Consider the following 72,089-nt stretch of genomic DNA (forward strand, 5'->3'; position numbering starts at 1 on the left):
CTGAAAACACCAGCAAAAATTTTCTTACCTAGTTCTTTAAAAACTCGAAATTCGACTGCTGTTCGTGAAAATACTTATCTGGAATTTCTAAAGTGGATACCAAATTTTGAGATCATTTGTTGAGGGAATAATATGATATATGGTATCAATTATTGTGGGCTCTTTTATATTTATTTACTTAAAGGTAAAAGTTTATATAGAGCTGAAGCTCTAAACAATCAAATAAGAGCCTACCTCAAAAATTTCACTAGAAGAGGTTGTTTTGATGCCCAAATATCTTCAAATTGATCATTTCGACATCAAGATGCATAGACACGAGAGAAAAATATATTTCAAGTTTTGAAAATAATATATTTTGTAATGCATTTTTGGGCCGTCAATTTTGAAGATTTTCAAGTTCTCATACATCTGTTGATCTACACTATTTTTAAAGCTTTAAACTTTATAAAAAAAATATGAAAATACATTTTAAGACTATCACATAGATTTTCAGTATTGAAACCACATTTCTCGAAACTATTTGAAGGTAGGCTCTAATTTGACAAACCACACCCCTACTTAAATGCTTGCTTAATGTGCAATGTAATATGCTTGGCGATGTAATTATATCATTGAGAACATTTTTCTAGAGATATGCTTAGAGTGGCATTATGCCAACGAATTCTCGAAGTGGTACATAATACATATTTTTCCTACATATTTTTCCTATGTTTAAAAGCTGAATTACATAAGATTTAAGGTTTATTTAACCCATAATTCTCTATTTGACATGTGTAAGTGTGCAAGGTAATTATTTTGGAATCCTGGTACGGTCTCTCTCGAGATGACTAACTGGTCTCACTCTCCGATCACACAACTAAATAAGATATCAATCACTAGTCAAATTACTAATCTCTACCCATGCAAAAAAGGAATTTTTCGAGTTTGGTATGAGCCCGATCGATTGGTGAGACTGCCGACTAATGTTGTGGGCAGTCTTATAGGTTATATAGGGATAAAAGCTTTTGATATATTTTATATTTAAAATTATTTTTATTATTTAAAAAAAAATTCTAACGAAATCGACCAGCAATTTGACCAGTACCCCTAGATAGTTAAGTGGTTCCCATCCTTGCAATACTCTTAATTACAGGATGGTGATTTGGTAGTCTGTCAACATATGACTATTTTTTATTACTATGCCTTTCACTTTCTTCTGTGTAGGGGCACTCCTCGTATGTTTTCACCTGAAAAAGCTCCTTCATGTTATTAGGTATGGGGATTTTTTTACTTCAAATCCACGGGACTTTAGCCGGTTTCGAGTATCCGATAAACTGGCTTGTTCAATCAACTTAATTGAGTAAGTTTTGGACTGTCCAAAAAAGTGTTAAAAAAGTAAAAGAAAATTAAAAAATATGGAAGGTATAATTAATGAAAATAATATATTAAAAAAAAAAATCAATTTGCATCCTAGGGATTTTTGAAAATTTTCAAAAAAAAGAAATGTAAAAATAAGTGTTCATGGCCAAAAAACCACGTTATAAATCCCTTATTTTTTGGGGATTATATACACATATTTATGAGCAATGATCCGATGCAACGGTCGTATCATAGTATAATGCAATGACACTTCTAGAAAACTATATTTGTGGTATTTGTATGGCCTCAAATTTTACACACACACTCTCTTCATCTCAATAATCAATCCCCTAAAAAAACAGTTCAATTTGAACTCTAGATATCGTCAAAATGAGTCCTATCTAAAAACGAATCTAAACCATTCATTTTGTGAATTTCAAGATGTTAGCCTTTATAAAGTCAAAATCATTTTTTTCTTTTTTAAACATTGTTCATCTGATGATAATAAAGTCATCCAAAAAAATTGGAAATGAAAAAATCCTTCTAAATTGAGCGGTCTATATTAATTGGGCTAAAAAAATACTTTATAGGTTGTGTTTTTAATTTGTTTCTTTTTTTGTGATTGTTCATGAGAATGAAAAGAGTGTATATTTCAAAATTTGGATCAAACAAATGGCCATAAGATGGTTTTTTAAAGTTGTTGCATCATATTACTATACAACGGTTATATGAAATAACTTGATGAACTACCAAAGCCAGATCGGTTAATGCTCGATTCCAATTTGACTGGCCGGTTCTGAGTTGAAACAACCAAAATTTGACAACACTAGCCAGGACCAATTGGCATGAAAAAACACCCGCATCTTATTATATATAGGAAAAAGCTTATATAGAGCCAAGGCTCTAAACAATCAAATTATAGCCCACCTCAAAAATTTCGGTTGTTTTGAAGTTCAAATCTTAACGTCAAGATGTATGGACATGAGAAAAAAAAAAAGGGGTTCAAGTTTTAAAAGTAGTGCATCTATTTTTTGGACCATTAATTTTCAAGTTTCCATAGATCCATTCGATCTACACTATTTTTAAAGCTTCAAATAAATATTATAAATAAAGATGACAAATTACGTTGGATGTACACTATTTGTAAAGCTTTAAATATTATAAATAAAGATGACAATTTATTTTGAGGGTATGAGAAAGTATTGGAGTACATGTGCGGAAGGTGCGGTTTGGTTCGATTGTGGAGGGCCTCAGAACCATACAAAGCGCACCGTCGCTGTTCTCTCTCCTCACGAGTATTTTGGAATGTAATAAGTGGGAGGAGTGAATTGTAGCTTCCTGCTTCCCTCTCTGTCTCTCTCTCTCCCCTCGGTTTGCACTCTCTCTTACCTACCATAACTCCAAAATTACTAACCAGTACTTGAACAAAATTCGACCTCCGCCCTTCTCTCTCTATCTCTACCTCTACCTCTACCTCTACCTCTACATGGGCGATGGCCTCTCCCCCTCTTCCTCTTCCTTCCTCCTCCGACTTCGAGTTCACCGTCTCTCTCTCCCCTACCTCCCCCATCACCTCCCGCTTCTGCCCAGCCGATGAGCTCTTCTTCAAAGGCCAACTCCTCCCTCTCCACCTCCCTCCTCGCCTCTTAATGCTCCACTCTCTTTCTCTCTCTACAAGCCCACCCAACCAGGCCACCTCAAATTCATCCGATACTGATTCCAATAGCCTCTGGAGCAAATCCTCTGATTCTTCCAGCTCTCGACACTCCAATGGAAGCTCTCAAGACTCTCTCTCTTCCCCCCGCCATAGCACCTCCCTCTCTCTCTCTGCTCGATCCAGCAACGCCACTGAGGAAGATGGCAGAGCCGCTCGCCTCTCTCTCTCTCTCTCCTCTCTCAAGAAGCTCAAAACTCGCTTCTCCTCTGTTTTTCGGGCGAAACCCGAAAAGCCCACCAAACCAAAGTCCCCCATTGATGTCATCCAGAGGTACCTCAGAAAAGTGAAGCCCCTCTGCGAGAGGATCTCGCAGAAACAGAGGGTGAGAGAGAGGAGCGAGAAAGAAGAGAGGGATTCGGGGTTCGAGAGTTGCAGAAGGTATTCGATTTCTTTCTCTGGAAACTTGGGGTATTCGGAGATGGGAAGAAGGAGAAGGAGAGCGAGCGGGCTCTCTTATTCATTTGGAAGTTGCCCTTCTTCGATGAGGTCTTCTCCTACTCACAGTGGCCTTCTCGGTAGATCGTCATGTCCTGTTTCTCACTCTTCTCTTGATAGTAGCATGGAGGAGTTGCAGAGCGCCATTCAAGGTGCCATTAATCACTGTAAGAGGACACAGGAAGTTAAGATCTGAGCTTTAATGGTGCAAATTTCACGGAGAAGTAACTTGGGTTTTGAGGGGAGAGAGAAGTGGGTTGAAGGTTTTTCTGGTGCTTGAAGCTGCGTTGGTTGGCCTCTGTAATGAAACAACCATTACTGTTTAGAGAGAGAAAAATAAAGCTATGAATTTTTTTTTCCTTTCCATGTCTGTAATTTGTGTAAAAGATTAATTCTCAATGTTGGGTTCTGGTGCATGGATGACAGGAGGTAAACCTCTCTCTCTCTCATATTTCTTTTTTTCTTTCAAATTTTCTCCTTGGATACGGTTATTTTGCTCCCTCTCTCTCATTTTCTTTCAAATTGTTTTCATGGTTATGTTTATTTTGATTTTGGATGATCAGTGTGGATAACTGGGAGAAGAACACCTCTCTCTCTCTCTCTCTCTAGAACACCTCTCTCTCTCTCTCTAACTTTTTTCCTTCCTTTGAATGTATTTAATCAGACTGAGCACTCCTTTTTCACCGACCAAACAAGAAAGGGCAAAAAAGGGGTGTTGAATTTGATTGGAAGTGATTGATCATGAAGCTAGATGTTGCTGTTATGTGATTCACATGTTGGGTTTCATGTTTCTGTGCTGTTTTTGTACTGCTTTACTGGTACACCTTTAATGGCGTCTTGTTGCTGTCCTGTTGCTGTGTTATAGTTATTCCATATTCAATTAATGCTATGCAATGTTGGAAGAAGAGGTATCAGACTCCACCACTTCTCTCTCTATCACATGCTTACCGCATTCGACGCACTTCAGAGGGAGATGCCATGTGAAGAGGAGAGAGAGTTAGAGAGAGAGAGAGCCATATGCCTGCCAGGCTTTGAACGTTTTTGTCCGTTGCGTCTGAATCAAAAATTTGAAAAGATGGATGCCTCTTTCTCTCTCTCTCCACCTTTCTCTCTCATCGGCAATAGAGAGGCCAGGTGGTCCGTCAGCTCCCTATTAACACCGATTGGGTAGTCCGAATTCCTAAATTTTGTTGCCTATTCACAACTTCCTAGAATGAGGCATGTAATGCACCACCGAGGCTTGCAGTGGTGTGCTGTGATCCCATAACCACATAACTTATACGTGCATGATTTTCATCATGGTGTTCATTTGGACGGTGATAAAGGGTGTATTTGATAACTTCCTTCGTAGTTTTCCCGGAATCATCTTTGAAATTGGGAGCAAAGTGAAAATTTGAAGTGGTAGTCTAGACTCTTGCTGTTTGTGATCCTACAAGAGCACTTCGTACATTTGCTTTCTCGGGTAAAATAACTATGAGTAGTATCTGGTCCTCCGGATCTGTGACGGGTTTAGTCTAAAAAAATATCGATTTCATTAAACCGATTAGATAGAATTTTCAAAAATAAATAAAAACTAAGAATAGTGGCTTAAGACATAAAGTATAACAAAAAAGGAACAAGGGTGCCATTTCTACAAGGTTGCAACTTTAAACAATCCAATTGAGGCGCACCTCCAAATTTTATCATAACATGCGATTTCAGTGTAAAGGAATTTTAAGATTATCTGAAAACCTATTTTTATATTTAATTATAAAATTTTAAACTCTAAGAATGATTAAAATCAAGTAGAACTAGAAATATATAAAAATCTTGAAAAATGGATGGTCTAGATAATGTGTTGCAATATGCATTATTTATGGGACTCAAAATCTCCTTTTTTTTTCATATTCATACATTTCGATATCGAGATGGTCAATTAGAGAGTTTTTCAACATCAAAACAACCTTTTCTAATGGAGTTTTGACTGGGTCGATTGGTTAAAAGTAGGTGATATGATTAGTTAAACCAGCCAATGGATTTGAGTAAATTTGGTTGATTTGATTAACTTTCGATCAAATATGGTTTTTATTTTGGATTGGGCTTTTATTTTGGATTGGGCTGGAGAAGACACCGATTGGCAGTTGGACTGGGCAGTTTGGTCCGATAAGCATACTCTAAAATTTTATATCGAGAATCAATGGATGAGTATCTTCAAGAAAAAAAAAAGATTTGAGTTGCTCAATGCTTAGATTGGACCGACCATCCAGAAAATGGGCCTTAGGTATAAAAAGTCCTAATCATCCCTGAGTCAAATGTAAAGCTTAGTTGCGGGGATTGCGTTATTTATTGGCATAATGATTGGGAATTTTTTTTTGAATGTTTGAACTTTGAACACACTTAATGGCCGTCGAATTTCACATCCTGATGACAATGGGTGATTTTAACTCTTTTGCACCAAAAGTAAATGGTGGTATTACATACTCTTTTTTTTTTTTACTGGTTAATTGTTTGGCTGAGGAGATCGAACCAAAAGTAATTGGTTTTATTGTTATGCCATAATTGTCAAGACCGAGCTGGACCAGCAGTCCAACTGGTCAGACTGCCAAACCGATGCTTTGGTTTGTCCAATCCAATTAAAAATAGGAAAAGTATACAATGAGATTATTTATCTTTGATGAGATCACAATTAATCTTGACCATCGGATGTAAAATTAGATCGATGTATTTATTCCATTGACCAAGCTCGAACTTAAAAAAAAAATTTCAGATTTCACATTGGATGGTTGTGCACAATTGTGACCACTTGTATAAAAGATAAATCGTCTCATTGTATACAATCCCTTAAAAATATAGTTTGAAGAAAAAAAAAATTGATCAAAATGTGTTTGACGAGTTTGGCCGCCCTGACCATCTGATATCAATTGGTCCAACCAATCAAATAAAATTGTGTTAACCTTTTAAAAAAAATATTTCATTTTTTCAAACTATTATTTATACATTTTTTTTTCTCTGTATTTTGAAATCCACTCGAACAGGTGGTCGGACTAGTTCTAATTGGGTCAAACTTCTCACCAACTGAATGGCCAATGCAATCCTAATAACACTGTTGTATATCAGTTGCCAAGTTGGATTCCAACACGTCTGGTTAATGTAAGAGATGAAAAAATTCTCTCATGTGGTTCAGTAAGAAAATATTTTCATACCAAATAGCTGCTAACTTGGGTGAAAAGTGCCCTATATTTGGAGTCTTAACGCATGGTTTTACCCGAGAGAGTGGATGGAGGAGCAGACCATCTTTGGACTATAAAAACTTATGGTCATATGAATCACGACATGCTTTCTAAACTTAAGCTACACAGCGTAAAAGCCCGTATTTTGGATTTATTTTCCCTTTTCATTTGGTTTGGTGAGATTGTGTCAGTGATGGTGAAAGTGTGCCTGTGTGTGTTTTTGCAGCAACATTCTCAAATGTCCTGAGCATCCACCTACCAAACAAAATTGAGAGAGAGAGAGAGAAAGAGAGATCCACCTACCAAACAAAATTGAGAGAGACAGAGAAGTTTTTTCCTACTTTTGTTTGCTCGAGAGGTCTTCTTAGGTTAAAGACTTCGAGCTTTGATTCTCTCGCAAGGCAAACAAGTCCGAGACCTACCAAGGAAGAATAAGTATTCAAATCTTCAAAAGAGAAGAAGAATAAGTATGCATTGTTTTTTTATATGGAAATTTGTTATTTTGTAAACAAACCCAATCTTTTCCAGTTTTATTTTATTTTATTTACTCAAATGTGTAGCAAAAACACTTAAAATACTCATAAGTGAAGTTATATGATATTTCCTTTATGGCTCATTAATATTAAAAGTCCAACAAATAACCACAGGTGTATGATAGTGTGTGAATTCTAATAATTTTTTTTAAATATTATTAACCTCAAATTTTGTGGGTGTGTTCACCTTAATGAGGTACAACGAAATAAAATAATAATTCAAATATTAAAAGTGAACGGATTACCCCTATGGATATTTTAGGTGTATTGTTATTATTATTATTATTATTTTATAATTATTTTTAATAATTTTATTTATGTGCGAGGTGGTTAAATATTAAACATACACAAGTCCTAAATTTCAGATAAATCAGATTTTTGAAAAAAAAAAATATTAAAACTCAAATACTAGTAGATAATGAATGTCTCATGGAAGTGAAGTACAATAAAAATTCACTAAATAGATATGTATTAATATCATCCAATGTATAATAACGATGAAATATAGTTTATTGAGTAACTTAAATTTGAAACAGGAGAAGTGTCTATAGGTCACTAAGTAGCCAAACATTTCAAGTACAACTACTTGAACCTATTTCGCAAGTCGGAGAAGGCGTTGGTAAAGGACAGGGGTCGTGGTGGCACCATCCCACACCCTAATATCATAAAAACACTAATTTCTAAACTATTTCTTCCCTACTGAATTACAAAAAAAATCGGAAAAATCAAGGATTTCAAGTCTCAAAGTCCAATCATCTCAATTTTTAGAGCAGTGTCTTTTGCCTTAGATTCGGCTTTTGGTTCGGGCAACTGATTTGATTTGGAGATTTCAATCTAGATCAGCCGATGCGGGTGATCCAGTTGAAAATGACAGGGAAGAAAATGTTTTCATAAAGTTTCAACATGAAACACAGATTTTCAATTGATGTAAGTCATTATTTTAAACACAGCAAACATTTATTCAAACCAAATAAAAAGATTGAGCTTAAAATGAAGAAACAAACTAATTTTTATCTATCTATTTCATAAAAAAGGGTATGATGTAGATCTCATAGAGTAGTTAAGAACGATAATAAAGGTCTTTTCTTGAGTGGAAATAAATAAAAATAAAGGAGAATTGAAGGAAAGGGTGAGAACCATGACTGGACAAACCTCAAATTCAATCCTAGAGATTTTCCATTTTGATTCCAAAACATTTGATAGGGCTCTTGTAGATCGATGAGGATGAATAATTTAGGATAAACTTGAAAGAATTTGATGAAAAACAAGAGGGAAATTGAAGATTTTTTAAGCCCTAGAAAAAACAAACATGAACGATCAATTCTCCGATTTGAATTGGCGAATCCTTGCCAGAATCTCTCGGTTCTCTGATAGAACCATGCGATTTGATACAAATCAGACTGGCACTTGATTCTGTAAATAAACTGGGATAATAGGGACCTGTTCGAGGTCGGACCAAACGATATAGATCCGACCGGATGTTTCTTAATCGCCATATTAAACTACTTTTAGGACCCAAAGTTTGGGGATGTAACCTCCTCAACCTGAAGACTGACTTTAAAAACAGAATCTCCATATACACGCTCTATGTACCTCAAGGAAATAACATCCTAAAGTTAAATAGCGATAGTCCGATTTTTGGAAGGTAAAGTCCAAATGTTTGAACCAATGGTTTAAAAAACGGATCGGTGATCCGGATCGGGCTTCCAAAAAACCGATCCGGATCTACGAATCGGCGATCCGAATCGAGAATCGGGTGAATCGGTCAGAATAAAGCTTAAAACAAATTCGAAAAAATTATTAAAATTCATTATAAATATTGTTTTTTAGGAATTCAATAAAAAATGAGGGTACTCTATTAAGAATTTTTATGTTTTTGAATGAATATGCGAATATTGATATGTTCTTTCCCTGCATGAACCGCCATTCAGCATTTAATTTACAGTATTTCGTGCTCATCCCTACACTGTTGTTGTTGGGACTCGATATGTGAATAATATGGCTGGGATAGGGTGGCCTCAGAATCATCATCTCTCTCATTTTCTCTTTGAATAATATGGATTAAAAAAAAAAATAACAAATTTTCAAAAAAATCGATCATGGATTAAAAAAAAAATCACAAATTTTCAAAAAATTCTATCATGGATTACAAAAAAAAATTCGATCATGGAATAAAAAAAAAAATCACAAATTTTCAAAAAATTCAATCATGGATTACATAAAATTCAATCATGGATTACATAAAATTCGATCATGGATTACATAAAATTCGATCATGGATTACATAAAATTCGATCATGGATTACAAAAAAAAACAAACAAAAAAAAACAAAAAATTCAATCATGGATTACAAAAAAAGAAAAAAACAGTTCGATCATGGATTACAAAAAATTCAATCATGGATTACAAAAAACTCTATCATGGGTTACAAAAAAAGCAAAAAACAAAAAATTCAATCATGGATTACAAAAAAAAAAACAAACATTTCGATCATGGATTACAAAAAAAAAACAAACATTTCGATCATGTATTACAAAAGATTCGATCATGGATTACAAAAAATTCTATCATGGGTTACAAAAAAAAACAAAAAAACAAAAAAATTGATCATGGATTACAAGAAAAGAAAACAAACATTTCGATCATGGATTACAAAAAATTCTATTATGGGTTACAAAAAAACAAAAAATTCGATCATGGATTACAAAAAAACAAAAAAAATTCGATCATGTATTACAAAAAAACCGATCAAGTATTACAAAAAATCTATCATGGATTACAAAAAAAAAAAAAAAAATTCCGTACGGACTCGCCGATTCACTGTTCGGACTCGCCGATTCCGTACAGTGAATCGGCGATTCACTGTACAGAATCGTCGGGTTCTCTCTAGAACCGGACGATTTCCGATTTGTTAGGCGATCCGGTCCCCTTTTCACGATTTTCGAGTTGAACCGGGCGAGTCCGGTTCGACTCGGCGTTTTTTAAAACGCTGGTTTGAACTCAACATCCAAATTGTTGTTAACATATTCATTTTATATTAAAAAATATTATCAAAGTAGCTTTGTTGCCCAACGGAATGAGTATATGATGTGCTCTTTTAGAAAGACATTATAAGTAGACTAACTGTTTTACTGGTGAGGGTCTAGTCCAATCAGAATCTGTCCCACCACTAGTTTGACCAATTAGATCAAGTTTTAAAAAAATATATAAAAAATAAATAATAATTTAAAAATATGAAATATAATAAAAAAAAATCAACCCAATTTTGTTTGGCTGGTTGAACCAATTGAAACCGGCCAATCGAATCTGACAAAACTGGTCAAAACACTAATTTTGACCAATTTTTTTACCAAACTTTAATTTTTACATTGGCCACTCCAATCCGATAATTATGCTCGGAACTTGCAAAATCACATACCAAACATCCAACATTTTCCTAGTCCGATTGGAAACAGGAAGACTTAACAGGCAATTTCCTAACCACTATTTACAACTCTAATTTACTTCTCCATTAAACAACGAGGAGGCCAACTGTGCAATCAAACAGGCAGTTGGCAGCCCTAGAATTCGTCGCTGCATCAAAGAAAAAAGTATTAAAAAACTACTTTAACTTAATTATCAATTTTTAGGTATCTCCCCATTGTTTAATACTAATTAACCGAGCTTTAGTACCCGGTGTCATTGTGTGTCGCATGTTTGGGATTTCCCATTTGTTCTAAAACCCCAAATGCCTTGGAATACAGCGCCGGGTCAGCGTCAAATGAAGGTTAGTGATGCATAATCATACTTCTTTTGGGAAATTGTACTATGAGATTCCTTCTACTTTTTAGAGGAGAAATGTTGTCTGCATGATGTGGGGTTTTGGTGCGTCAGGGGCTGCATCTAATGTAGTGCGATCGCCCTTATAACATCTATCTTAAAGTAGTGATGGTACCGGGCTAGGTCCCTGGCCCGGCCCTGTTCCCTTGAACTAGGCCAGGCCAAAGAAGCCCTGGCCCTATCTTCACCTATATACAAAACTCAAAATAATAAAAAAAATCCAAATCATGGGTTTAGATTAAAATAATGCCTCAATATTGAATAGAAACCGTCTATTTTATGGAGTGTGAGATCTAAGCATTCAAAAGCTCAAAATTCAATAATTTAATGGTTCCCAATTTTTAGATTAAAAATTTCCTAAATAAAAATCGTATGACCGAGGGAATAGGTGTTCAGTGTACTCCCTTGGGAGTATGCTGTATGTGCGCGACCCCTTGGTCCCTAAGCAATTTGGAGAGAGATTTGCAGAGGCAGAGAGAGAGAGAGAGGGGTTCAGCTTTCGTGTTTGATAACGTAAGGTTTTAAAGGAAAAGTATCCTGTCCATATCACGCGTATCGTAGGAAGGATGCAAAAGCACCTTTCCAATGATTGAGATGCCAAGTCGAATTGCTAAAAATTAATTTTTATTTAATTAATATATTTATTTGAAATTGAGATATAAATTAAATTTTTATAAATGAAATTAAATAAAGATAATTAAAAAATATTTCAAATAAAAATAACCAAAATATATGTAATCTTATTTTGGTCAATATGTCTTGTTTAAAATGTTTTTTAATTTTTTTATTTAATTATCTTTTTTTAAAAAGAAACTAAATCCATTTTTTAGATAAATATAAGTTTAAAAATTAAAATTAATTTTTTTTTGCATTTGGATGAGGCTAGGTTCACTTCGAACCATGAGAAGTTGCTTATGCACTTTTTAACCATCCACAGAATGTGTGCGCCCTACCAACTCGGTTTTAAAACCAGCTAAGTCGACTTCAACATGGCTGAGTTATTAGGACTGGGGCATGGTGTGGGCTTGAGTTCTTGTGCATATAAATATTTTGTATAAAGTTTGATTTATTTATTTATTTTATATGATAATTGAATTTCTCCTATCAAATGTTTTTGGACTCGGGCAAGCAACTAAGACTCGCCCTAGCGGCGACGAGAGGGGTACTTGACTCTCTTAGCCCCAACAACCTGCAAGAATATATAAAAAAAAATGTTAAAAAAACAAAAAATCAATATATTAGTTACCAATATATTTTTAGATGATTTTCATAGTTTTTTAGAGGATTTGGGAACTTTTATGTTTTTGCTTTTTTATTATTTTGAAATATTCATGGCATAAATCATGCTTTTCAATGGCCCATCTAAAAACAATTGAAACTAACGGTCCAAATGTTTTCTTAATAGAATTATTATTTCTAGTTTTTAAAAATTTATTATGTTTTCATACTCATGCTCACCATGCTAGAGATTACATATCCTTAAAAATTAAGTCAAAAAATCCATCTCAAAAATAGATTTAATAAGGGGCCCTCATTTCTACATGTGCTGATTATGCACGCATGAGAATTATGCATAAGGGAAAAGTTTATATAGAGCCAAGGCTCTAAACAATCAAATTGGAGCCTACCACAAAAATTTCACTAGAAGAGGTTGTGTTGATGGCCAAATATCTTGAAATTGATCATCTTAACATCAAAATGTATGGACACGAGAAACAAATGGATATCGAGATTTGGAAATAGTGTATTTTGTAACGCATTTTTTTACCTTCAATTTTCAAGATTTTCAAGTTTTCATATATATGTCGATCTACACTATACTTGAAGCTTTAAACTTTATAAATAAATATGAAAATATATTTTAAAACTATCACAAAAATTCTATTGAAACCATATTTCTCGATACTATTTGAAAGTTGGCTCTAATTTGATTATTTAGAGCCTAGGCTCTATTCAAACCACACCCTATGCATAAACAGTTCGACACTAGAAAACGGAAAAAAGGGGGAAAAAAAAAGAAGGAGAAAGACAGCAGAGATAAAGGGTTCTGCTTTAACCACTTTTACCATTTTCTTAAAAAACAAAAATAAAAAATAAAAGCACTATAAGAAGAGGCTGAGAGGTGAGAGATACTTTTTTAATCAAAATGCATGACACTATATAAGAGCATTTCGTCACAATTATTTTTAACTATGGGATGTGAAATCACATCGAAATGCGTCACAATGTTTGAGGAAGTTTATCATTAACTTTGTTTTCAGTCCAATTTCGCAATTAACGGTCAATAATAATTGTGATATTTTTATATTAAAAATAAATAATTATATTATATATATTTTTTAGAAAATAGAGAGAGCACGGCCTTGCCCCTATCCTCTTAGGGGTGGCAACGAGTCCGAGTCAGGGTCCAGACCCGAAAAAATGATATGGAATCCAGACTGGGACTTGACCGAACCCGAATTCACTAAACTAAGACCTAGACCCAAAAATATAGCATGGGACCCAGGCCTGGACCCGACCTATACCTAAAAATTTAAAAATCTATGTATTTAATTGTATTTAAATATAGAAAAGTATATAATGAGACTATTTAGCTTTTGTACAAGATGGTCACAATTGATCTTGACCTTTGGATGTGAATTATGTGGTTGCATTTATTCCATTGACCAAGCAAAAAATTCAGAAGGAATTTTCTCGAACTTTGTGACACACTCAAGTTCTCAAATTTCACACTGGATAGTTATAAGCAATTGTAACCTCTGTGTACAATAAGTAAAAGGTGCAGTTTGCATAGAGCCGAGGATCTAAACAATTAAAATAAATCGTGTTGGGTTTATGTGGCCTTTTAAATGCCTTATAAGAGCGTGTATAAACATTGTATATAGTGAAATATAAACTCAATGGGAGTGTGATCATCTTGTGAACCATATTAGGTAAATACAATTTGCCGATACTCGGATTTGGCTTTGACGTGCTAGGTCAGTCGAGTTGGAAAACCCAAGGTACCTAGGCATAGAGATAAAACTGATGAGGGTTTAGTGGGTTAGCCCTTGATGAGATTGGAGTATGCCTAGATGAGAGCCGATAGACTGTGTAACTCTTGTGTGTGATGAATAGTCTACATAGATAAGATTAAAATCTCATTGTTGTATCATCAAACGACTTGTACATAGATAGTCATATTGAGATAGTCATCCACCATTAAGGGTGAAGTGTGTAAATGTGTGAGAGATTACCCATATACACCATAGAGTCATGGTTGCATCATGATGGTCTAGCGGATTATGGTTTGTCTCTAGGGGAGAACCTGAAATCCACAGATTGAGATTACATTCCCTAGCCAATTGATTGACTTTGGTGGTCCAATCATGAGTCCCTGTAGTAGACTATAGGTCATGGGAACTGCTGAATCAGTTTGAGAAAACTAGTGTGGATTTTAGTTCACAGTTGAAGGTGGAATGTGTAGATCTTTTTTCCATCATATTTTATTTTATTTATTTTAATAATATATGATTTTTAAAATTATTATTTGAATTTTTTTTAATATCTGAATATTTTATTTATTAAATTTGGATTTATAAAAATAGATATATTGATTTTATAATTATTTAAATATTCAAATAATAATTTTGTATTTTTAAAAAATTTATAAAATAATATAATTGTATAGAAAGCCCAATAGATATTTGAGCCCACCATTGCATATTGGGTGGGGCCCATTATGTGTCACATAGGCTAGCACGCCCCACCTAGGTAACTTGTCATTTCTAAAAAGCACGAGCTCTTGTCTTGTGAGATAAAAAAGATGTATTTGGTAAGCTTGAGCCTTGTAGAAATTTTGAATCATATTTTTAGTATGTGTGAGAAGGCTTAAGCATAAAATAATAAAGAATAATATTATCGTATATTAATTTGTTTATTTGAATTAATTGATGGGAAAATAGTTTAGAAAGTGGGGGATAATGGTTATAGCACATTCCATATGTTGTTGATAGCCCATCTATGGAATGAACGGCTCATATATCTAGTCCTACAAGTCACCTAAGATCAATGGTGCATATTCAATCTCACATGAGAGGCAAGCCAATAAAGACCCTAATCTTGTTCAAAGCTTATAAAAAAAGATTGATCATTACCTAAATTTCTACACCTTATCTCTTACACTTAATTTCCATCTCTCTCGTACATCTCATAAAGGGGCACGGGCCACTTAGAATATCTCTTGCTCTCTTAAGAAAGTTTATCCCACGCTCTCGTCTTTTATATCTCTCATATGGTGTTTCTCTCAACCCTCTCATCATCTCTCTTTGAAGTTTTAGACTATAGGTTTGTGTTAGAAAAAAGAAATATCGGTCTCAATCTAGGTTGCTAAAGGGGTTCATTTAAGGGTTTGAGATTTGTGATAAAAGGGTTTATGTTCTTCTATTGGTGTGGCTTGTCCAAACTTGCTTTCTTCAGTTGAAATTGAAGGTCGACCCTTAGATCCTGCACCATCGCAAAGTGGTAAGTCGGCGTGAGGTGTAAGAAGCCCCGTTGAGGTAATCTACAACACCCACTTTTGTTTCTTTCATATTTATTTATTATATTTTTTATTTCTAAGCATAGGTTGTGTTTTTTCTTTGTTATTGAAAAAAATATTTTGAATGACTTCAAGTACTTGGGATCTTATTGTATTCATTTATTTTATTTTATTTGAAGTTGTTATATTGTAAAATGACTTCTTGTGAGTGTTTTAAATCGTGAAGAAAAGAAAAGAATTGAAAAATAAATAAAAAATTATTATATACTCCGGCTAGATCACATGTATCCTTCTTTCAAAACGCATCTTCAAATAGTGTCGAGAAATGTGATTTCAATACTGAAAATATTAGTGATAGCCTTAAAATATATTTTCATCTTTAATTATAAAATTTAAAGCTAAAAAATAGTGTAGATCGAGCAAATTATGAAAACTTACAAATCTTGAAAATCGATGGTCGAAAAATACATTACAAGATGCATTATGTCAAAAACTTGAAATCCATTTTTTTCTCATGTCGACGCATCTTGATGTCGATATAATCAATTTGATGATATTTGGGCATCAAAACAATTTCTTTTAGGGTTATTTTTGAGGTGGGCACTAATTTGATTGTTTAGATCCTGGGCTCTATATAAACTTTTTCCATAAGTAAATGGTTTCATTGTATACAATCCCTTCAAATATATTGGGACCATTTGACTATGGTTGTGGTTTATATGAGGCTGCAACCTTAAGCAATCTAATTAAGGCGCACCTCCAAAATTTATCATAACATGATTATCTGAAAATCTATTTTCATATTTAATTATAAAATTTTAAACTCAAAAAATGGTTAAAATCAAATAGATCTAGAAACATATGACAATCTTGAAAATGGACGGCCTAGATAATGTGTTGCAAGATGTACTATTTTTGGGACTCAATTATTTTTTTTCTTTCATATTCATACATCTCGATGTAGAAATGATCAATTAGAGGGTCTTTCAAAACAACTTTTTTAGATGGATGTTTAGGTGCATCTTTATTTCTACATTTTAATGTTGGAACTTTATATAAACTTTTTCCTTTATATTTTATATATTGAGACCCAATAATTATTGCTGGACCTAAACCCGAATATAAACAGTGTTTCGGAACCAAGTTTTGGACCCAGACCCAATCTACCTGTCCAATTTTTAAACCCATACCTAAATCGGAATCGGGTCTACCTATTGGGTCTGAGGTCAATCTCGAATCCATTGCCACCCGTCTCTACCCTTTTCACGGTCACTGTCCTTTTGACCATGAATGATGGAGATTGGTTGGAGAGAGAGAGAAATAGATCTGTCGTGTTCTTTAGTTTATTCGCGTGGTCCACCTCTCAAATGGTTATCAACAACACTGTTTTTTTGTGACAAAACGCAGAAAACGTGTGAGCATGGCGCATTGAATTAGGGGTGCAGTTGGCATATGGAAGGTACGGTGGCCTTCAAATTTTATCCATATAATTTTGATGTAAAATGTTATTAGGATTATCTCAAAGTCCATTTTTATATCTAATTATAAAATTTTAAATTTAAAAAATAGTTACAATCCAGTAGATCTATAACATATGAAAGTCTTGAAAATGGACGGTGCAGATAATATGTTATCAAATGCACTATTTCTGAGATTTAAAATCTTTTTATTTTTCATAGTCATACATCTCTATATCGAGATGATCAATCAAAGGGTTTTTCAACATTAAAACTACCGTTTTCGATAGATTTTTGAGGGGCATCCGTTGTTCTACATTATAAGGTAGCATCCTTATACAAATTTTTTCCTTGAATTAGAGGGCATTATTGGAGAGAGTATGCATCAATATTACATAGAGAGAATAAATAAAAAAATATAGGGAAATTACAAATAACTCTCAAGACTAGATTTTTTTAATGTAAATTAGCCTCAATCAAACTTGTTTTTCTCACTTTTTTCCCCAATATACATTTTTCTAACAAATACCCCCAAAGTAAAAAATTGTATATTTTTTGGATGAAAATATAATTTTTTGTACATAAATATGTAATTTTGGCCGGACCTTCACATGGGCTTACATGGGCGGCCGGACTGCTCTTTGACATTGCCAGACCCCGTGAAACTAAAAAAGGTACTGGACCTCTCTTTGACATTATCGGACCTCACTTTGAGCTTGTTGTCGGACCGCACTTTAGGTATGTTGCCGGACCTCATGGACTTATTATCGGACCGCATGGGTCTATTGTCAGACCGCTCTTTGGCAGCGTCAAACTGCATGAGCTTGTTGTCGGACTGCCACTGTTATTTATTGAACTGACGTTACACTGCAGGACCGCCCTAAGAATACGTCGGACCGTCTTTTCGTGGGAAAGAGTAGAGAGAAGCATGGGTAAAAACCAGGGAGGGTAGTTTAGATATTTTTTATATTTTTTGGGTTGGGGGTATTTTCTAGAAAAATATATTTTAGAGTAAAAAATTGGAAAAATTTTTGGTTGGGGGTAACTTGCATAGAAAGTCTAGTCTTCAAGATCACTTGTAATTTTCTTAAAAAAGTATTTTGAATCTATTTTCAATACATTTATTTCTATATGGCTCTTGAAATATCTCTCTACAAGAACAAGTATACATTTAGAATTTCTATAATAATTTTCTCCTCGTATTTTCTCTCAATTTTTAGCTCATAGCACATTATTAAATAAGCTACTGACCGTTTGACCAATATCCAACGCTTCAGAGTATTTTATTTTTTGTTTTTATTCTACAAATTATACAAATATAAAATTTGGTATGTGTTATCATCACAATGGGGTACACCTAAAACAATTATAAAAAAATATTTTCAATAAAATAAAATAACCAAAATACCCCTGAAACTTTTAGGGGTATTTTAGTTACTATGTTTATCAATAATATATATATATATATATATATATATATATATATATATATATATATATATATATATATATATATATATATATATATATATATATATATATATATATATATATATATATATATATATATATATATATATATATATATAAGGAAAAGATGATGTGCGTCCAGGTGCGTACTGCTATAGTAAACGCCCACGGCCCAAATTGAATCTGGGCGGATCACAAATGTCCGATAATGTTTGAATTTTACTTTTTTTTTTTTTCTTTTTACAGATCCAAATCACTTAAAATTTTAAGCATGTGTTCTTAAAAAATAGGCGAATCTACGAAAAAATATCAAAAAAAAAATTACATGAAATAAATTGATCAAAATACCCCCCAAAATTTTTGCGGGGTATTTTGGTCATTTTTTTCACCAATTATTATTTTTTTATATTTTTATTATATGCGTCTTGATAAGAATAACACACGCCTAAAAATTCAAGTGATTTGGATTTGTATAAAAGAAAAAAAGTTCAAACACTATCAGACATCTGTGAGCATCAGATTGGCCATAAAATGACCCAGATTCAATCTGGACCATTCGTGTATGGGCATACAGCAGTGACTCCCATATATATATATATATACAATATTTTTGCAAGTACGAGCTTAAGAGAGGAGTGGACGGCCAAATTTGGTGTCAAAATTTTTTGTAGAAAAAAATTAAAATAAAATAATGTAGAGGCCTGACATTGTAATTGGATCCATCTCAGTCGTTCATTCAGATCTGATGGCTATATAAAGAGAAGTATAGAACTACAATACATTAGGAAAAGTATAGACTCCGACCCATATTTAATTCCTAGATTCAGCTTGTCCTTTTATCTCGCTATCAAACTTTGTTTATGGTCACATTCAATTAATCTATCTCAATAGCTAACTCCAATGAGCTTCTAGGTTCCCCTCCTCAAAATGGTAGGTAAAGTAAAACTCCCATTTCTTTTAAAAGTTTATTGAAATGTTCAATCCTCTTATTTTGAACTGGTATTATTATTTTTAAATTAAAAATATTCAGAAATTAAAATCTTAAAATTGTCATAGTTAGATGCTGTAAATGGAAAATTATTTTAAGACTTGTTCAAAATCCAATTATTTTATCATGTCATAAATTAATTAAACATAATAGACTTTTTATTGTTATGTAATATAAAATAAAATAAATATCATAAACTAGAATTTCATGCAATCTCTAAATGTTAGAAAACGAGATTGCGTGTTTAGCACGTGGTTTTTGCATGAAAGTTATTTGAAATAAAGATTGCAGTTTTTCTCATTTGATTATCCAAAGTTTGAGAAAGGTATAATGGGAAAACTTACATAAAGGAATAAAAAGGGAAGTATAATGTAGAAATAAGCAACCTAAGTAACAAGCAATTACCTTTTATGGCAGTGTGAAAATAGGACGAGTTTTGTAGAAGGTCTCCATTGTATAATATACAAGTAACGTGCACCTTTAAATTTTACAAAAAGATGTTTTAGTGTTGGAAAATTTATATTGGCATGAGAATTCATATTCAACCCCGATTATGAAACTTACAATTTTAAAAACAACGCAGATCGAGCATATTTATAAACACTTGAAAAAATTTTGAAAATAGATAAGATAGTTTGTTACAAAAATAATTAATTTTTATTATTATCATCATCATCGAAGATTTTTTTCAACTAATTGGAGTCGGCTATACGAGTTCTGGTATGCTATTATGCTTTATATTTTCTCACTACTTCTAATTATGTCCTTTTAGATTTGCCTTGCGCTTTTTTTAGCGTTTCAATTGAACTAACTCATACCTCCGAACATGTGTTGTATTGGGTCTACGCCACACATGACCAGCACACATAAGTCTATCTTATCGCCTATTGGTACCACCCCTAAATATTTTCAAATTATTTATTTTAAAATTTATCCCTTATTGTATTACTACTCTTCCATCTCAACATCCGTATCTCCTCTACACTTGTTTTATAGGTATGCTATTTTTTCTCCCAGATCATTCCGCCTCATAAAGCAAAGATGATAGCATAACTATTGCCCTTCAACTTCATTGGAATGGCATCACATAAAATTTCGATTGCACATTTTCAAATATATACTATTTTTAATATTTGAAATTATCCTTTTGTCCGTATCCACATATCTTGAGGTTCCAACTTCATAACGATATTTTTTTTCCCGGGGCACCTTGTTTTTGAGATAGAAAGTTGAAATCTTACATAAACTATTTTTTAAAAAAGAATATTAGCTAGGCCAATTGCGCTTTACGCGGAGTCTAGCTTGTACGACCCTTCATTTTTCCTTATTTATCAAAGAAAAATCGGGACAGCTTTGTAGGTCAAAAGATTTCATCGATGGGAGAGAATTTCGGGAGAGATTTGTAGGTCCAAAGATTTCATGAGAGAGATTTTGGAGTGAGAATTTCATGAATGAGAGAGATTTTTGAGAGAGAATTTCACTAAGAGGCATAGAAGAGAGAGACATTTTGGAGAGAGACATTTCACTAAGAAGCATAGAAGAGAGAGAATTTGACTAAGAGGCATTGAAAAGAGTCCTTATTTATCAAAGAAAGAAATTCGGGACAGATTTGTAGGTCAAAAGATTTCATGAATGAGAGATTTTGGAGAATGAATTTCATGAATGAGAGAGATTTTGGTGAGAGAATTTTACAAAGAGGCATAGAAGAGAGAGAAGTTTTAGGGAGAGAATTTGACCAAGAGGCATCGAAAGGAGATAAAGAGAGAGATTTTAGAAAACGAATTTGACCAAGAGGCATAGAAGAGAGAGAGATATTTTTAAGAGAGAGTTTGATTAGGGAGACCCAGAGAAATTTGCCTAAGAGGGGAGAGGTGAAATGGTTTTTTTGCTCCTATAGGAGCACTAATGTTCATTGCTCTCGCCGTAAAATTTAAGCTGAGGTAATTTCGAAGCTCCAAATTTGAAGTATAGGACTAGCATTTCAAAACCCTAAGATTCAGATAAGGAATTGTGGATCAGGACTAGGAATTGGCCGGGAAGCCAGTTCTAAGAAGGTACGTCCCCGTCAAAATTTTCCTCCTTAAACACCCTTTCCAATTTTCTTTTTATTTATTTATTTATATTTTTTAGCTTATCTAGTGTGTTTTAAGTCCCTATGAATTCATACCCACGTTATGAATCTCTATTTTAATTTTATTTTATTATATTTCATACTATATTTTAGGATCGCCGATTCATACCTATCCAAACTGTTTTAGATTGACAATCCAACAATTCGACATGGATATATAGGGAGGAAGATCCACCCACCTAACAAGATTTAGAAACAGTTGATATAACCTCTTAACTTAACAACCAACCTAAAACTATTTATTTCTGTGCTTAAAAGAGCAATATCTAAATTGAAGAGGATCATCGAACTTTTGGAGACAAGATTTAAGTGTTTCAAAACCTAAAATCCCTTTTTCTTTTAAGATAGATCCCAAAATTCAAGATAACAAAGTCTCCTAGGTACTTGTAATTTGTTATTAAAAAATATTAGTTAGAATGATTATATACAATGAGATCCTTTACCTTTGATATCACAATTATTTATAATTATCAAATGTGAAATCTCATTACTTGGGTGTGTCACAAAAGTTCAATTTTTTTTTTTTTTTAAATTTATGTATAGTCAATGAAATAAGGGAAAAGTTTATATAAAATTGCAATCTTAAAATGTAGAATCATAGATGCACCTTGAAAATCTATTGTTTTAATGTTGAAAAAGCACTTGAATCAAACATATCGATATTGAGATCTATGAATATGAAAAAAAAAAGTTTTTGAATCTAAAAAATAATGCATCTTGCAACACATTATTTAGACCGTCTATTTTCAAGATTTTCATATATTTATAGATATACTTGATTTTAATCATTTTTAGAATTGAAATTTTTTTAAGTAGGTATGAAAATAGATTTTAAGATAATACTAAGAATTTTTTACAACAAAATTACATATTATGATAAATTTTTAAGGTACACCTTAATTGGATTGTTTAAGATTGCAACCATATAAAAACCGCACCCATAAAATAAATACAAGATTAATTGTGACCACCTTGAATCAAAAGGAAAGTTAAATACTTTTAAAGGTTTACTTAAAAAGAAGTTAGTGTACAATATGATCCGGCGGAAGCATGCTACATGCGCTAGACCCGCGGAGGAACATACCGTGAGCAAAAGTCTTTCCAGGGACACTTTGGCCGTATCCCGTATGGAATGACCTCAACACTTCCTTTCTCTCTCTAAGCCGACGCAGCCCAACTGACACGAAAATCTCGTTCCCTCTCTCTCTCTCTAACTCCTGAACAAAACGTGAAAAAGAGTCCCCATAATTCGCATCGCTTTTGCCCAGAGCCGAAAACCACGGATGGCAAAAAAATCCCCAAATCAAAACCAGGACTTGAAGAGAGAGAAAGTTCCGTTTGGGTTTTCTTTATATCAAATCTCCTGTGACTCTCATTTTCTGTGTTTTTTCTAATTCTTAAATCTAAACGCATATCAATTCTCCTCTATTTTGTCTGTCTACCTAGTCTTCTTTTGGGTCGACGTTCTGGACTCTCTGGGTTTTGTTATTTTTCTCTCTCATCGTCGTTTATCGACGGTTGTTGTTTCCTCATGTCTTTTGCACCGCTGTTTCTATCTCTAGTTTCTCGGAAATTTCCAGAGGTTTAGAGCGAGAGAGGAGTTATTTTAGGTTTTTCGGATATTGCTTGCAATTACGACTGCATGAAAAAATTGCGAATGGATTTGTCATGAAATTGCGTTGTTTTGGAGGAACCGATCTGTTTGGTATCCATTTCTTGATCTTTTCTTTGACAATTTGATTATTAGCTGGATTTGGAAATTAGGGTTTTGCTTGAACTGGGCAAACTGCTTCCTTTTAGGGTTTGAGATCTTATTCCTGTACAAAAGAGGTAGTAATTGGGTTCAGCGATGTGTTGAGTTGTGTAGATATTGGAATTTGAATTGCAGTTTGAAGGGATCAACCATTCATATTCATTTAGGTAATCCACACTGCCTAAAGTGATTGAGTTCTCTGATTATGTTCCCTTTTCTGTTTTTCCAGAGATTCAGTTATTTCTTATGTCCTTTTGAAGCTTTTTCTTTGCTTTATAGAGATCTTGAATGCAATTTATCTGTGTTGATGCTTTTCTCTTGATTCTTGTTGATTATTTATTTAATTGTGCCGCGGTCATTTTGTTCTCTCTATTTATATACCTGAACATTGGCCCAACATAGACTCTGGATTTTAGGCATCAGAAACTCATGACTTTTTTTTACGCAATCTTTGTTGTTTAGTTCTTCAATTGCGGGCCTTGAACATGTACCCTAATTAGAAATTTTGAATCTTGATAACAGGTTACAGGAAAGTCATGGCTTTTACACAAAATCGACATTTACCAACTCAAGGTGGGTACCAAAATCACAGGTCAACTTCATCGTCATATGAGAGATCTGGTGCCCCAACAAGGAATTACAGCAATATTGTTGACCTAACTTCTCATGGTCCTGATATCGATACTTTGCCCGCCATGAAAAGAAGAAAATCCATGGCCACTGAAACTTCCATGGCCACCAAGAATAGTTTTTCTTCCAGTTTGTGGGAAAATCAGGGGAGATGTTACCAACCATTTTATTTCAATGACAATTCTGTCGCAGCTTGTCGATCCGATTTGAACTTGTTCAATAACCTGTCTACCAGCAACCATCAGTATTATAATTATTCCCAACAAAGTTATTTGAGGGATTGTACAGGAGTAAATGAAGATGGGGTCTCTCCCAATAGTGTTTATGAAGCATCGGAGTTTTTTATGTCAAGGGATGAGATAGAGAGGTGTTCACCTTCAAGGAAGGATGGAATAGATTTGCGTAAAGAAACGCATCTGCGATATTCATACTGTGCCTTCCTCCAAAACCTTGGAATGACGCTGGAACTGTAAGTATTTCAAAAGTGTATTTGTAGATGTCATCTTTTCATACAATCATTTTTCTCGTTTAGGAGGAAGAAGAATATGACTGTATAACTAATTACATCTGAGAATTACCTGATTTACACATTCTTTCCCCCCTTTTTTTTTTTTGTTGGTCATTATTTCATTATTTATCCTTGACTTATTCTCATTGGACTATTTGATTCTGATGTTTTCAAGCCTAATCTATGTTCTCAGCTTTATATTATCTGTTCATGTTGCTTCTCTCTGTATTAGTCCATTTCATTGGTAAATACAAGCTTGGGGTTTCATGTCATGTATGAAAGGTATAAAATGCATTATGGATTTCGAGTTGTATTATATTTTGGGCTTGGTGATTGAATTTATTTCTTCCTTATAAGAAGTACTTGTTGGTTTTTCAGGCCACAAACTACAATTGCAACTGCTATTGTCCTTTGCCACCGCTTTTTTGTTCGCCGATCTCATGCATACCATGATAGATTTGTGAGTAGTAGTCTCTCTCCTTATTTTGATTCATCTAGTAGTTCTACATGCTGGAATCCGTTTAAGACTACTGTGCTTTGTGATCATTTCTGCTATTTATGTGCTCCTGGGTTGTTCTGAATTAGCTTAATGTTATCAAATTCTTCTTCCGTTCCCCTAGGGCCTACTCAAATTCCTCTTACACCAAAACGGGGAAGAAAAGAAGATGCATGAATAAGTTTTTTCATGCTACGTTCTAAGTTTTTCATTGCATCCCAATTTTGCTTTTGCAGTTGGTCGCTACAGCATCTCTCTTTCTTGCGGCTAAGTCGGAGGAGACACCTCGCCCGTTGAATTCTGTGATCAGAGCATCTTGTGAAATTTGCCACAAGCATGACCTAGCGTTCTTTCCTCATTTGCTGCCTGTTGTGAGTATTCATAGACTGTTTCTTTTCCTGACCCAGGTGATTTTCTTCACCTATTATGTGACTGCAAGTAGGAGTACAAACATTACATATGATGATGAGAATTAAGATTACAAAAGGATTATATTATGATTCTGTTAATTTTAAGTATAACTTCTTTGTATTTTTGAGGAAATATTCTTAGCCATCAGTCTGTGGAAAAATGGAGTTTCATCACCATCTGATGAAATGATTGTAAGTGATGAGGGGTGTGTAGTCCACCATTGAGACCGCATCCTATTATGTTGCATCCCACTCCCTCTGTCTCTCTCCCTCTGTCTCTCCCTGTCTCTCACAAACACACACCACATCCATCCCGTTAATTGGATGATGATGAACCCAATCGGCTATGTTTTTTGTGGTCTATTGGAGTATGGTATACTTGTATTTTAGTTTGCACCGCCCCCCAACCCACCCCCCCAAAAAAAAAAAAATTCTTTTGTTAGTCTATTGAACAAACTAGATTTGTGTTGGATCGTGCATTGTTTATCCATCTGTGTTATTTTTGTTGTGAGCAGGACTGGTTCGAGAAATATAGGGAGCGGGTCATAGAGGCGGAGCAAATGATTCTGACAACTCTGGATTTTGAACTCACTGTTCAACATCCTTACATTCCACTCACCACAGTCCTTAGCAAGTTAGGATTATCTCAAAGTGTTCTTGTAAATCTGGCATGGAACTTGGTCAATGAAGGGTAAGCTCCATTATGGCATTCATCCGATGACTTTTTAATGTAATTTAGTGCAACAAAGCAGTTTTAATTTGATGAGTGGATTGAACAGTATCACCTTTCATCATGACTTGGTATTCTCTAATGTTCTAGGATTGTCTGCAAGATGTCTATATCATTTTAGCGATTTTTTACTTAACGTATTGTAATCGAGTATGTTCTTTGTTTTACCTGTGCTCTGCTTTGGTTCTTCTGATATTTGTTTCTTCTTTCTGGTAAGCTGATTACATTTGATTTCTTATTATGAAGATGCATATGCTGGTCTTTTCTCTTTTCTATGCATCTTTGTCTAGGAATGGCATGAATATATTTCTCAATCCACTCCTGCTTAAGTTTGTTTCGTTTGACCATATTAAACCAATCAGTTTTGATATTTTTGTTGGATGATAGATGGTTTCACCTATATCATATCCAGTTTGATTTGACCTTTTCTTCTTTTAGGAGGACAGACATATTTTATATTCCATATTTTGAAGTATGTTTGATTATACTTGAGTTTTCTTTTCCTTAAACAGGTTTTGCAAAATGACGCTGGTGGTTCCAGGATGTATGAAAGCAGCCTGATTTTTATCATGCACCAAGTTATTTATGTATGTACCTAGTGGTAGAGCCCAACTGATGTGACCAAGCCTTGCACAACTGTAGAAAAGGCTAAGGCGAACGCCTGTGAAGGCGTCGCGAAAGCAATGAGCCTAAGCCTCATGTGACAGTGTCCATGGTTCGAATCCCCGCTAGCTGACCCATAAAAAACAATTCGGACCCACAGCGGACAAGATGTACATCCAATTTCCACCTGATGAAGAAGCCATTAGGCCGTTATTACTGGTCTTGGGATATCTTAGGGAAGCGTTGTCATATGGCTTTCATGTGGCCATGAAACAGATGATCTCTCTGTATTAACTATTATTTCTCAACCCCCTTATGGGTCACTGATGACAGGTTATCAATAATTACTGAGTCCTCAGTATTGATTACTCATCTTTAGTTATCTGTGGAGAATCACTTCTTGGGTCTTGAGAAATGGTCGTTGAAACAGATGGACATTAGTCTGAAGTCGGTTACCTATCAAAAGGATTTCTAAGGGCTTTGCAAGTCCTGTTGTGGCTTGCAAGCCATGCTTCAAGCAGTAATCAACTAATCATAGAGCACGCGTTGGTGTGTCAGTAGTGACACTTGTTTTCTCTCGGCGTCTGTTTGTGAACACACAGTCATGTGGGTCACTTACATGTATAAGCTATTTGAGAGTTAGTGGTTAAGGTTGAGAATGACCACTCAGAGGTATTGAAAATGTGTTTTTAGATGTTTGACCCTACTTCTTGTGGGCCATACATATTCTAGTGTCTGATCAATTGGGTTCACCATCTCAGTTCCATAGTTACATCCGATAGTCTTGGATATAGAGTCCAGCTTTATAGTACCTTATCGTTAATTGCTGGCAATCAATGGCCTGCTAATAGCTGCATTTTGATAGCTGTGCAGACTAGTATTGGTTGCTGTCTGTGAACTATCCTGGAGGTTCTTGTTGGAAACCAGCAAGGCCTACATAGAGTTTGCAATTGATGATTTTAGGCTGAAGAACTTGGAGGTGGCTGCTAAAGTATGTTATGGGCTTTAGTAAACTGGGATCTGATTCTTAGTATCTCTGCAACTTCCAGTTGCATGTATTTGAAGGGGCGGATGCTATAAAATTGATGAATAAATTCAACCTGGGCCATTCATCACATTCTAATATCTTATGTATGGCCGTTACTGTGGGAGGGGCTATTTTGTGAACACATTTGAAAATATCATTTCTATTAACTTATTGCAGGTGTTACTTGTCAGGAAATATTTTGACCTGTAACATTGCCTTCTCCCTAACCAATCCCTCTCCCACCCCGCAAAAAAGAAAAAGAAAAAATCCTGTCTGCATTTGTATGCCAATGGGCATGTATTGCATAGTTTGACTGGGGGGTTATTATCTTTTCTTAATTAATAACATATTTAATTGAGCCGAAGGAATAAACTTATGGATTAATTCACTGTAGCACATAAAAGCAATAGATTAGATGTTCTTTTGTTGCTTATGTGCAACTATTTGGACTTTTGATGCTATATAACCAACTAGAACAAACATTTTGGAAATGTTTAGAACACTTCCTTTTATTTCTTTATTGAAAGTGGACATTTAGTAATATCTGCAAACCTCCCCTTGAGGCAAGATGACCAAATTCACCCCATGGCATTCTAACACTGGTACAGAGGATGATGCGGCGCCCGCTCACTTCCAAACAAGTATGTTTGACTTGCTACTTTGCATTGGCAAACCAAAGAAAGCCAAGTGGATTGGTATCACCGAAAACTGCAAGAGGAGATTGGCATATCCTGGAAATACCACTCTCTCCTTGGGCGGCCATGTGACCCTGAACAAGTCCACCTTAACATATCCACCGGTCTTCCAGATGTCCCTATTTCGTGTGCAGTTGAGCATCGTTAACAAGTTGGAACCTCTCGTGAGAGACTTTCTCTGGAATGGCATGAATGGCTCTCGCAGATATCACCTAGTGAAATGGTATGAAGTCTCTATGCCAAATAAAGCAATGGTTCTCAGTATCTGACACTCCAGGGGACTACATAATCCTCCTCGGGAAGCAGAGTTGGTGCTTGTGTTACAAACCAGGGGCCAATATAACGTTCAATGATCCATCATAGACATGGAATGGAAGATTCAGCATGGCTTGGGCTGTTAATTGCGAGAGCATCCAGGAGAAGTCCATTTGCCAAACTAACACCCTTTTTTATAGTTTGTTGTACTTCATTGGCAAATCAGGGAAGAACACCAGGTTTTGGAGGCGCTTGTGGTTGGGACAGCAGCCACTTGAACTTTTTTCAGGGCTCTGAAACATGGATATAAGAGGGAAGCCACATTTGACAACCATGTCGAACAGTTGTGCAGTCACGTTGTTTGGACCGTCATCCTTCGGGTAGACCTCAATGGAAGTGAGACATCAGAATTCGTTTCCCTATGTGACGTCACTTAACATTTACTTTATGCCCTTGTCTGGTCCTGAAAAGTTCACTCGGGCCCCCAACTCAAGAGGCATCTTCATGGTGGCCTTCTATTAGCCCTGCTGCCCTTGTTCATGCTACCATCCATGGTTTCCTCCTGCACTCCTCGAGGTCCATGCCTTCATTTGGGAAGAAGGCCATATCCACTCACTGAGTACAGAGGCGTTCCAATTGGACAATAAATATGCTATGTGCAGCTTGCCCAAGGAGCCCAGCTCTCCTCTTTTCATACACAGCACCACGATTGGATCACTTCACAATCTGTGGGAAAACCTATTAAAATATCACTATTCCCTACCCCTTCCAAGTCAGGTCTTATATCTGCCGGTTCATCATCCAGATTGTCATGTGGTTCATCTGGCTCAAGTGTAATTGACGCATGTTTTGAGTTGTTGTCGATCCGCATCACCAAATCTCATACATCAAACTAGATCTACCATAGCGTTGTGGGCCTCCTTACTGAAAGAATATACCCACTATTAATCCAATCCTCCCTACCTTCGATCCCAAGATCCTCCTTTGTGCTGCCACCTGGACCAGGCTTCATCAAACTATAACTTTTGTTTTTTTTTCTGTCGAGAACCTCTGGGTTTCCTGCCTTAACAGGACGCCTGTTTAGAACCCATAAAGTGAGATTCTTCTTACCTTCTCTTATCCTGTTGATACTGCTGATGCATCCTTTTCTGAATCAAAGAACCTGTATATCAGAATGCAATTATTCAACGGAAATTGGGGCTCTTCCATCCTAATCAAAGGCGACTCCCTCAGTGCCATCTCATGGACTACCAAGTCCACTTCCTGCTCGTGAAGGTTCAAAAATCATTTATGAACAATTGTTTCATTTGTGTGGAAAAATCTCGGTTTCCTTCCGACACACATGACGTGAAGCTAACTCTACAGTCGGCGCCTTGGTGAGGGAAGGCATGAGCCATCCATCCCTTGTGGTGACCCAGCTCCCTACATTCTCTTTCGCTAGACTGCACGTTTATTGTACAGCCCCACCCTAATGCAAGTCAGTAGCTAAAAATTCGTACCTCATCCTTTATACTTTTTGGTTTCTTGTTACTTACAAAAATTGGGCATAGTTTTCTGTTTTAATCATTTATTTAAAAAAAAGAAAAGAATATCACCCATTGATTCAGCAACTAAAAATACACTAAACTCACTAAACTTTAGATGCGTTTGTAAAATATTAACATTTCTCTTGGTGTTTTATGTCCCAAACCAAGCTTGTTAGCTTGTTCTGGTTGATCTGCATCGGGAACCTCTGAGTTTCCTGATTACACATTATTGTGATGTATTGTAGTGTGTATATTACAATACCATAAATCATAAGCTGTAACACTTACAAAGATGTTCTGGGTAGTGCATAAGGTGTGCGCATACATCAGGAACAAAAACTTGTTCAGTCAGAAAACTTGCCCAAGTAAATTTGACTTCTTCAGTAATAAGTTTAAAAATGAAAAACTCAGGATGTATCTGATAATTTGCTCATATTTCAGTTTCTATGCTATTTTTGGCATATAAAAAGGTGTCTTCAATATGGTAGGATTTCTGTATGATAAGGTAATGTGATGGGATTGAATCCCTGTGTAGACATCTCTCTCTCTCTCTCTCTCTCTCTCTCTCTCTCTCTCTTTCCCTCCCTCCCTCTCTCTTTCTGTTTTTTTTTTGCTTTTTTTTTGCCCTTTTTGCACAAGTTCTCTGAAAAACTCACTTGCGTTCTTCTGGGTTGGAGTGTTTAAGTTGACTGTTTGACTCGGTTTTGGCAATGGCCAAGTTGGTCCCCTAGTTCAAGTTTTTGAACATAAGTGTGGACCTTTAATATGCATTTTTCCTTTTCCCTATTTTTGTAAAATTTCATGAACATTTGGCTTTTTTTCTAAAATTTTGTGAACAAAACTGATGTACTTCAGACTCCAACCTGCATACTTTTCAATGCAAGTACTTCCTTTGGCTGAAAGACATTGCCCTTCAGGGGGCTTAGTTTGCTAGATTACTCCAGGTACTTTGGGCCGCAATACTTCTCAGGTACTTTGGGCCGCAATACTTCTCAGGTACTTTGGGCCGCAATACTTCTCATGCATTGACTTAACCGAGAAAGTACTAGAAGAATGTTTGCTCCATACTACGCAATATTCTTTCCTCTTGTTTTTATCCTTCGTAACCATTTCCAAATGCTCATCAACTCGTTCCGGTTTTATTAAGATCCCTCTTGGGCATAGATATTAAAACATCTCTTCTAACCCTTTCCTCAGAACGGTCGTAGACTCTCTGAAATCTATTTCTAGCTTTCACAAGCTTCCCCATTCTGATATACATGCACTGATTTCTTCTCCAGATATTTCATCCTTTTTTTTCTACTTTTTTCAAGTAGCTGCAAATGAGTATGCTCCATATATCTGGAGTGCATTTTTCCTTGCATGTATGTGGTATTGGAAACAATTTTTTGGAGTGATCGAACAAAAAAAGTATGCGATCTTTTGGAGTTGGATCCCTTCAAAGATTTTATTTCTCAACTTGAGCAAGGCCAGATTGTACAGAAGTTCTTACATTGGTTTTTAGGTAACTATCATAATGCATGCACTTACTTTGGATGACATATGAATTGCAGGATCTTCAAGAGAATAATGCGCTTGTGTGTAGGAATTTTTTGGCTGATGGATTTTTATACTGCTGTTCATGGAGGCTGCTCTTTCCATCAATTACTATAGAAGGCGTTTTCCAAACTAAATGCTATAGATTTTAAGTATATTTCAAAAGGGTGGTTATAGTATGTTACCCCGAGCCTGAAAAGTTTTATTTTTAAAGTTGACTTAATTTGTTACTTATTTTTAAAACTTCTCTTGCTTTGTAAACTTCAAATTTGCCCCTTCTTGTTAATCTGCAGCCTATCGATGTTGTCATGGCACATGATAATAGAGCCCCTGATTTTACTGATGTCTATGGACAACATATCAAAATCAACTCTTGCATCCTCATGATTTACTTGAATTTGGTTTTTGTCTTTTATTCCGTTTGCTTTATTATCAGTTTAGACAATCTCAATCCTATATCAATGCCATGGCCTTGGTCCTGTTGTGGGAGTTTGGGACACATTGTGTAAATCAAGGTTAAAGGGTTTGAACCTTGAAGTTTGTGCCTTATGCAAACCAAGCTAAACCTGCCCCCATCCTTGCACCCAACAAACCAAAGAACAGGAAAATTGTATGTCACGTTTCTTGTTTTAACAATGATCTGTCTCTGCTAACCTTATTGTAGGTGGTCTTTCAAAGAATATATATGTAAATTTATATATATAAATTTATATATATATAAGTTATATATATATAAGGTTCTCTCTCTCTCTTGTTTCGCTTCTCTCTCTCTCTTGTCTCTTTGGTTTTGCTTCTCTCTCTCTCTCTCCCCCTAGCCCCGGCTCCCCCTACAAAGATAAAAACACACACACACACATTTATAAATTGAAAAAAAAAAGGGCATGTGCGTGCACTTTGCATGCTTATACACATCCACACCATCATGTATGCCTTTCGACCTGAAATGTCAATCTCATACATTGTAAGAAAGATGTGCCCAATTGCCGCATCTAAAGCCCCGAAAAATGGAAGATTCCGACAATCTTCCTTCAAATATCTAGGATTGCAAATTGTTAAGTACTTTGAAACAAATTACAATTAAATCAAACATAAACCCTTAATCTTAAGTATTTGAACTCTGTTATGCAAACCATGAACAGCATGAACCACATGCATGAGCATGTGTCATGCATAGGACAATTTGATCTGCAGGGTTTCTGGATGGTATTTGATAGAGATGAAGATACATGCACGCTATTGCTTTTACGGTCTTCCAGAGTGTCAGCAGGAGATTCTTGGGATGTATTTTATCTTGGATGGCTGGTTCATTAGTTTGGTAAGAATAGCATGTGTTATAGCTTTCTATTTTATACAATTTAGTTTAAGCAATGAACTTCTTGTGTACATAAGCAATGTGATTTGATATGTGTCTTGTTGAAAGGAGAGTTCCATGCATGTGCTGTACTACTGTATTGTGTCAATCCATGATGCAGATATTTCAAAAAAGAAAAAAAAACTGATGCAGATGATCGTCAGTGCTCTCTTGTTTGTGCCGATTTCTCTGCCATGATGCATACAAATATATGTATGTGCATAGATATTCTTGTCCTGCGAGTATTGAATTGTGACTTTGCAGGCTTCGGAGCTCCTTATGGCTTCAGTTTAAACCCCATCATATTGCTGCTGGGGCTGTGTTTCTTGCTGCCAAATTCCTCAATTTGGATCTCGTATCCAATCAATCCGTGTGGCAGGAATTCCAGACCACACCATCTATTATTCAAGGTATTATATTCTTCTACATGCTTCTTTAAAATAGGAATACACACACACATGGTTTTTCAAAGAATATATATGTAAATTTATTATTCAAGGGCCATCATATAGGATCTTTTTAATATCCAGTTATATATATATATATATATATATATATATATATATATATTATATGGTCTTTTTAATGTGCATATGTATATATGCCTAAGGGCTAAAGACCTAATTTTGAGAAATTGTTAGGACTGCAAGACTCCCAAAAACCGACTTCATTATCTCTTTAATCGATAAGATGAAATTGGATTGGAATTCAAATGTGAAGGCTCCAAATCAATTCCCGCTACAAATGACTATGGAATGTCCATTTGTTGGACAATCTGGTCTAGGGTTTTAAGAGTTCAAAATCATTCTTCCTTGTTTATTTGAATTTGTCACAGTATGAATATAATATTATTTAAAAATTCCATGTTGTAAAAATTCCCTCTAAGGTATTTTGGCGCTTGGGCCAATGGTTGCAGCATTGACCCTTTGAAAGATGCACATAAAATGTTATTACATATCTCAAATCATAATCATGACTCTATAATGGCTATGATTTGCTGATATATGTTTGGACTCACTTGAACTGCAGATGTCTCTCAACAGCTGATGGAGCTTTTCTAGGGGTGGGATTTTGGCCCACTTGGCCTCACATACAAGATCTGTGAGTATAGTCTTCATATTCTTTTTGTATCTTCTTTTGAGTGGGGCTGAGGTACTAGTTTGGAACCCAGACCTAAAGATTGCACCAAGTGTATTCCGTTTCAGAGGGGGCTGAGTAAATAGTCTTTGTTCATTGGTTAATGGTGCAATACGCACATGTAGATGGGTAATTACCCCACCAAAAACCCCACCAAAAGAAACAGTGGGTACAACAGTATTATAAGTGAATGATCTGTGTTTGGAGATGGTAGTGCTGAGACAAGTGAATACATTTTGAATACCCATGTGACTCGCCTATGCTGTGTATTCAAAAAGATAATAATTGTTGTTGGCTCTTTAAATTACTTGATTATTGTCTCCGCCAGTGCTGTTTATTGTGGGAGTGTCCATCTCATAAGCAAGTTATTTCATCTTGAAGTCATACCAGGTGCTGATGAAGCTTTGGATTGTGCTTTGAGAGGTGGAAGAGAATGACCCTAGAAAATGGCTTGTGTGGAAAAATGATAAATCGCCTTGGTTCTTTTAGCTAAAGATGCCCAGCTACGGATAAAGAGGATGGGTTTACAAGTTGGAATGTTCTTACAGGTATCCTATGACTATCACATGCACACACATTTGTTTCCTTCTGAAACCTTAGAGGTTGGGGAGTAGTGTGATTGTACGAACTCTTTTTTTGACCCATCCACTTCCCTAGTTTTATAAATGAAAATCTTGGATGTACCCTTATTTTATAGTTATGTGGGTCTTCTGTGTTGTTTTGTCACCTATATGGCCTTTTTAGAGATGTCAAACAGGTGCTTTGACTTCGTCACAGGATGGCTTCCAATCCAGTGATGAACACTACCTTTTCTCGAACAACTTTTTAAGGAATCCTGGGTCAAATTGTTTAAGAACACTTGGTTTGGGTGGTGGCGCGGTCGGTCACTGGGTCTTTTTAAGTGTTTTTTTCGAGGAAGTATATTTTTGGGTTCTTTGGCACGAGCACACAACAAAATTTTTTTTTTCTAGGACAATTTTTTCTTTTTTTTTTTTCATATTCATACATCTCGATGATCAATTGAAGGGATTTTCAACATTAAAATAACTTTTTTTGATAGATTTTTGAGGTGTATATGTAATTATACATTTTAATGTTGCAGCCTTCTATAAATTTTTTCATATATATATATATATATATAGGGTGTGGTTTCTATAAGGTTGCAACCTTAAACAATCCAATTAAGGCGCGCTTACAAATTTTATCATAACATTTTATCATAACATGTAATTTTGGTATAAATAATTCTTTGGATTATCTCAAAAATCTATTTTCATATCTAGTTATAAAATTTTAAACTAAAAAAATGGTTAAAATCAAGTAGATCTATAGACATAAATTTTTTGAAAATGGACGGTTTAGATAATGTGGTGGAAGATGCACTATTTATAGGCCTCAAAATCTTTTTTTTTCCATAGTCATACATCTCATTGTCGAGATGATCAATCAGAGGGTTTTTTAACATTAAAACAATATTTCCAATAGATTTTTGAGGTGCATATGTAGTTATACATTTTAAAGTTGCAACTTTATATAAATTTTTTTCATATATGAGTAATGATCCTGTGAGATTTTTCAACATTCATGTGTGTGAGATTTCAAATGATCACCATTCAAATTGGTATGGATTTCTAGAAAAGTCAAGTTCTACATCTATGTGATAATTTTTTTAGAGAAGTCAAATTTAATGGTGATCATTTGAAGTCCTATACACATGGGTGGGGATTCGACTTTTTTAGAGATCCGTACTAATTTTAATGGTGATTTTTTGGAGTCTTACATGGGTGGGGGAGGGTCTTATAGGATCATATATATATATATATATATATATATATATATATATATATATATATATATATGTATATATAGTGATCTTTTGAGGTCTTACACACAGGTAAGAGAAGGTCCTATAGGATCATTTCTATATATATATATATATATATTTTGGTTCTTTAGCACGATTGTGCAAACATTTTTATGGGAAAACCAGAGTTCCAAATACAGACAACGAAAGTCCGGTACTTTTAATGGGATTTAGCGTTGCTCTTCTTCCCATCCGCAAGTACTTTCCTGAAAAACATTTGCGAATTTGGATTCTGCAAGTCCTAACAGGCGCATCGATTTTGTTCCCCTCCGGATGTAATTCGCTGAATCTTGGGAAGGTTTTATCTGGTGGAACTGTGGACATTTCTATATCTTTCGTACTACAATTAACTGGCAAGATTTATAATCGAGAGAATTTATCGAAGGAAAATAATCCTCATTTTTTCAAGTATCTAACATTTTACCCTATTTCTACTATAAGTGCGGTTTGTATAGAGCCTAGGTTCTAAACAATCAAATTTGAGCCTACCTTCGAAGGTTTTAATATTAAAAATCTTTGTGATAGCCTAAAAATATATTTTTTATATTTGTTTAAAGCTTCAAAAATAATGGAGATCGACATATTAATGAAAATCTTGAAAATTGATGGTCCAAAAATATATTACAAAATACACTATTTCTAAAATTTGAAATCTATTTTTTTTTTATGTCCATGTATCTTGATGTTGAGATGATCGATTTGAAGATATTTGGGCATCAAAACCTCTTTTAATTAAATTTTTGAGGTAGGTTCAAATTTGATTGTTTAGAGCCTCGACTCTATATAACTTTTCCCTTCTACTATTCTATTTAAATTTCTATTTTAAAATTAAATTAAAACATATGGGTAAAGTAGTAAATAGTTAATATCTTAAATGGATTTTGGCAAATTTCTCTTTTTATTTTGAACGTAAAATTTTAGCCCCTTATTTAACCAAAAAAGAAAGAAAAACCAGAATGGGTTACTGTGGTTCCCTTATACAAGCTGTCTGGTTTTTCAGACCCTTGAGATCTCCTTTGCAAACTAGTGTCTCCTGCTGAATGAAGGACCAATTAATAAAATTAGACTTTCCTAAGTGGGAAAAAAAAAGATTCATGATAAGATCTGTTAAGCTGAAGCTCTTGGGCTAAAGCTTGATGGTGAATTCTTCTTGAAAATAAAATAAAGCGGGGAAATGGATCGGGGGCTTCTTTGCCAACCAAATGATAAAAAGTATACAAACCATAACCCTACTACATGGTGATTGGGACTGTAATCGGTGGTTGGGACATTTTTGGCCCGCATCAACCGTCAGGCTCGAAGCCCAGATCCATGCTACCAAAATAAAATAAAAAAACAAAAGACGAGGAAAAACCGCTTCCAAACAGCCTACACAGAGACATCCAACAAATGATTCCCCTGAATCAGAGAGAGAGAGAGAGAGAGCGAGAGTTCAATGAATTTAACAGCTGAGGCCCTTTCAACCTTTATTGATGTCGCAGACGGAGAGGGGGACACAGAATTCCATGAATCCAACAGAGAGAGGGAGTGAGAAGAATGACGTGAATTTAGGAGCAGAGGCCCATCAATCTTCTATTTATGTCAGGCCCTGTTAACAGATGTAAGATGTCATCCTTCATTTACCATTATCCAAAAACGAGCGACCACTCGAGTGAGGAAAGGCTACCATCTTTTCTACAGCTCATAAATAAATCATTATTATTAACTTTCAGTCCAATACCTTTGCTGTCAAATAAATCTCAGTTCAATCTCTCTGCTGCTATAGAAATGGATTTGTGATGGTAATTCCATCCATGCAAAGTAACACGAGGAGAGACCCCAGGTGGGGCCTCGAATCTAATCTCCACAGGCATGGTCTCTCCGGGTGCCAGGGAGAAGTAATTATCCGAATAGTGAACAGGTAAAATTCGGGTGTCTTCTCCATCCCTCACTTCCTTCTTGGCTGCATTAACTGAAAAATGTAGAAAGAAAGCAACCCCTGAATCCCCCCCGTTTCTTTCCGTTACATGAATACTGTTGTCCTCCCTTGAAAAAGAACTCCGAATTCTCCTCAAAATTCCATCTCTTTTCTTCACTCTACCTTCCTCTTCTAAATTCATGGAATTTACATCAAAGTCATTATCATCCTGCTTCATTCTACCCCGAGCTCTGAAATCAATAAAATTTATCAGGGATTTCGTGTTTATTTTTTCAGACTTGTTGTGTACGTGCATCTGCATTTTGTAAGTTGAGCCCATGACAAAGACTTGAGAGGTTATTTCGAGTGGGATTTGTTTGGATTTGTAGGATTCCAGTTGCTTGTAATTGCCACCAGGAAGATGCAACCAGTAGAAATTTCTGGAGAGAATAGCAGTGTTGGACTTTCGGAACAGTTTAAGGTTGAGGAAGTAGACCGGCTTTGCTCTTTTTGATTTTGGGTATCTCATTTCAAAGAGTGAGAAAGTCGTTTTAGGCGGCACCGTGATGGCATCGCTCACTTTGTAGTACGGGGCTGTTCCTTCGAGATCCCACACTGAAGCTTCAACTGCGACATCAGATAGTGAATCTGATGTAGTGTTTACGACCTGGAAGGACAAAACGTGAATGGTGAATGAATGACAGGTTGTGTTCAAATCCATCAATTTTGAGAAAAAATGTGTTCAAATCCATCAATTTTGAGAAAAAAAAAGTGAAAAGCACCATAATTACAATTTCTGCCAGTAGGGGTTATTGGCAAGGTAACTCCTTGAAATTCAAAAAAGAAGGTAATTCTTAAGAGAGATTTGATTGTATCTCAAGTAATTCCTCAGGAGACCTCAAAATTTCTGCAATTTTTTTGGAAGAGCCAAGTAAAAACATGACAAAGGAAATATTAAGCGAGAGAGAGAGAGAGAGAGAGATAGTCATAATTTCCATATATATTTTCGTTCAGATATATGTTCAATAGAAGCCATAAATTTGTCTTTCAAAAATTTACTTCCATTTAACCATACATGTCTTTCTTAAAGAAAAGCACGGGGAAAATCAAATAAAACAGGAAAAGATCTCAGTATACTTACATTTTATGGTATTATGATATTTCTGCAAGAATTTAAATAATAAAGAGACTCTTTATGGCTTCTATATAATGGAGACAATCCAGGCACACAACATACCTCGATCACATAGGTGGCCAGATTAAGTTGGACATGAATAGGTTCTGCAGCACAGCGGCAGCCATAAAACCCCGCTGTTTGGTCATGGAGATGATCATAAAACTGACCTCTAAGACCGGTCCATGGATTCTGAGTCTTCCATATTAGAACTCCAGTATATTTGGTCCACATTCTTGAGGTCCACCCTTCAAGTAGAGCCCTATACTGATTATAATTCACAAGCTGCGCCTGAAGTTCCAGTTTCATATTGTTAGTAATAATTTTCATAAAAGTAGAACACTCAAGTCGTAGTTTTGAAAAATACTACACTCCAACGGGCATTGGAAAAGCATACTCCAGTAGGGTCATGACCACTAAATGAAACGACCCAATGGTCGGTCATGATAGGATCATGATGCTGTGTGGTGTTTGAACCATCAGAACCAGACCGCATAATGTACCTTGTAGTACCAAACAACAATCTCATTGAACTACAGTATACTCATCCTTCAGGCAAAGGGAATGTATTAAAAAACTAACTATAGTTAACCCTATGTCATCACCATCTGATAAAATGGACGATGATGGAGAGAGAGAGTTGATTCCACAAAACAGGGCATGCCTAGAATGGTGGGCCCCACTGCCTCTCCATTATAGTCCGATGGATTATTATGACCCCCCATCGATAGTGTTTTTCCATCTCATTTGTTTACGATACTGCTTTCCCTCATAGAAATGGGCTGAACTTTTACCTTCTCACAAAAATCATCCAGGTCAGTTGGGGTTCCATAGAGCTCGATCTGGTCGTGTACCTTTCCGGGTTTCGAGTAAGGAATATACTTGTGGTAATCCCAAATTGGGTTTGGTATTTCTTCTATGTAACCATCGGGCAGCTTTTTGAACAATGGGATCTGCCACCCTTCAGGAGGCATTGTTGCCCTAATAGTTGCTGCAACAGGGATTCCCACAGAGCCAACCTCTGGGTTAAATCCATAGCTATAAAAGTCGTCCTTGAAGAAATTTTCAGGGTATTGGATTTCATAAGGACCATCAGTCCAACCACCTTGTCCATCTCCGAAGCCTTCCCACAGGGATCCTTCTATATACACCCGTGTACCATCAAGATATTGACTGGGATCCTCTGCTGAACTTTCTAAATATTCTATTGAGTTATTTTTTCCTCCACTTGATGGGAAAAGTGGGTGAAGCTTGAGGTCATTCTTCAGAGCACTGTTAATATCGTTTGGGGGTATTTGTTCATTTCCTCCAACCCAGAGAGCCAGACTAGCATGGTTTCTTAGTAGTTTGATTGTGTCTCTTGCGCAAGTCAGGAATAGGTCATGGTCTAATGGTCCCTTTGGATTGGAAACGGGATCACCTCGTCCATCACAATCTCCAGTTATCCAGAACTCTTGCCACACCTGCAGAAAATGGTTTCCTCAGTAATGATGAGAAGCCTGCTATTGACTTCTAATAGATTTTATAGTTGGGTTCAAATAGATTTAAGCCTTTTAAGGGTTCTAGACAGGCACCAGAAGAAATGTTCAAGATATTCAGAAGTATGATGAGAATGTATCCACTCTGAGAAGAAAAAACCCATGCACGTGTAAGCATAACTATTAATCATAACATTGTATATGGTGTATAAATAACCATCAGTAACATGATGTGATTCAAAAGATCAATCTCTAGATGGATCATGTTGCCATCCAGGCCAACAAAGACTCAGATATCTTGGTTGATCTAGCCCAAATTTCACAATATTTATTGTGGTCTACTTAAATTCGGCAGGCTTAACTTTTTCCAAACTCGCCATATATTTTTGTATTCGAAGAATATGCTTTTATGCATCAACAACACACACAATATCATTTTTTCTGTTACTCCCTGAACATTTATTTTTTCCTGACAAAATATTTTGAACTTTATCATGTTCTTCATTTGGACTGCATCTGATTATAGAAACTCATTAAATATTGTAGAAAATTGATTTCTCAATTTCCCAAAAACTCTCAAATTGCCCTGAGCACTTTCTGAAATCAAATTGAATTTTAATATGCTTTATGAATGGGGAGAATGCCCCCTGTGAATAGGTGTGGCAGTAGTTCACAAATGGGTTAGCATATTGTTGAGCAATTGACACAATGTTTCTTGCCATATGTAGGGCTGAAAACAGGCTGGGTCCTGTCAAGAATCAGGCCAGGCCTACCTGGACCTGATCCAGCGAGATCCAGGTTGATCAGACTCAATGCAACCTGAATAGTTCCCGGCTGGACCCGGACCCTGTGGGTCCAACCTTCTAGGACCCAGACCCAACCCACTGGGTCCATTTAGGGGGTCCAGACCAGGACCCAACTTGAGTCGATCTGACCTGATTCTCACCCCGAGCTTTACGTGGTCTCCAGATGATGACTAACGGAACATACCTCCCTTTTTCATGCCTTCATTACTTCGTGTAGAAATAAAGAGAATTCAGAGTCAAGGGAAATACCAAGCAACCTTGTTAGCATTAATGATATTTTTATGTAAAAGATAGTGGTATCCTCACAGGAAGAAAGAAATAAAGACGGCATAAATTGACAAAAGGAAAACAAAAACAAAAATAAGAACCTTTATAATGCAGTGTGCAAGTGGCCAAAGTTATGTGACATCCCACATCTAAGGCCATAAACCCTAAGTCTAACCCATTCAACTATGGGCTGCACTTATCCAAAAAAAAAAAACTATGGGCTGCAGAATTATTTACTCCCTTTGTCGTCAGAATTTTCTTATATGCTTGAAGGACAGAAATCACATTTATTTTTAGAAGTCAATAACTAGAAGGAGCATGAGGAAAAAGACAACTTCATCACACAACTCTAAGTAAATTATAGTTGCATTCTAGTGTTTTAGAAATAAATATAGGATCATGTGCACAGACCAGTTGACAAGTAGTTCTTACCATCAAGCCATAAACATCACAATAATGATAGAATTCAGGTCTCTCAGCTAGTCCTCCACCCCAACAGCGAATCATGTTAAAGTTCATATCTGCATGAAATTTTATGTCGGTTTGGTACCTTTTCCGCGATAATCGGAGCAATCCATCAGATAATATCCAATTTCCACCACGGATGAACACACGTTGTCCATTTACCGTGAACAATCTGCATACATTTGTGAAAACTGGTCACTAATACATGCAAAGATGTGTAATGCGCAAAAGTACTATAGCTACTTCACATAATCCAACAGACAATTAAAACCTTCCACCAGTCTTATCATCTATAATGCTCTCAATCTTGCGGAATCCAAATTGATGAGTCCATAAATCTGACTCTCCATATCCCTTGACATCAGCAGTAATTTCAACTTTGTATAGGGATTGTTTACCCATGCCATTTGGCCACCACAAGTTGGGCTTGTAGAAAAAAAGCTGGAGAAAAATCTCATGTCATTAGTAGTAGATCTAGAACATTCAGAAACATTTGTGTAGACAATGGCAATTCATTGCTTCTACTGACATAAGGATAGATTAGAGAACCTGTTAATATAATCATTCAACCCCATTCAACATGAGCATAATCATAATGATAGAGCGCTAGAGATTTCATTCCATAGATAAAAGGAAAATCTGTTTTGATTAATTTAGTTTTTAATTGTCACTAGTTATAAAGTTTTTCTGGTTAACTTGTAGAGTAAAAAGAAATCCTTGGATCGCATGTCCTACAAAAATTTTGGTGTAAGTAGAGACAAGCTGGGTGTATGATGTCTTCCAGCCTTAAATTTGTGTGCAAACATTTTAAGAAATAGAAAGGGCCATATACAGGTATCAACCATGGGCATTGGGTTTCAGGAAGGGTGAGTATTTTCAAATAGTTAAATTTTGGTAGGACATTGAAGCTGACATAAGGTATCTTGGACTTTGAGTGATGGATCTCTTAAGCCAGACATGAAGAAGCCCTCAATACACTACACTTTCAAACCAAGTTGTTGATTTTTCATGTTCAGTTGATATACACATTTCTCTTATTTTACGTAAGCGTGAACATGATTATATCAAGTCAAAATTAAGGACAGAAGGAGCTCCATAGAACTAGATTATAGGCAAGGACCAGTATAATCATGAACTGCAACATCCATATCTTGGTTATTTAAGCATGTTGCTTTTCACAGTAAAAGTTATCAAGCAAATATTTGATTTCATAACTAATTTACTGAGTGTTTCGGCCATTAAATATCTCCACTGCAGATATCAAGTAATTTAGTAATATTTTTCAACCATATGAGAACCGACAACCCAAGAATTCCAAGAAGTGAAGACTGTCCATCAGACAAGAACAATGGTCAAACAGTTGTACCAGGCTATTTGTGCATCATTCCTGCAGTACTCAAGAAAGATGAGAACAACAGGAAAGTAGTGAAACAATTAAATCAGCTCAAGACAAACTCTTTTGGCCTTTTTAGTTTCATTTGTCTATTATGTCCAACTAAACAAAAATACTATGTTTATTGAAGGAGCAGTCAAGATGATATCTTACCGGGGGAAATGTATATTGAACTCGTTTGCCAGGAGGAATTGTCAATTCCCGGGTGTCAAGATGCTCAACTAGACAAATGCCCCCCTCGAGCTCTGTGGTCACTTGGACCTTCAAAGAACACTCTGCAACCCAGGAACTTTTATTTTCTAATTCTGTAGTAGTGTGCAAATATACCCTCTTTAGATTATCAAAGAAAGATGAAACCAAGTGGGGGTCAGATATCTTCACCGGCTGCAATCAGCAATGGAGCTGGATCAGTACAAAAGTTACAAACAGACCTGATTGTAAATTAATAAAATTCCTTAAGAGAAAAAAAAAATACTCATATGAAATAGATCCATCAGTTTTTGGGAATAGAAAGATTATGAAACTGAATCCTAGAAATCAATTTCAATAGTAGTTTGAAGGTAAAAGGGCAGTAAATTAATCATTGAGGGGGTGATGAAGACGGATTATCTTTAAAAAAATATTTGAGGTCATAATTCACACCAAGTCGAGAGTATTAATCATAGGGATGTGTGGCTGGAAACCAAATATGCACTGAACAGTCATGGAAATTTGAAAGTTACACCAAGCAAGCAAACGATCTTAAACATATGACATTGCATGTTTTAATATGTTCTCTGTATCCCAAAAATGAAAAGCCACTAAAGGGGTTGATATTAAAATTTGGGAATATTAACACAGAAAGACAATGAATAACATAAAAAGAAGACCAGACAATTTTGGCAAACAAAACTTACCCCAGTGACAGTGATGGAAACCTCATCCCAGATGCCTGCGTTTCTATCCCTGTGAAATTTTAAGAAAAACATCAGGAGTAAACATACCTATTTCCATTCATCAAAAAGAGCTTTAATTGATAAATATTAAGAAAGAAAGTTTACTGCTCTAAGAGAAGAGCAAAAGCGAGGAAAAGAAAAGACACTTATTGTAAAAAAAATTACAATAAATAATAATGACTACTTGTTGAGCTAGTAAAACAAGAAATAATCGCATGTTTTATTTTTCTAGTTTTCTATTCCAGGAGTTCTTTGTCCTTTTATGGATCTCAGTGTATTTTAATATACATTTCATTCTTATGTTCAACAACTATGAGCCGAAGTCATTTATGTAACCCAAAATAAGGAAACTAACCTCATTTATTGTGTTATTAAATCAAAGCCCTATAATTTAACATCATCTAAGAGTTTTATATGAAAAGTAACATAAACAACATTGTAATGGGCATTCCTGTTGACAAATTGAACTCACCGTATAGGAGCCATCCAATCCCAACCCTCAACATATTGAGCAGCCACATCCTGTCCAATCTAACATGCACGAAACATGATGTCAACAGCATACATTATCCTCAAAGAAATGAAAAAGGAGAAGTTAGAAACATTTAAACAACCTTTTATAAACACGATGGCTGCTAATATTTTGAAATACCAAAACAGTATAACCAAAATCTAACAACTGCAATGAACTCACGAACAACCAAATGAATTACAGGAAGACACGAGTGGAGAAAGCACTGAAATGGCTCAATCTATGGTGAGTCTGTCAAATGAAATCCTAAATGTGTTTTTCATTGTGTTCTAAACATTGTTGTAGTATGAGCACCCAAACTGCAAAGTCAATTAACATTTCTCCATCCAGATAGTTATAGATACTGAATTTGCAATGAGTTATATACATAAATGAATTCATGCCAATGTGGATCATTTTGCATGCTCTTATACTCAATAGAGAAAGATAAGCATGAGAATAAATAACTATGGCAAGATGCTTAGGCTCATCTGAAGATGACATGTCTTTATTTACCTCGCAAGGCAAATATTCTTTGATTATAATTTTATTCTGAAGATGAAATGCCATTTCCCTTCACTCCAGACAAATATTCTTTTATTATGACTTGCTTATTTAGTATTAAGTCTGACTTAATGTGTATGCCACTTAGGATCACATTAAATTGCAGCTAAGCATGAATTAGCAGAGAATACCCACCCCATGATCACCACCTTGGCCACCTTGAGGAGGAATGCGGCCAGGATTATCAGGAGGGTGAACGAGAACAGCAAGGTAGTTTTGGCCATCAGGATGTAGTATGTCAGTAATATCTAGGACATGCCTTCGAAACATTCCCTTTGACAAAACCTTCTTATGCCCATTCAGATATACCTCTGCAGAGTAATTGATTGCTCGGAAGTTCAAATCAACATGTTGATTTGCTGACTGAAGCATTAAGAAGGAAACCATAATGTTATGATTGCAAGAAAAAAAGCTGTCATAATGCACCACTGAAATGCTATAATTCCTCTAATTCCACAGAAAACAAAGATTTCAAAAAATAAAATAGCAAACTGACAAGAACAACAAGTCATGTCATGTCATATAATCAGCAGATATATTTGTCAACCAAGAGAAAATGTTTTGTTAACAATGTCACAGAATGCATATAATAAAGAGAGACCCTATTTTTTCACATTCTCTACTTCTTAGTTTCCTTTTGGAAAACCTATAAGCATAGTGCAACTTTTAGCCAAAATATGTTGTAGGAAAAATGCTACATTTACTCTTTTGTTTCAGTGCCGTATCCGAATTGCACATGCATCAACACAATTCTTCTCTTAGTTCATTAAGCATTGACTACATTATTTTAGAGACATGGTAGTTGATACCTTTTTTTTTAGCAGGAACATATGAACCTTGAAAATATGTATGAATTTTTAGCTGAATTAGGAATTATTGATATTTTTTGGCTACCCAGAATGAGATGGAATTAAGGTAAACAATGTTTTTTTTTTTTGGCTAGCCATGTTGCTGTATCCTGCTCTTCATGACATGAGCAATCCGACATTCTGTATCTGTGCCTTACACAGAGACAAGTATCCATGTCCATGCAACAAACATGGAAGTAACCTGGTAAATTACAGTGTTTTTGCTAGGCATATGAAATTTAAGTTCAATTGATTAAAATTATAAGATAACATGCATCCTTCTAGAGCACAAACTCAGCTGTAAAGGAACAGGATGATTGGAGCGCCCTTCAACACAGACTGACACAATGGGGATGGAACCTGTGCAGGCAAAAAGGCACAGGGGGAGGGAGGGGGCATAGAATGTAATTTTGTGATGTCTGTATGTCTCTATATATTTGTACCTGGTGGCTAGTGCAAGATGATGGACACATACATTGTTATGCTTGCTTAGTTAAACAAGTCCTACTTGTCAGGGAAAAAAAAATCTAGTGGGATCAAACTCAGTGAGCATCAATCTATTTGGCAACTTTGCACAGGGATGTCTAAGAAAGGTCTGGGTTTATGGGATATCACGCCTCAAATGGTGCACACCCTCCCAATGGTCAAAATTAGAAATGAAGAATGAACAGCCACAATTCCATTTCGTTCTTCAGTATTTAATTCTTCTACATATTTTATTACATTGAAATTTAGGCGCTTACACTTCTCAATCAGGTGCACCTAAAAAATATCAAAAAAATAATTTGTGAATAATAATTGACCAAAATACCTTGGAACATTTTTAGGGGTATTTTGATTAATTTATTTTTCACAAATTATTTTTTTGATATTTTTTTTAGGCGTGCCTGATTGAGAAATGTAAGCACCGAAATTTTCAATCCAATACAGTTTGAAGAAAAAATTTAAATTTATAAAAAATCTAATAAACTCACGGTTGTCCATCTTATTTCCTTCTAATATGGATCGTTGGAGGTGCTTGTGCACCAATTTGAGTGTCCACATCATGTTGAAGCTATAGAATCCCAATATTTTAATATCTATCTTCTATCTATATGTACATATTGTATAAATATAAATAGTCATCATATTTTAAGAGGAATTGATGCACTGACTCCGATGTACATGTTCAAATGATCAAAATAACATCTTTCTCACATGACTAATAATCAGCTATTTTGATACATAGGAAAAACCAACAAATGGATCTAAATTTTTTTATGAGGCATAGTAGAAAGCCAGCAGTCGATAAATTCATTCATCAAACTCTCCATCAGCAAGGAACAATAAAGGCAAATAACACCTTAATTTAAGGTTTGAGATACAATTCTTTACCAAAGAACATTTAAATGTTGTAAAAAACCAAAATGTGTAGTACTCCCTCCCGGAATCAGCTATATCTATGATCGCCTCATTCTCCAATCCATAGAAAGGATCAGGCACCAGCTTGTTCTTTAAGAGAGTTCCTAGAACTCTGTAAAGAGGAGGAAACGTTAAGTACATTTCAGCAAAATAATCAACAAATATACAGTCCAATAAAATCACACAAGAAGCCACTATATCAAAAGAAAGGTAAATACGATTCATCAGACAACTGAAGATTTCAGCATTTGAAGACAACACAAACACACAATTCAAGACCAGACAAACCAAAATAAAGTTGAGATGCTGATATTTTAGTAATCAATGGAATCCAGATTTGAACTAAATTGCAACTAAACCTCTGCTCACCCAGTCAATTGAAAAACAAAGACTGAGAATCAGTAAAAAGAATAGCAAATGGGCAGTTGCTATGGCTACTTGATTCTACATGGCATATGAAGCCATACCAACAGAACAAAAATTCTGATCAAAATTGTCACCACAATGAATTTGATTGAGAAAGAAAAGCTTAATAAAGTATCCGTCCAATAAAACTTTACATGGCTTATTCTAGAGAAAATATATAGAAAAAACATAAAAGAAGAAACTCCCCAAAAAAGGTCTTATATAGGCATCTTACTAAAGAATTTTGATGCAAACATGTGAAAAAAAAAACAACAACCAACACCAACATGCAACAGTTCAAAAATAATGCAAGTTACAGTCCAGTATTATCAGTTGAACTTGAATCCAATCAAGAAATGGAATATGATGAAAGAGAAGTATGGAGTTACAGCGAAAAAGAGAGAGAGCCTTACGTTCCAGGAACCGTGGCCTCCATCCATGGTGATGAAGCACCAGTGGGTGGATAAGTGGTGGTGAGCTGAACCCCTGATCTGTCGACCTCAGTGGATCGAGCAGCCAACCACCCTGAATCAAGCTTCGTTTTTCCAATTCCCGCCATGATTGCTACTCTCTGAACCAGTGAACCAGTCTCCTGTCACCACCGTCTTGAATTCTGCCCTAGTTCTCAGCCATGATCTCTAGTAACTCCCTCAGTGAACAAGAACCCACTCTCCACTCTTTTAATTTTACCGTAAATTCCAAACGATGGCCTCTGAGCAAAACTCTGTATTCTTCAATTTTGCCCGAAGGTTGAGCCCTCACTGCTAAATCCTCTCTCTCAGTCTCTCATTTCTATGCCCTAGTTGCATATGGCCATGGAAGTTAAAAACAGAGGCAATATATAAGGTTGCAACCTTAAACTATCCAATTAAATTTTATCACAACTTTGGTCTAAATAAATATTAGGAACATCTCAAAATTTATTTTTATATGTAATTATAAAATCAAGTGGATGTATAAATATACGAAAACCTTGAAACTAAACGATAATATTTTGTAAGATCCTATACGCATCTGGGATCATTTTCGATGGATGCATCGGTAGTCTTATGGATAGGTGGAAGTTTAATTTGGCTCTAATCTCCCGCTAAAACATAAATTAATGCACTTGTCTCTTCTGGGGCTGCTTCGTGCGTACGATAATTATTACTGCGGCGCCCAGTGGTGGGTCCCATACCACGTAGAGAAAGCGTAGCGGTGATCCCGAGGCGCATAGTTTTTCCAAGCCTACAACAATGAAAATGTTGAAAAATCTACCTCGGACGGGATGCGGATTATAAAAACGATAAGCCAAAAACGTGTTAATCAAGGCACTCGCATGGCAATCCCGCTGGATTAACTGCTATATGTGGCGCGTGTTCCCTTTCTCAACTCGGAAAACCTTTCAATGATCTCCACCTTAAGATATATATAAGAATAAATAATTTAAAGTTTTCAAAATAATCCATTTCGTAACAAGTTATATGGACGATTAATTTTCAATATTTTTAATTATTTATAAATATGCTTGATTTCTATGAAAAGTATGATTTGAGAGAAATCGAATAACCTTTAAAAGAACAGCATGGTGTTTTGTCCGGTATTAAATAATATTACAATATCTTTTTGGTCCGTTGTTATCAAAGAAGGCAAGGGTTTATCCAAGGTCGATGTTTTTATTAATTTTTGTAAGCTTTTTCAGTTGGATGTGTCTAAAGTTAGACCTTGTACTAAATGGAAGCCACCGGATCCATGAGTGTTTAATCTGAATTTTGATAGAAGCTCGCTGGGTAATCCAGATCTACTTGGCTACAGTGGTGGGTGCTTAATCTGAATTTTGATAGAAGCTCGCTGGGCAATCCAGATCTAGCTGGCTACGGTGGTGCAATACGTGATTGCCAAGGAAATGTCTTAGATGCATATGTTGGCCCATGTGGAATCACTACGGCAAATCATGCAGAACTTCTTGCGATTTTTCATGGCTTCAAAATTCTAGTGGCCAGAAATACATTGGCAGGTGTTATCATTGAAGAGGATTTTATGAATGTGATTAAATGGTGTTTGAAAAAGCAACGCTTTCCTTGGCAACTTAAATCCATTGGGTTTCAGATCTTTCAGTTGATGTTTGCTTTAATTAGCTCATGTGTATAGGGAAGCCAATGATTTGGCGGACACTTTAGCTAAGAGGGGTGCTCCTCTTACTACGCTGGTGATTGCTGATGATGTATTTGCTATATTGTAACTTGCTTTGATATCAATAAATTCTGAACTTCGTCAAAAAAAAATATTGTTTTTAAAATTTTAAATTTTATAATTAATGATAAATATAGCTTTTAAAGCCATCATAAAGGTTTGAACTACAGTTTTTCGCAAATTTTAGAGGTACGCCTTATTTGTATATAGTATAAGGTGGGCACCTTAAACAAACCTCACCTTTTTAAAATCTTCTATAATTTAACTTGTCGAAAAATAGAAAAATAAAAGTTTATATAATGGCAATTTATTGTTGTCACAAGAAGGTTTGTTTATCCTTAACCATTATATGTGAAATTGGGTGGTTGAGAAGTTTTTCAAATAACAATTGAACTTTATGATACATTCCAAATGTTGAATTTGACATCTAAAGGCTAGGAGCAATTGGTGCCACCTTGTACTACTTAAGGCCAACACTTTATGTATACTTTCTAAAAAGTGAAAAATGTATACTCCTTTATGTAATTATTGTTGGAATTTTCACAACACTGCAGATAACTCTATTAAAAAGAATATACAAGATTCCGTATAAATATACGACCAGTAACCGTAAAGATAAACACCAATGGTTATGGATAGATAAACACCAATGGTTATGGATAGATACCACCTAATCTTATCAAGAGATGTGTATCTATACAATAAATATTTATACGGGCCGTAAAGATAAACACTATATACCACCTAATCTTATCAAGAGATATGTATAAAGATAAACACCAATGATTATGGATAGATACAACCTAATCTTATCAAGAGATATATATCTATATAGATGCATATCCATAGTGTATGATACATATCTATATCCATAGATTAACAATTATAATCCTAAATAAACCCTCAAATCTACATAAAGGCCGTGGACTCCCTCTAAGTATAAAGAAAACAACTTTCAGCCTACTTACCCTTTTATTGTCCAAATTATATTATAGGCAAATTACATATATATCTATTATATTTATCGTTGTTATGAAAGTACTTTCAAGTTTTTATTATTACACTTATATCCATTTTTTCACCATTATAAATATTTTTTTTAGAAAAAAATAATTATGCTCATTTTTCAGTTTTTCAAAAACTTAAATGAGAGTTAATTCCGTTTTTTAAAAACCAAATTTCTCTTCCTTTCTTCCATTCTTTCACCTCACAAGAATAAAGTTTGATGTTCTCCCTCTCTCTCTCTTTGCCCTTTTTCTCTCCTCTCTCATTTCTATCTATCGAAATTTGTTTACCCCTCTCTCTCTGCCCTAGAACTCAATTGAGTTGATGCATCTAAAATCTAGATTGGAATGGATCTAGAGCTTTGCTGGCACAGTTTCAGGTGCCGGCCACCTCTTTTGAACAGAAAGACAAAGGCACCTGCCGGCACCTGAAACTATTTGGAAAGAGAAGGTAGCGTTTCATTATCATCATATATTCTCGGAGAAGAAGGGCTCACTGTATATAATACTTGGTTCTTCTTCCTCTTCAACTTCTAAAACAAAAACCCACTCTGAGTTTACTATCAAAAGAGATCCATTCAAAATCCTCTGGCATTCGTGACCCTTCTTCAAGGTGTAGTAGAGAAAAATAAGTCACCCGCAATGGAATGGGATCAATAATTAAGGGCATGCCGAGAGCAATTGTTTGGAGAGAGAAAGTGGGGGTTTGGAGGCATGAGAGTGGGAAAGGGAAGATGGAATGGGTCAAATGGGGGTCGGTCTTTTGAAGAGCATCATGTAGTGAGAGAAAGTTAGGGTATCAAAGAATGAGAAGGGGCCGGAGAATTTGAGATTGCATAGCAGTAGCAGTTATTTTACGATATGTATATAAAGAAGAGTAATGATCTTATAGGACCCTCTCCCACTCATGTGTGCAAGACGTTAAAATTGGCATGGATCTCTTAAAAAGTTATCCCTAAGTGTCGGATTTGACTTTTCTATAGATTCATGTCAAATTTAATAATGATCCTTTAAGTCCTACACACATGAGTGAGGAGGGTCCTATAGGATCATTTCTCCATATAAAAACGAGAAAGGAGGGAGAAACATAAGAGAAATAGAAAGAGGGAGAATGTCAAAACTTTTTTCTTGCATGGGAGGTAAACAAGAGAGAGGAAGTGAAGTTATGCTTTTCTAAAACCCAATGCAATGTAATTATCTGTTCCCTCTTTTCTTTTCTTTTTAATCTTTACAATGGTGGTCGAAAATTGGATATAAGTGTAATGACATAAACTTGAAGGTATTTTTATTATAACAGTGGATATATACATAGTTTTCTTTATAACATTCATCTTTTTTCTAATGATCTGATCACCCAAACCCTAAAACAGGCCCCCCTTTAGTTAACTATATTCATCACCAGAGAACATTTTTCTCCCTCTCTGCCTCTTGAACGTTAACATGATACTTCTATGCTTCTATAATCAGAGTAAAAGTACAAAGTATACAGTAAATAAAATGAAAAGTTATTGGAAAAAAGTAACCCTCAAATAAGAAGAATTAACCTCTCTCTTGACACACACATGCACACACTCATCTCCCACTCTCATATCTAAAACTTCACAAGCAAGTTTAACGTGGCGTTCAAATTGCATGTGGATTCAAGAAAAGAAAAAGGACAAATATTATAATTCAGACAGTGAGAGAGGGGGTTAATTATCATTGTTTTTTAACTTGGGGATCTATGTATAGACCCAAAGATTTATTTGAGATTATAAAATTATTGAAAGAGGTGTACATCTTTTTCCCGATCAAAATAAAATGATTGGAAGTCAGAAATGATCCCCATCATGAACAAATTTACAGCCAATCAATAAAGGAATTTCAACGTAGCATTGTCTAAGTTTCCAATTACCTATTTTTTAAAAGAGAATTTCAATTGAGCATTGTCTAACATCGCCTAACTCATAAATTAACTATTTTTTAAATATTTGATCCAAAATATGAGTTAGTAAGCAAATGAAATTTAAATTTGGAGGAGAAACAAGTCCCTGACATGGTGTCTTGACTAGTCATTAAGTTGGCCTAGGTGCTCTACTTTTTAAACTTAGATGCATAAGCTCTTGTAGGCTACTTACCGGTTATTGAGTCGACCGAAGAAGAAATTTCCTGCTCGATCTGGCTGTTTTTTATGTGACCGACCTCGACCGAAGCAGAAACTTCCTGCTCGATCTGGCTGTTTTTTATGTGACCGGCCTCTCAAGCTAGAACTCAAACTTAAGAAGGGAGGCCCCTTGGTGAATAAGGCAATGCGAGACCACCAAAATCATTTCCGTAACAGGAAAAAACGTCGTGAATACAACAACAGAGGATTGAAGGTAGGGAAGAGCGCCGATAGAGAGATGAGACAAATATGGCTAACAATAATACAAATGGTACGCTGTAAATACCTTCTCATGAGGCAAGTTTATAGTGGATTTTTAATCCCAATTTTAAAAACCATGAGTGACTTGTAATTCGGGGGGAGGGAATTGAATGAAATATAAAATCAAACAAAGATAGCAATGTAAAGATATAAAAAAAATTCAAACAAGGTGTCGGCATTGCCTCGAGAGAGAGCAGCAACGTGTTGTCAAGGGTTTCATTTCTACCCGTCACCGCATTAAGAAGAAACAAAATTTAAGTATGCAATAACACAGTCCATATAGGAATCAAATATATTAGGACTTCATAAATGGAAAATCAATAATATTTTTATTCATATTTTTAAAAAACTTGAATATTTAAAGGCAATTTGATTTTGTGTTTTCATATAAAAGAATTTCTTCATGTGGTTAGGCGTGATAATATTTTCATACCAATCGGTCCTAGTGCATCTTATCACACCAATTGACCGTTAATTTATGTGAACACATAAAAAAACATATTTACTAATAAATTTCCTATTTCTTTGAATTTTACATTTTTTAATTTTTTTTTTAACATCCCCGAGTTGGATACTTAACTCGGAAATACTTGAATTTGCTAGGGTGCTAGAGTTCGAGTTACTAGAGTGAGTCCGAGCTTGCTCGTCCGAGTAATCAAACACTGATTTGATCAATATCTAGCTTGTGTAAGATAGGTTACATCATTTTAATATTGGTTGACCAATTGCTGTCAACTTCTTTGGGTGACTGGAATCGATTTTTTCTCGAATATATGCAAAGCTCGAATTCTTGGAACCTAGGGGTAGGCTCTTAGAGAGAGAGAGAGAGAGATGGGCAAGCTCCAAGGGGAAGAGAGACATGTTTTAGGGGAGACGAAGAGAGACATGTTTTAGGGGAGAGAAAGAGGGGAAAGGTCTCTATGTTTCTTCTACAACATAGAAGTTCTATTTTTCTCCTACTATCCATCCATCCAATTTTGATCGAGAGAACCACTCACCGTTTGATCTTAGCTCCGATGCCTCAAAGTATTTTATTTTTTAGTTTTTTTATACAAATTGTATGAATATGAAATTTGGTATGTGTCATCTTCTCATTGGGGCTCACCTATAAAAAATATTTAAAATATTTTTTGATAAAATATAATGACCAAACACTTTTTAAAAAATTCAGAGGTATTTTGGTCATTTTATTTTATTTGAAATATTTTTTTCAATATTTTTCGCTAGTGCAAGTTTAATAGAGGATTCGACACATCAAAATAGTTTATAGAAAAAAAATTAAAAATAAAATAGTGTAGAAACGTGACATTGTGATTGAGGCAATCTTAGCCCTCTATTTAAAATGGATGGTTGGATAAGAAGAAATATATAAGTTTATGCTGTAGGGGAAGCATAGCTTGCCCGAGAAAGAGAAGTATGCTCTAGTTGATGAGAGAAAAAGAGGAGGAGATGGGGTATTGGGGAAAGAGAAAAACGTTGACTCTTAAGGCATGTTTGATATGCATGAAAATACTTTGAGTGAAAATACTCTCTTATTTGGTTATGCGTGAAAATACTTTAGTGAAAGTATTTTTATGTGAAAATACTTTCTTATTTGATTAGGTGTGAATTTTTTTTACACCAATTAGCCCCAACACATTTTTTACACCAATTGGCACCTAATTTATGTGAAAAAAACTCACACCTAATCACATGAGGAAGTTTTTTTCAAGTGAAAGTACTATCACACCTGTATGTATACCAAACATGACCTTAGGCATGTACGTGTATTCACGATGCTGCCAAAACCACTCCAGCAATTAAGGATATGTCGTATGATTCATGGGGAATTTTAAGGACGTTTTGTTATGACTCACGACTAATGCTTGGTGTGATGAAAGCCAATAAATTTTTGTTGTGTTGAGGATTTTTACAATTCAAATTAATTTTTCGTTTGTTTTAGGGAGTAATTTGTATAAGGCCAAGGCTCTAAACAATCAAATTAAGCCACACCTTCAAATAGTATAGAGAAATGTAGTTTCAATACTGAAAATCTATATTATAGCCTTAAAATATATTTTCATCTCTAATTATAAAATACAAAGCTTCAAAGATAGTGTAGATTGAGCAGATATATGAAAACTTGATAATTTTGAAACTTGACGGTCCAAAAAAGCATTACACGATGCACTATTTCCAAAACTTTTCATGTCTATGGCTCTTGAGGTTGAGGTGATCAATTTGATGTTTTTTGGGCATCAAAACAACATCTTCTAGTGAAATTTTTGAGGTATGCTTCAATTTGATTGTTTAGAGCCTCGCACTTATATGAACTTTTCCTTTGTTTTATTTGTTACAAATATATGTATTTTGTTTTGTAAATACATAAAGTCTATATGAATTTAGGTATTGTGAAAATATGTCTCTAATTCTCTCTTTCATATGCTTAGAGGTGTCAAATCTTTCAAATATAGAATTTGAGTATCTTGCACATCTTTTAAAAGACGGTGCATTCTCTCATTTTCTTGTTTATTCGGGCATTTTTCCTACCTCATCAGACCATGCTTGAAAATGGCCCTACTTCAGAAATCGAGCTTGGGCTTGAGTTGTTAGTGGTTGATGACTAACAACACTACGTCTCAAGTTCGATTCCTACCACTAAACCACTCCGAAAATAGCCCCACTTCATCCATGACCTGATTCATGTGTTCACTTGAAACCACTCATCTCTCTTGTTTGCCTATTTTTAATGGCTAATAAATTTTCAACTCAAACTGATTTTAGCAAGAAAGTTGTGATTCACAAGAGCTTCAACTCAAACTGATTTTAGCAAGAAAGTTGTGATTCACAAGCTCACTTATCTCTCTTGTTTGCCCATTTTTAATGGCTAATAAATTTTCAACTCAAACTGATTTTAGCAAGAAAGTTGTGATTCACAAGAGCTTCAACTCAAACTGATTTTAGCAACAAAGATGTGATTCACAAGAGCATTATAATATGCATTTAGGTAATCTTTTGAACTTTTAACATTCCTGATTAGAAGGAAATATGACATTTCCATTGTTTGGTTTTTACCTTCCTGATTAGAAGGAAATATGACATTTCCACTGTTTGGATACACTTTAATAATAAAGAAATGTAAAGAGATTACGCGAGATTTCCCCAAAAATCACTAATCCATTACGCACTGTAACAGGTGAAAATTCAATTAAGCGCTTGACGGGTAATCTTTGGAAATCTTTCGAGTGCGTCTCTCTGCCCTATCCTGTTTAAAAAAACATTTCCCTAGTCTATGTTGTATTGTATAATTCTTAAGGTAAATAGAAAAAAATATTTCCCTAGTCTATGTTGTATCGTATAATTATTAAGGTAAGTAGAAAGTGAACTTAGATAAATGAAAAGGGTACTCTAAATTGATTTGAACAGGTATACGAACTTAAAGAGGAATAATTTTTTACTGCAATTATAATAAAAAATTTCTACATCTCTCAATCCCCAATTTGGATTGTAGCCATCATCTTACTCTCACATAAAAACAAATTTTTTTTAATAATGGGTAAGTGAAAGTAGGGGAAATCTAAATTGAGTTGACTAGGTGTAGAAATAGATGAGGGGCAATTTTCTACTGTATTCATAATAAAACAATTTCTATATCCCTCTATCCCCAATTTGGGTTATAGCCTTTATTTGAAGCCATCAGCTCATATAAAAATAAAAATAATAATTGATAATCGAGGAGAAATTATATAACACAATCATAATAAAAAATTTCACACAACATAATCCTCATAAGAGATTAGTAAAAGCTCAATTGAAATAAGATACCTCTTTAGTCTTCTCCAATGCTTCAAAATTTCATACTGCAATTACCAAACCTTCTAATTTACTAATCAAACTTCTTCCCATTTTTTAACTTATACCATAAAGATTTGATTTTGGTATCATAAATTTATTCACATTTGAAAGACTTTATTGGGTTTATGTAATCTTTATAGGCCTTACGAGTGCTTGCAAAATAAACTGATATAGTGGAACATGAACTCAATGGGAGTGTGTTCTCTAATAGACCATACTAAGCAAAATGATTTGTTGAAATCGATCTGTGCTTGACGATCTAGGCCAGTCGGTTGGGAAAAACTAATGTTATCTGAGCATGAAGAACAAACAGACGAGTGTTCATGGGTTAGCCCTTGAAGAGGTCGGAGAACATGCCTGGATGAGTGAGCCGATGTACTGTGTGACCCTTGTGTGTAATGGTGGCCTATAGAGACAGGGGACCAAAACCTCATCCATGTGCCATCACACGGAATGCATATCGATAGATCGTTCGGAAAAGCCAGATATCCACCTTTTAAGGTGAAGCGTATGAATGTGCGAGAGATACCCCTATGCGCCATAGAGCTATGGTCGGATAAGGTCTTGGTGACCTTGACTCGTCTCTAGGGGAGGACCTAAAATCTACAGATTGGGATTGCGACTACTTGGCTCATCGGCCAGATTTTGGTGACCTACAAATGAGCCTCTGCTTGGACAGTGGGTTCATGGGAAACGCTGAGTCGATCTGATAAAGCAAGTGTGTTCCGTAGTCCATAGTTGAAGGTGGAGTGCCTCATGATTGTTAATTCAATTCCTAAACCATATGGATCCATTTCCTATCAAATTAATTTAATTGTGTTTGTTTTATGCTATAAATTATTTTAGAATTATTATTTGAATTTTTATGAGTCTTTTAATATTTTAATTGTATTTTTTTGGATTATAAAAATAAAGATATTGATTTTACAAAAGTATAAAACTCAAATAATGTTTTAACATTTATTAATTTTAAAAGGGTATAAAAATATCATGGGAGCCCATTGTGCATATGTCCCCACCATGTGTCAAGTGGGTGGGGCCCACACGTGCCACACTTGGGTGGCATGCCCCACCTCTTGGATGCTTTCTTTTTGTTTATTTCAAGTTTTGTAATATTATATTATGACATGTGGTTAAATAAAGATATGGGTATGTATTGACCTTATATTGATTTAATATGGAAGGAGATATTGACTTGATATATCTTTGATAGATTTTATGAAAAATATGCGTAGAGATGTGTTAGTTTATAGAATGCACAATATTTAATTTAACTTATTTTCTACTGATGAGAAAATAGTTTAGGAAAAGGGGATAAGGGTTCATGCGCCATGCATAATATTGATAGCCCATCTATGAAATAGATGCCTCAAATCTCTCACTCCATAAGTTACCCTTGATCGACGGGGCTATGTTCAATCTCACAAGAAGAGACAAGCCAAGGAAAACTCTAAAAAAACCTAATTTTGTTCAAAGCCTATACAAATGGATTGTCTCTACCCAACAATCTTTACACCTTATCTTTCTATCTCTCTCTTAAGAAAGTTTCTCTCTATTATGTTTGATCTCTCTCTCCCACATTATGAAAGAACCTAAGGGTTTAGGTTATGTAGTTCTTCTTTCAATTATCTCTCAAATATGGATTTATGGCTAAGGGTTTTAGGGTTTAGCAAAAAGAGAATCCACTTCTCTCAAACTAGGTTGCTAAGGGAATTCACATAGGGTTTGGGTTTGTGATCAAAGGGGTTCATGTTCCATTGGTGTAACGTCGCCGAAAGTTGCTTTCCTGGGTTCAAGATTGAAGCTAGACCGTTGATCCCGCGCTATCGGATGGTGGTGACTCGGTATGGGGTGTAATAAGCCCGATTGAAGTAATCTCCGGCGCTTTTCCTTTTGTTTCTTGCAATCTTATCTTTTATTTTCAAGCATAGTACATAGTTGTTTCAATGACATCAAGTTGTTAAGATCTTGGTTTTATGGTTATGTTGAATTTATTTCGAAATTTATCTTGTTGTAATAAAGACCGCCTGTAAGTGATATTTTGCCAAAAAGAAAGGGGTGAAATAAATTTTTTTTAAAAAAATTATTATTTCCCAATAAAAGATCACATAGGTATTTCTTTCAGACTTCTATAAAAAAATAAATAAAAATAAGACTTATCACAATAAAATCATGTTATTCCAATCATATTATTCCAATGACTTATCATGTTGAAAGCAAAGTTTAATCATGTTAGCTAAACAGAGCTATATTTTTCATATTTGGTTGGTAATGCATTTCCCATATTTATTTGAGAGATAGCCAAACACTAAAAATGTATTTTCCAATTTGCATCTAAATACTAGCCAAACAATGACAATCAATTTGCAGGTAATGTATTTACGCAGTAATGTATTATACTAGTAATATATTTCACAGACAATATATTTCCAGGTATCCAAACGGCCCCTCAGTGTTTTAATCTTGGAGATTCCTATAAAGATGGCAGAGTCCAAAATCCTATTTTTGCTTTGGGCAAAGGTATACCTTTTCCAAACTAAAAATTCGTCAAATTTAAAAGAAAATGAATGATGAGATTTATTCAAAATGGTCAACCTTTGAGATAAATAAAATTTCACCTGTGTCTTCCCTCTCTTACTAAGGAGGATGTATGAAACAGCTTCTTTTGGTGACTAAGAGTCTGCCTTATTTCTCTTTTTTATTTGATCGTCCTTTTAGCTTGTATTTTTTTAATAAGCAATAAAATTTCTTACCTATGCCAAAAAAAAGAACGAAAGAAAATTGATAGGCCAGATGCGTAAACTGAAGCATTTGACGACCAATATGTATTGCGGGCGTACTTTAGTTATATGATTGTATACAAAGAGACCATTTGTCTTTAATACAAAGAAGTCACAATTACTTACAACCATTCGATTTGAAATCTGATACATTAAGTGTGTTACAAAGTTCGAGAAAAATTCTTTTGAAGTTTGAGGTTGGACAATAGAATAAATGTAGCCATCTAATTTTACATCCAATGGTCAAGATTAATTGCGACCACCTTATACTAAAGATAAATGGTTTCATTTTATACTTTTCCTTTAGTTATTGTTGATTTTAAACTTTTTACTCTTTGGGTTGAGCATATTATATCTAAAATTTAAGGTCAATTGGATTTATAGAGGAAACTTGAAAAATAGACAGTATTTGCACACACAAGTTACTTTGTCTATTAAGATTGAATCTAGGTGGGCAAACCTATGTTGTTATGCCAGGCGGCCTACAATATTTTTTACCATGTGTATTATTGTTTGGGATTATACACTATAAGACCATTTTGTCTTCCCCATATGTGTTATGATCATAGGATTGTATATTATAACACTATTTACCTGTAGTGCAACATCATGATCACTCATAGAAGTCAGATATCAATATGATAGGTGTATGACAGAGTTAAAAAAATTTCCTTGACTTTGAGGCCGATCAATATATAGCTTCAGGGTGTGACATAGTTTAAAAAAATTCCTTTTTGATTCTAAACCCGATCAATGGAATACTCCGAGCTGTCATATCGCACTCATAGGCTAAAATTATTGATTGCGTAGTTTCTTGTATCAAAAGTAAATCATATTATTTGTATGTTTCTTATTATTATCTTCTCCAAATAGCTGCCAGGATAATGTTGAAATCCATGGCGGTCAAGTGGACTATAATGTATTATCATTCATTTTAGGGTGAGGCTTGTATAAGGTGCTCACCTTTTACTATTTGTGCTCTTCTAAATTTTACTAGAAGATATAGTTTTGGTATCGCAAACTTTACGATTGAAAATCCATGTTCAACCCTAATATAAAATTTGAAATTTAAAAATTGGGGCAGACTGAATATATCTATAAATACTTGAAAATCTTGAAAATAAATAACTTGTTACAAAATGCATTATGTTTAGGACATGCAATTCATTTTTTTCTTTATTTTCATACATCTCGAGGTCAACTCGATGTCAAGATGATCGATCAACTCCGAAACAATCTTTTCTACCAAGTTTTTGAGGTAAATCTTACTTTTCTAAAGGTTGCAACCTCGTATAAAATATTTTCTTCATTTTGTAATGGCTACAAAGAGGCCATAAAGGTGGATTATCCGAAAATTTCAATAAAAATTTGTTGTCAATCCAAAACTTTCACACCCCATTTCATCTTATTAGAGGCAATATTGCACCGAATCTTCTTCTCCCAATCTCAAAATGTAGTTTATCCGAAACTTTAAACGGTGCGGTTTGTATAGAGCCTAGGCACTAAACAATCAAATTAGAGCCTACCTTCAAATACTGTCGATAAATACAGTTTCAATATTGAAAATATTTGTGATTGCCTTAAAATATATTTTCATCTTTATTTATAAAGTTTAAAGCTTCAAAAATTGTGTAGATTGATAGATCAATGAAAACTTGAAAATCTTGAAAATTGACGGTTCAAAAATATATTACAAAATATACTATTTCCAAAACTTGAAATCTATTTTTTTCTCATATACATGCATCTCGATGTTGAGATGATCAATTTGAGGATACTCGGGCATCAAAACAACCTATTCTAGTGAAATTTTTTACATAAGTTCAAATTTGATTGTTTAGAGCCTCGGCTCTATATAAACTTTTTGCAACTTAAAAAGTCCAAATGTCAAAAGCTTTGTTTTCAAGTGACCAAGCCCAATTTTGGCCATTTCAAAAAGATGCTTTCTCATTGCCGCTCTCATTTAAATTAAAGGTGGCTAAAAAGTGGAAAATACCAACGTAACACTAAAAAACCAAAAAATAGATAGAGGAAAAAGGGTAAAAGGACTATTTAACTCAAAAAGAAGAAAAAGAAAAATAGATAGAGAGAAAAAGTAAGAAAGGGCTATTTAACTCCAAAAAGAAGACTCTTTAACACACTTTCATGCCTGGAGACCAAAAAGGAGACTACTCTTTTTGCCTGTCAAAAACAAGAGGGGAGGTCATATTCCCTTTCCCAACATAACTGAAAATAAGTTTCCTTATCATTCAACATGGACGAACTTTAAGCCAAAAGATCATGGGTGCGGTTTGTATAAGGCCACGGTTTTGAACAACCAAGTAAATCGCGCATTCAAATAGTATCGAGAAATATAATTTTAATATTAAAATTTTTTCTGATAGCCTTAAAACATATTTTCATCTCTAATTATAAAAATAAAAGCTTAAAAATAGTGTAGATCAAGCAGATTTATGAAAACTTGAAAATTGATGGTCAAAAAATGCATTACAAGATGCAATATTTCCAAAACTTGAAATCTATTTTTTTCTTATGTTTATGTATCTTGATGTGGAGATGATCAATTTGAGTATTTTTTAGCATCAAAACAACATCTTCTAGTGAAATTTTGAAGCTTTAATTATTTAGACCCCCGCACTTATCTAAACTTTTTCCTAAATTCATGTGGGGAGCACATTGTACTTTTGGGTGTATCGGTACTTTTTGTTATGAATGTTAACTTGGGACCCTCTGGTAAAGATGGAGGTCATGTTGTGGGTCCTGCCATCTTATCCATCTATCCTGCACTGACAAGGAATCCATTCGAGGGGATTTTTAATTGCAAAAACAAATAATTTTTAAAATGATACTTTTAAATAAAAATTGTAGGCCATTTGTTTTGATTTTTTTTGTTGGGTCCTCTTGCATCCATTTATGAGATGGACGCTTGATGTTGAGTTTGACTCCTAATGTAATAGGATTAGCAGCCTATTAAATTAGTAGGTAGGGGTTGATTTGGACCCAACTCTACCCATTTACAATGCAAAACTACCGACTCTAAAACGGATTCTAAAACTTCAAATAAAAAAAATGTTATCTAAACCATCTATTTTGCAACTTGTTATCTGAACCATCTATTTCACCATAAAAATAAGTGTTTCTAGATCCACTGTACCTTTTTTGAACTTTAAATTTTATAGTAAGTGTTCAAAATGTATTTTAGAACTATCATGAAAATTTTCAAGGCCTAAAATGCGTTTGAGATGAGGATTCAAGGCGATGCTTTTTCTTTATTTTCATAAAGCACAAGGCGATCCTCTCGGTGAATGTTTTCCCTGTTGACATATCATGTCACTCGAAGTGGAATGAATTCGTGATAGCAATGAAAGGAACAAATAATAGCGAAGGGATTAAATTACTGATTCTCTGATTTCCAGTACGCAAACGTTACATGTGAGAAAGAGAATTCTCATGGAGATTAATATTAAAAGATTAAAAGGTGATTATCAAAGAAGATGACGGTATTCCTAATACATTAGTAGTCAAACTTTACCATTTTAACTACGGAAAATATAAGCAACGGAATTACGGGATTTATAACGTGGGAAATGGATTTCACTGAAAAATTGCCAAAAATGAGGTTTTGCCCGTAAACAAACACAGGCGAAAAAGGAAGCAAAAATAGAGAGAGAGAGAGGAGGGAGACGTGTAGAATTTAGGAAGAGAGAGGAGAGAGAGAGGAGAGAGACGTGCAGAATTTAGAGAGAGAGGAGAGAGAGCTCTATCTTTAGCAGAAATTTAACGGTGCTGGTGTAAGCCTGATGCTTGCGTTTGTTGGAGAGCGTGCCTTCTTGCTTGTAGTTGGTTCTCTTGCTAGAGGCTGAAGAGGAAAGATCGTCTTCATTCTGATCGACATCTTCCTAGAGAGAGAAGTGGAATGGATTCCACCGCACTGAGACGTCTGGAGGCAATCCGTGGGCATCTGCATTCTCATGTCTCCGATCCACAAACGCTTCTCACGACCAACCAAACTGACGGAGAATTTGTTTCCGGTGAGCTCTCTCTCTTCTGGTATAGATTTTTGGTTTCCTCTCTGTCTGTATATCTCTCTTGGCATGCGTTCCTGGTTTCCCCTCTATTTATCTATCTCTTCTGGTATAGATTTCTAGTTTCCTCTCTCTGTATATCTCTCCTGGCATGCGTTCCTGGTTTCCCCTCTCTATTTATCTCTCAGGGCATGCATTTCTGGTTCTCTCTCTTGGTTGCTTCTCGTATTCCTTCAGTGCATTCTTATTGTATCCCTCTGCGCTCTTTCTCTCTACGCTCTCTCTCTCTCTATCTCTCTCTCTCTCTCTCTCTCTCTCTCTCTCTCCCTCCTTGCTATGTCTCACAAGATTCCTGTTCAACTGGATGATTCTGCGATCTGATTAAGCCATTTATGCTAATTGTCATTTTTTTTCTTTTTTAGTTGCTTTTTCTGGCGGTTTGCTTTGTTAATGAGCTGCACTCTGCTAATATGTGTTTCTCTACTCTCTGATGAGCTGATTTGAGTATTCAGATTTTGTTGCACTGCTTGCAAATTGTTGTATCATTTCCCATGCTCTCTCTTTCTCTCTCTCTCTGAGTTGGGCGCCAAGCCATTAAGTTATTTGTTTTCCTATATTGGCTCATCCGCTACAGTTAGAATCTCTCTAGGACACATAGTTTTATGGGCGAATTTGTGACAACGGCATTGGAGAATCGGATTCTAGATTTGATTCTTATCTTTGAGAATTTTTTGGTCCATATGTTCTCTTATTTGAGAATTATGTTGGTCTGTTCAAGGAATTAGGTATGAGTGAACTTGCTAATATGGTAATGCCTAAATTTATAAGAGATTCGTCCTCTCTTAGTGGTTTCAAGAATCATCTTAGAACCTATTGGAAAAATATCAACCTACAATCGTGTCCGAAATCTGTCATTAACATATCATACCCTTGACCTCACCTGGTTATTTTCGTCTTTTAGATATGCTCTTGATTATCTAGAAGCCTCAATAATCATCATAGGCCAGCCGTACCGATTGCTATACGGGTTTGAAAATGACTAAACATCTTTACGAGAAGCTCTATGTGGTGTTCTTGTAATGATTTTTCTTCATTTAGTTTGAAGCGGTGAACATAGAAAAGTGGATATTGAAGCTACTTATCTCGAAAGGCTCAGATGTCAGTTAAAATCGGTTTTTAGATTTGCTTGGGATATTAATCAATTTCTGAAGTACCACTCTCTCCTACTGTAAATTGATTGGAGGTGATTTTTCCCTTTGAGTTTACAATAAGTTGTCTTAGACAATCAGATAATATACTTAGTTTAACCCCAATCATGGTTATTGATACATTTACAACCAACGACAAACCTTGATTCTCGACCCACTTATGTATTTGTGAATAACAAATTGCAAAAGAAAAGAAGATTGGGTTATTCTAGAGAGACTGTCTACTTTTTCTGTTTCCATGGCCGACATTTGCTTTTGTTAGGTTCTAAAAATGACTCCAAATCATTATCATCATCATCAGAGCCTTTTTCCAACTATTTGGGGTCGGCTACACGAATCCCGGTCTTCCATTTTGCTCTATCAAGGGCCACGTCTTATTTTTTTTCCATTACTTCCAACCATGTCCTTTTGGGCCTACCCTTGCCCTTTTTCAGCCTTCCATTTGAACTAACTCACACCTCCTAATAAGTGCTTTACCGGATCTTTGTTGCACATGTCCAGCCCATGTAAGTCTACTTTCTCTCATCTTATTGCCTATTGGAGTCACACCTTAGTTTTCCCTAATGTATTCATTTCCAATTTTATCCCTTCTTGTCTTGCCACACATCCATCTCATCATCTTCATCTCAGCTACACTCATCCTATAGGTATGTTGTTTCTTGACCGCCCCACATTGTGACTTATAGGTATGTTGTTTCTAGAGTCTAGACCACTAGAAATGACTGCAAATCAGGTTCTTAAATTTCTCACACAGTATTGCTTATTTGGCTACATGTTTTTTCTTGAATTTTGGGGTCTACAATGCTGTTATGTTTGATCTGGCTGGATAGCTATCAGTCTTTATGGCATGACTATCATTTATACAATCACAATGGCTTAGTTTGCACACTTCTCTAATTCTATTTTGCCTTTGAATGTTTGGATTACTTACTTTGGTCTTACTTGGTTTCTTTACAGGGCAGGGCTATAGTGTGGTTCTTCCTGAAAAACTGCAAACAGGAAAGTGGAATGTCTACAGGTAAGAGATTCTCTTATTTTCCTGTACAGGAAATTTGCGGGATATTCCGAAATGGTGAAGTATACACTTATTTTAATGGACTTAGAAAGAACCGTTCTCAATGGGGTCATCGCCATCCATTGAAATGATGGATGGTGATGGGTGGAGAGTAGGACTCATCAGAGCCATCTCCTTCCATTATGGCGATGACCCACTGGACCTTGGTTTTTTCCATGGGCATACATTCTTCTTTCATATGCTGATTGAACCACATTATGACCTTGCAGATCAGCACGATCCCCATTGAAACTTGTGGGAAGATTTCCAGATCATCCTGATATTGGAACTTTGCATGATAATTTTATGTATGCTTTTACGTCTTAAACTGGTAGTAATAACCAACTATATCTTGCCCAAATTAGCTTTGGAATTGCTCTCTCTCTTGGTTCTAGAATATTTAACACTTTCTCAGATTAGTGCGTCAGAAAGTTGATAGTTTGCCCCTGACATTCATGATTCAGGCATGCGACCAAAAGTTTTCAGGATTTCAAATATCTGGGTTCAAGAATACGTGTCGATGGAACAGTTGGCGAGTATGTTTTTTTTCATGTTTGTGAACTTTTTTTTTTGGATGAAAATGATTTGGACCTAAAACAAACATATTTTTACTTGTATTTTCAAAAGTTACAAATGGATGACGTATGGAGAAGCAGAAACTGCACGCACAGCTGTAGGGTCTGGGTTGAGACATCATGAGATATTAAAGGTAGGTTGTATAGATAATAAACATATTATATTTGTTTGATTCATGAATTTTGTTTTCTTGCAACAATGATAGTTGAGATCCTGAAGTAATTTTGTAGATCTATTGGTTATGCAACTTGCTAATCCATTGCTTGTGTGCTTTCTTGAGAAAATATTGACATCTATATTCTTACATTCTGAAGTAGATATTCACAGGTTACCCTTATCCTGAATTATGCTTCAGGCTTACTATTATGGATGTGTTTATTCTGGTCTTTTCTTAAGACAGGGAGCACGTATTGGACTGTACTTTATCAACAGGCCCGAGTGGATTATTGTCGATCATGCTTGCTCCGCATATTCTTTCGTCTCTGTTCCTTTATATGATACTCTTGGTATGCAATTAGCTTATTTGGAATGACTTCCTTCTTCCATCTGCCTGTGATATATGAACATTGTTTGGTCTTCTATTATGCAGGTCCAGATGCTGTTAACTATATTGTTAACCATGCTGGTGTAGAAGCTATCTTTTGCCTGCCCCAAACGTTGAATATTGTAAGTACGTTTCTTGATTTCATCGTCCTTTGTATGACATATGTTGCATGGACATGCTTTTATTAGAAGATTATTCTAACGGCATATGTTATTGTAGGAGTGGTTGTCATGTAATCCTTTCATTCCTAGGATGGATGGCTTAAACATATTAAGTGATGGTAAAAAATGAAGCATATGTTGATCTGGAAAAATTTTATGCCCCTGCAGGAGAAAAATGTACATGCTTCCTTGGAGAAAACCCAAGCTAGGGGTATTTTTAGGTCCCCGAATTTTGGGGATGTGACCTACTTAACATAGCAACCAACTTTAAAAAAATGACTGCTAATGCTAGAAGTTCCTGAAAAAAACTCATGCCCTAGGATTGAACGCAGACTGTCCAATTATTGGACTGTCAGATCTAGTTGTATAAGAACTTAATGTCCTTTTCTTCTTTCTGAAAACTCATGTAGTGATTGTAAAATGGACCTAAAAGTTTCAGATGAAAAAAATTCTCGTAAGTGGTGAGGGAGCAAATGTACAATATGCTCCTGCAGGGCATCGTATGCACACTCTATCTTAATTGTCAAACATGCAGTGTTTGATCATTGTATAGGAAGGAAAGAAAGCAGAGCATAACAGTTGATATGGATTTCTGAATAGGAATAAACAGAGCATAACAGTTGATATGGATTTCTGAATAGGAATATATTTGACTTGGGAATCTATTGAGAACACCCAACTATTGATGCATAGTGCACTTAAAACTACTAATTGTCAGTGTGATATTTTGACCAGAACCGATAATATGGATTACAAAAGTGCGTATGGTTGACGAGAGCAATAGGTAGGACCATAGAAAACACTGCAGGTTGTTTGTGGGAGCAACACTGGAGATTGCTGGTGGGAGCTATTGGTGGAACTGCACTTATACCATGGCTTTTGATGGTGCATTATTGATCAGACCTTGGGGTAATAGTTTGTCCTGAGTTGTTTTCGAAGGGCATCGGGTTAAAACGATAACTTTGGCAAAACTTATTTAAGGGGAATTATGACCGATGGGTGGGGTAATTGACAAGAGTGATTAGGAGAACTATTAGTCTACGTCTGTAGGAATGTCGACAGGCCATTGTAGATCTTGGTGCTGGGAAGAGACAAGGATAGGAAGGCAAAGTTCCTTTTTTTTTTTGAAAATTTGGTGCTTTTTTTTTATGCCCCCATTTAGGATCCCCACAAGAAATTATGTGGAGTGTTTTTGTGTTGCGTAGTGAGGTATGCATGGAAGGGCCTCCATCTTTGTCAATGGAAGTGTCTAGGTATAATAATTGTTGCAGGGTATAGGTAAGGTTTGAATTATAACATCCCAATATTGTGAGGATTGTCCTGATGCCTAAAGAGTGAAGGGAAGTGGTGAGAAGGAGATATGAGAGGGAGGAGGATTTTGATATTTTGGAGCAGAGGAATCGTAGATCAGGCTCACTTGTGAGCCATTAATGCTATTATAATACTAGTTGAGGAGTTTCATTGAAGGATTTATAGGAATCAGCTAGAAAAGGTGAGGAGTTTCATTGAAGGATTTATAGGAATCAGCTAGAAAAGGTGAGGAGTTTCATTGAAGGATTTATAGGAATCAGCTAGAAAAGGTGATTTTGTTAGAAGGTGCCAAGTTTATGTTGGCTTTGTTTTGAGGCTGATGCTTGGGATAAAGATAAAAACTGCTGCTCTTGTACTTGAAGGAATGACAAGGAAGACAAGCAACTTAACAAAATCCTAAACTCAACTTTAAACCACAGTTATCAAGACTGGACCGGACCAGCGATTTTGAATGGTTGGGTCATTGACTTGACCGATGCTTTGGTCGGTTTGGTCCAAAGTAAAAATCAGGTTTGGTCAAAAAACTAGTCAAAACCAATATTTAATCGGTTTAGCCGATCTTGCCAGTCAGTTTTAACTGGTTAAGACCATTTGGGCATTTTTTTTAAATTAAATTTTTTTAACTATTACTCACATTTTTCTTTATATTTTTTAAATCCGGTCCAATCGGTTTGACTGATGGTCTGACCGGTTTTGATAGATCAGTCCCCTTGTTAGTTTGGTGGCCAATTTGATTCTCATAATGCTGCTTTAAATCCTTTGCTTGAAGGGTCGGTGGTGATGGGTTAACAACCAATTTCTGGAGTTTTGTTCAAAGACCCTTTATTAGCTATACATTCTATTGTCCCTGGTTGGACCGATTTTGACTAGACCAGTCACCTTCTTAGTTTGACAGCCGGTCTGATCCTCATAATGATGCTTTAAACCCTTGACTTAAATGTGGGTGTTGATGGTTAATTGCCAATTGCCATGTTATCTAAGCATAGTGGATAGGGCTGGCAATGGGCGGGGTGGCTTGGCTGGGCCCTGGTTGGCCCCGCCCTAAAAAAGTAGGGATGGGCCACAAACTATGGCCTGAGGGCCTCGCCAGGGCAAGTGTCGGCCCGGCCCTACGGGGATGAGGGCTAGGCCAGGGCCAAGGCCAGTGGGGCCCTTGGATGGGATATTTTTTGTTTTTTCTTCTTTTCCTGAAGTTTTGGCCCTTTATTAGCAACATTCTATTCTCCCTGGTCAGTGTTTTTGGACTGGGGCCAATGTAAATACTACTTGATTAGAGAAATGAATAACAAATTGATGCACAGTATGTTGAATTCTAAGAGAGATTAGTCTATAATAGTTGTGCTCAACCTTGGCTTAGAGTTTTCTCAAATATTCACAAAGGGGGTCCATGAAATTGTGGAATTTTTAAAATATAAAGAATGGTAAGTAAATTTCTTTTTTGATCTCTAGGAATAGAGAAGACATCTAGGCTTGCAACTGGCCAGGCATGGGCCCTGCCTGTTGGGAGGGTCTGGCAGGGCGAGGTTGGGACCAGGCTTTTCTGTTATACTTAGCTGAGCCTTGCTGGGCCATGAACTGCCCACCCTGGGCCCATCATGATAAAAATAGTGGCCTGAAACTTCAAGCCCGAACCCAGTCTGCAGGTCACATATGGCCTAGGTCCTGTTTAAGCTGGGTAGGCCGCCTAGCGCATTGCCAGCTCTGACGACATTGGCTAGGAACACAAACCCAGAATGTCATATGCTTCAAGGTATTCAATCTAATAGGTTTCTCGAGTCCTCAGAAATAAGATTTTGACTTCTTTATCATGCAATACTTTATTTGTGGTGTTTCATATAGCTGGGCAGAAGGCCTTAACATTAGGGTTTTTCTAGGGTGATATAATTTATGGCTCTGATCTGGATGGATGTGACACTGGTTCCTCTTACTAATGTGACCTCTTGCTATCTTATCTCGGTTGTTGGAGAATTTGAATGGGTTGTACTTTTGTGGGCTTTTCGTTGTGTGTTCTCATCACCTACCATACTAGGACAAAGAGTTCTTTTCTGGAACCATGAATGGAGCGAGTTGGAGTTCTGTCATTTTCTAATGTCGTCCTCTCTTTCTTATGGTTTTCATTCTAAGATAGTGGCAATTTTCATGTGCTTTCACAACCTTGAATTTGATCTCAGGGTTATTTTTGATATGGTTTGGGATCTTTGTTCTTGTTGCGTTGTGCTGCTAGAAACGTAAATTGTAAATGACTTGTATCGATTCTTCTACATAAATTACTGCTTAGAGAACTTTTATATCCACGTTTTGAATTTAATGCATCTTTATGTAATTAAAGAGTAAATATAGTTTCTCATATCTGCTTCTTGGAAATTGGCAGTTAATGAGCTTCTTGTCAGAGATTCCTTCTGTTCGTCTTATCGTGGTATGGAAGTAAATAATTTTGCAGTTCAAAACTTTAATAGTTTAATGTAAGCTAAATGAAAGCTTTAGCATCCCTTCTTTATTGTCTTTCTTTTTTGTGTCTTTGTCACGAAGGTGGTTGGAGGAGTAGATGAAAACATTCCTTCACTCCCTTCAACAACAGGGGTTCAGATCATCTCATACTTAAAATTAGTCCAACAGGTACTTGTATTCTTTCTTGTGTTTATTATTGGGAGCCAACTATGGACAAAATTACGGAAGAATATGTTTCTCTTGTAGCAAATGACCCTTGAAATTCATGAACTTTGTTGCATTGTCT

The 72,089-nt window shown here is 35.4% G+C and overlaps 4 protein-coding genes across 15 annotated transcripts in view; 3 read left to right on the forward strand and 1 right to left on the reverse strand.

Moving 5' to 3' along the window:
* Window positions 1-2,697: 2,697 nt before the first annotated feature.
* On the forward strand, window positions 2,698-3,906 carry LOC18440885 (uncharacterized). The gene has a single exon (XM_006851022.4). It carries the CDS (start codon window positions 2,832-2,834, stop codon window positions 3,684-3,686), a length of 855 nt encoding a protein of 284 aa, XP_006851085.3. The 5' UTR covers window positions 2,698-2,831; the 3' UTR covers window positions 3,687-3,906.
* A 19,518-nt stretch (window positions 3,907-23,424) lies between these two features.
* On the forward strand, window positions 23,425-34,970 carry LOC18440884 (cyclin-T1-3). Its single transcript, XM_088875085.1, has 8 exons — window positions 23,425-23,537; window positions 23,893-24,469; window positions 24,887-24,968; window positions 25,241-25,375; window positions 25,930-26,105; window positions 33,402-33,547; window positions 34,167-34,238; window positions 34,656-34,970. Exons 2-7 carry the CDS (start codon window positions 23,907-23,909, stop codon window positions 34,196-34,198), a joined length of 1,134 nt encoding a protein of 377 aa, XP_088731211.1. The 5' UTR covers window positions 23,425-23,537; window positions 23,893-23,906; the 3' UTR covers window positions 34,199-34,238; window positions 34,656-34,970.
* Window positions 34,971-37,300: 2,330 nt separating this feature from the next.
* LOC18440882 (glycoside hydrolase family 2 protein) lies at window positions 37,301-49,093 on the reverse strand. 4 transcript variants are annotated; one of them, XM_011627507.3, is made up of 11 exons: window positions 48,696-49,093; window positions 47,851-47,989; window positions 45,764-45,991; window positions 45,026-45,084; window positions 44,515-44,563; window positions 43,772-44,002; window positions 42,497-42,666; window positions 42,193-42,397; window positions 40,004-40,672; window positions 39,273-39,500; window positions 37,575-38,702 (listed from the first exon to the last, which is right to left on the reverse strand). In XM_011627507.3, the coding sequence occupies exons 1-11, from the start codon at window positions 48,839-48,841 to the stop codon at window positions 37,878-37,880; spliced, it is 2,949 nt and encodes a 982-aa protein (XP_011625809.2). In that variant the 5' UTR covers window positions 48,842-49,093; the 3' UTR covers window positions 37,575-37,877. The 4 variants fall into 4 exon arrangements, 3 of the variants coding, with proteins under 3 accessions (XP_011625809.2, XP_088731199.1, XP_088731204.1); XR_016061759.1 differs by lacking the exon at window positions 42,497-42,666 and having other exon boundaries at window positions 37,301-38,702; XM_088875073.1 differs by lacking the exon at window positions 47,851-47,989.
* A 15,106-nt stretch (window positions 49,094-64,199) lies between these two features.
* The window catches only part of LOC18440881 (long chain acyl-CoA synthetase 6, peroxisomal), a 15,218-nt gene continuing 7,328 nt past the window's right edge, over window positions 64,200-72,089 (forward strand). For 3 of the 9 annotated variants that reach the window (XR_016039691.1, XM_006851018.4, XM_088845608.1), the window contains exons 1-9: window positions 64,200-64,507; window positions 66,667-66,727; window positions 66,994-67,071; window positions 67,228-67,299; window positions 67,391-67,472; window positions 67,740-67,845; window positions 67,929-68,005; window positions 71,727-71,771; window positions 71,885-71,971. Coding sequence is in view for 8 of the 9 variants with exons in the window: in XM_006851018.4 (XP_006851081.1) it covers window positions 64,393-64,507; window positions 66,667-66,727; window positions 66,994-67,071; window positions 67,228-67,299; window positions 67,391-67,472; window positions 67,740-67,845; window positions 67,929-68,005; window positions 71,727-71,771; window positions 71,885-71,971 (723 nt within the window). In the remaining variant the exon portion in view is untranslated. Of the gene's footprint in view, window positions 64,527-66,666; window positions 66,728-66,993; window positions 67,095-67,227; window positions 67,300-67,390; window positions 67,473-67,739; window positions 67,846-67,928; window positions 68,006-71,726; window positions 71,772-71,884; window positions 71,972-72,089 lie in introns of all 9 variants that reach the window. The other 6 variants (XM_088845604.1, XM_020671304.2, XM_088845599.1 and 3 more) reach the window with 6 other exon arrangements.

This window comes from Amborella trichopoda, chromosome 1, assembly GCF_054954075.1.
Source record: "Amborella trichopoda isolate Santa Cruz 75 chromosome 1, AtrichopodaSantaCruz75HAP2 v2.0, whole genome shotgun sequence".
Lineage (NCBI taxonomy): Eukaryota > Viridiplantae > Streptophyta > Magnoliopsida > Amborellales > Amborellaceae > Amborella > Amborella trichopoda.

Bases quoted from the DNA above. Each gene is read 5' to 3' on its own strand.
- LOC18440885 (XM_006851022.4), top strand. From the start codon at position 2,832: ATGGCCTCTCCCCCTCTTCCTCTTCCTTCCTCCTCCGACTTCGAGTTC.
- LOC18440884 (XM_088875085.1), top strand. From the start codon at position 23,907: ATGGCTTTTACACAAAATCGACATTTACCAACTCAAGGTGGGTACCAA. The intron at 24,470-24,886 runs GTAAGTATTTCA...TTGGTTTTTCAG, and splicing joins CTTGGAATGACGCTGGAACT to GCCACAAACTACAATTGCAA. The intron at 24,969-25,240 runs GTGAGTAGTAGT...TTGCTTTTGCAG, and splicing joins ATGCATACCATGATAGATTT to TTGGTCGCTACAGCATCTCT.
- LOC18440882 (XM_011627507.3), bottom strand. From the start codon at position 48,841: ATGGCGGGAATTGGAAAAACGAAGCTTGATTCAGGGTGGTTGGCTGCT. The intron at 45,992-47,850 runs GTAAAGAATTGT...TTAATGCTTCAG, and splicing joins CAACATTTAAATGTTCTTTG to TCAGCAAATCAACATGTTGA. The intron at 38,703-39,272 runs GTATGTTGTGTG...TTGTCCTTCCAG, and splicing joins TGGCCACCTATGTGATCGAG to GTCGTAAACACTACATCAGA.